Below are 72,089 nucleotides of genomic sequence, written 5' to 3' on the forward strand. Positions count from 1 at the left end.
ATTTCTTTCTCCTATGGATGATTCTTCTGCCTCTTCCTTACCCTCATTCCCCGCCTTGGGGCTGAGGCTTGGGATAGTTAATGCTTTTTGCAAATTTTATGTTATGCTTGTGATACATGAAGCTTTCCATCTTCATTGCATCACCTAGGTCACAAGGAACACAAAGATTATATTTTATCAAGTCTCTCTTGATTGTATTGTATCAAGTCTTTCTTGACGCCTTGGGACTGAGGCTTGGGATAGTTAATGCTTTTTGCAAATTTTATGTTATGCTTGTGATACATGAAGCTTTCCGTCTTCATTGCATCACCTAGGTCACAAGGAACACAAAGATTGTATTGTATCAAGTCTCTCTTGATTGGAGAATCTATAATACAAACGCCTATTGCAGGGGGGACCGGCTCCAAGTAAATCCGGTCCTCAACTATTATCATGTTCTCTAATAATCTCTCTCTCTTGCAAAAGTATTATTTATGCCAACTTAATTAAGTACTATGTTTATGTTGCTACCATCAATTAAGTTCACACTCTATGTTCTCAAAGTAATCTCACAAAAATGCTCACTCTAATTCTCTTAATTCCGCTATTCTCAAAGTTCATAGGTCATTTTCATTACATTGGTATCATCAAATAATCTCACAAAAATGCTCACTCTAATTCTCTTAATTCCGATATTCTCAAAGTTCATAGGCCATTTCCATTACATTGGTATCAGAGAATTTAGTTTCTCTTTTCTTGCTTAAGAAGAGAGGTCCTTGAGTATCCTATTAATGGTTGATTTTGCTAATTATATTAGGGTAAGTGGGACTGTGATCTATTATCAATTTTTTTGAGCCCACTATGTGGGATATGGTACACACCTTGAGAGCTTTGGTCTTAATAATGGGGTCTTTTTAGACTTGCCTATGGCTTTACCATTATTGAGCCATAAGAAGTCTGAAAGGAGCTATCCCTCGTCAATTCTGCTATGTTAGAACCACCCCACTACTCTCTATAATTAACCAATTCGAGTCGCGGATGTAGGTACTTAAGTGCTTTTTTTCAAAGTCTAAGAGGAGTAGCAACTAAGGTTTTGAATTGCCAAAGAATACACTAAGTAAACACATAAGTATAATTAGCATGGCTGACAATAACCAAGAGAGTAGAATGAACATTGATAACTTTGATTTTGCACATGAAGGTGCTAATGATGATGCCCCCATGTTTATCAATTATCCTGTTACTAGGTTGCATCAAGCTATGGGCAATCCTACTTTGCAAGCCGAAGTTAACAACTTTGTGCTTATGGGATTTCCCTTCCTCTCCAAGAGAAGAGAGAGCTTAAGAGGCCTCTTGATGAGACCCCCAAAAGAAGACTGTCTCCCATACGAGAGGAGGAATCCAAAGAACAAGAAAGTAATGAATCCTTAAGTTCCTCTGAAGATGTGGCTCCACGAAGACGGCGGTCTAGACAATCGCCAACTCCTCCCATGAGGAAACGGTCAACATACAGTCCTTCTCCTTGTCACTCTGAAAGGGAAGAGAGGAAACAAAGGAAGAAAAGGGCAAGAAAGAGGTCACCCTGTTCTCCTTCTTCTTCACCTTCCTCCTCTTCCGACGAAAGCTATGGCTAGTCTTCTAGAATACCATCGAAGTTGCAAAAGAGGATGCTCATAGAAAAGGATTACCTCTCTCCTATGCTTGGGGAAAGGTAAGGGAACATGATGCCTTCATCTTGTTTGACCCTGGCTTGACTCACAACTTCATATCAATGGAGTTGGCCACCAAGTTGGACATTCAAGATTTTGAGATGGGAGATAATGTAGCTAATGACACAACTTTCAAGGAACAGCAAGCCTCAATTACTCCCTTGATTGGGAAGTTGAGACTTCATGTCCAAAGCTATGTCGACAAAGAAAAAATTTTCATCTCTCCTCTCCAACATGAGGATGCTATCCTAGGGGCACCATGGTTCAACCGCATGGCTGCCAACATGAAGTTCCCTGAAAGGAGAATCTACTTCACCTACGCGGGAAAGAGCATGTATATAGATGCTAATGAGTCTAGTCGTACTATACCACTTGTAATTTCATCGGATTTTGATAAGTCAATGAAAAGCTCAATTTTTGCGTACATGATTTTTGTCAAAGAATCCACTAATGACACTAATGATTTATCAAATGAAAATGGTAGGAATCAAGAAGAGTTAAACTTGTATACTTTTCTAGATGGATTCCAGGAATACGGGAATATGGACAATAGTAGACAGATTTAGCAAGCAAGCACACTTTATTCTTGTCAAAAAGACTATTAAGGCACACCAAATGGCAACCATCTTCATATCTCAGATTTTCAAACACCATGGATTACCAACATCCATCATGTCAGATAGAGATCCTAGAATGACCAGTAATTTGTGGAAAGGTCTCTTTGAAAATCTAGGTACTAGATTGAATTTCTCTTCGGTCTATCACCCACAAACGGATGGCCAAAGTGAGATAGTCAATCTTACGATACTCGATCTACTAAAGACTTATGTTACAGAAGTAGATCAACGATCACAATGGGAGTACTTACCCCTTGTAGAGTATGCATACAATAATACTGTTCACCTTTTGAGATCATAGAGAGAAGACGTGAAAGTCCCTTGCTACTTAAAATACATGGGAAGATCTTCACTACTGCTGATGAGTATAGCCGTGACCTACAAGAATCTTTTCAAAAGGTTAAGGAGGCTATATCCATCTCTCAACAAACGCAGAAAGTTGATGCTGACAAGCATAGAAGGGCCTTAACGTTCAAAGAAAATTATTTTACTTAAGTTTCCCAAGGTTTGATTGAGGCAAAAGATGGGTAAAAATCCTACGGGCCGTCAAAAGTGTTATGCTAAATAGAGAACCAATTATTGAAGACCCTCCAGAAATTGAAGACCAAGAAGAGGTGCTACAACCTGAATCTATCCTTCGGCATGAAGACAAGGTACTACGGCATGGTAATATTATCCTACGATATCTTATTAAGTTCAAAAATTATCCTTTTGAAGATGCTAGATGAATGCAAGGAATACAGCTTAAGGATAGTATGAACCTCGTCAATGCTTACAATGCTACACTAGAGTAAGCAAATGTAAGTGCTTTATAAATGAACAATGTTTTTGTCTTATAAGACTAATCTTATTTTGTGCACAAATTTAAATAGTATGCATGATAAGAATCATGTTTGTGATGACGATATCACCCAAACACCAAGTAGTATTTGTCACTCTACTCTGGGAGTATGATATGGACTAAAGAGCATACATACTTGTGGCAGCTACGTCTCCCAAGCACCAAATGGACTAGTCATCTATTCTCGAATGATATTGTTTGGTGAAAAGGGATTCTCTACCCGCTAATAAATGTAGACAAATGACTAAAACTTTATCTCTTCTACCTCATAGTCGAGGACAACTACGATTTCAAGAGAGAGGTAATGTCATAAAATCCAATATCTAACCAACCCAAATGATTTTCTCATATTAAACTAATCATTTAATGTAAGAGAATAAACGGGAACAAGGGTTTGTGCTTACGGATTTGTCTCAACAGAGGGCCAAGGTTAAAGGGGTCCAAATGAGAGATGGTATGTTAAAGAGAAATGCTACCTAAACTTAAAGACCTTATGGTTAGCTTCATTAAAGACCTCCAGAAGTTAGTGTTAAAAAGTCCTTTAACCTTAGGCAAGCTAGGCTTGACCTTGAGATGGAAATCCTACCCAAGCATGAGGTGATTGTCGGCTTGCTAACTAAAGTGCTAAAAGTGTTTGTAGAAACCTTTCCCAAGCTTGAGGTGTTTCTCATGCTTAAATGACTACGGTTCTTGAAGTGTTCAATTCAAACATAAACTGTCAAGAAGCATAAGCAGTTTCCATGCTTAATTGACTAGGTGCTTGAAGTGTTGATATCTTAAGAAGCAAAAAAGACACATGTCAAAGTCCTCCACATGTGGCCCTCATGATGTGTTTGAATCCTATTGGATAGGCTTTAAAGGGGTCCAATAAGAATTTCAATGCATAAAAATAAATAATTAAGTTCTTTCTCTCGTAGAGGAAAAAGAGGACAAGTGTTCAAGTGATATAATTAAATAATACGAGAGAGAGAGAGAGAGAGAAAGGTGTGTCGACCAAGCATGAGAGGGAGTATACTCTCCCACCCACACACACACACACATACTCTCATTGTGTGGAGTGCAAAGTGCAATAGCTCCATCTTCTTCTCCAAGCTTGTTGAGAAGTGGAGAGCCTACACCAACACTTTTGGCTATGGAATGCAAGTCCAACCAAGGGCCATGCTTCAATGCTTAAGCTTTTCATCTTCTTCATCTTCATTACTATACTATTATGCTATGTTAAACAAGAAGAGTGATGATAAGTGAGGAACTATTTCTTTCTCCTATAGATGATTCTTCTTCCTCTTCTCTACCCTCATTCCCGCTAGCTCTCTCCACCTTCGAAGGTGTTTAAGACCTTAGGATAGTTAATGCTTTTTGCAAAGCTTATGTTATGCTTGTGATGCATAAAGCTTTCCATCTTCATTGCATCACCTAGGTCACAAGGAACACAAAGATTGTATCGTATCAAGTCTCTCAAGTGGTTTGGATTTAGAAAGATCTCTTTGAGTGCCTTACTTTAGATTGTGAGTACTAATCCTTTGCTTACATATTTGGATCATTTGTTGATCTCTACTACACTACATGGTTTGCGATTTTCATATGGTAAGTCATTTGTAGCTCAAGCTTTTGTTGATCATTCCTATTTTATGCCTCGCAATATTCAATCTGATGTAGAGAGGTTAATAAAAGCATTGAAATTGTTCAAGCTTAATTTTTTAAAATCTAAAGTTTTAGCCATTAATGCACAACCCTAGCATTGTTCGATTTGACTTGGTCAAATTCCTTCAGAAGTACATGTGGTTAGACATTTGGGATACCTATTAGGTTGGCATGTCTCATGTCAAAAAATATAACTCAATAGGTGACACAAACGTTAAATCAAATGCTTGATTACTTGAAACTTTTACATGGCCACTACATGCTCATTTACGGATTATACAAGCTAATATTATGACACATATCCAAAAAAAAATTGTCATTGATAATATGAAGAAAAATTGATATACATCGTTTTATGTCTTTGGTCATATATATTATTTGGAAAACTAAAGATGCTAAAAAAAGTCGTCCACCCTATGTCCGCTACGAGGCTTTGCTCTTCGAAACAGGATGGTATACTCTAGATTTAATCAAAATAATTTGCAACCAACTCCCTCCATTACAATTACCAAACAATGGACAACTTATCTATTTTATAAATGCTTGTCTTGAAGCTTAGGGTACAGATTTTTTAACAAAACAAAGGCAAAAAAATGATGGTATGAAGACTTGCTAACGGTTACTTCTCTAAAGCAAAGCAGAATTATCCTTTCGCCCAAAGAGAACTTTTGGCAACAAAACAAAGGCCTTGAACAATTTTCTCAAACTTCTTACTTCAAAAATGCTAATGAAGATAAACTCCTTATATAATGAGTCTCATGGTTTGCCCAATGGGACAAGCATGAACATGTAGAATCCTCACTGACATTAAATAGGCTCATTTTAGAGAGAATGTGGAGCGAGATCATTGCTTAGCTAAGAATTAAGTCATAAGTTGCCATGGTTGGGCCGACACTAAACCATATGGAACAAAGCGTGAGCATCAAGATTCTCCACCCACTACCACTTTGGACCCACTCACTTTGAAAAGTTCTTCCCACTACCTACCCCCACCAACGCACCTTGCCTCTCTATTTAAACAAGGCCTCACTTCATTACAATGATTGGAATTTCCTGCACAAGCTTCTTTTACTGATCCACTACACACTTGTGTATTCCATCTTCAATCTATTACCACCATAATACACATCTTCTGCCTGTTTGCCATGTAGTAGAAGCAACAAGCTTTGGTGTATAGATCTCTCGCCGCATTAGGGGAGAGCAAGCTGCAAATATACATATATACATACATATGTATGTATGAGAGTTCCCAAAACAGAGAGAGAGAGAGAGAGAGAGAGAGAGAGAGAGAGAGAGAGATTTTTCTGTTGTGGGAACAATCCAAGAGACCTCCCTCTGATCACTTAATCTCAGATCAAAACGGTCAAGAGGTGCAAGTCCCTTTGGATGTGTAATGAATAGAAATCGCGGATTTCTTTCGTACACTGCAATTCTCAAGTATATCATTTAACAATAATAGACTAAACACTTGAAAAAACGCAGTTTGCATGTTGTATACACATTACATTGGTAAAGGCTTGCGAGTTAGCAAACAATGAAGTCATTAACCTTTTGAAAACAGAAGGCCATACAATAGCACTACTTTGGTGCTATTTTATTTTAGACATATATCATAAAGCAGCTAAGCAAAAAGTTTATGTGACTAGCTGCCACGGTAGGTAGTGTACGAGAAAGGAGACAAAAGAACTGGAACATGGAAATGTTGAGACACCTGAGCAGGTTTTATCTCAAAAACAACTGAAACGTATGGATAAAAGCATTGAGTTGTGCCATTTGTATCATCACTACTGTTCGAGTTTTGAAAATACGTCGCAGTGCCGAAAGTCAGCTTGTACCTTCCTGCCATCACATTGCTCGAAGGTGCCATTAATGGGCCAGATCGACCATCAGCATCAGTGACTGATGAGCCAATAGAGATCCACCCCCTGGACTCCCCTCCTTTTGAAGGTACGTTCCACAACTCGAGCGTCACTGGAATCCCTGCACCAGGCTTTCCACGTGACACATCCAGCACATGCGTCGTTATCGGTGGCCGAGTAGGAGAAATCTGATTCGGCACAGATAGATGACTCGGTAATGACACCTTGCTTTCCTCAACAGAACTGCCAATGTGGCCCAAAACCTGACCAAGTCGTTGATTTGCAGTCGTTTGGCCTGCTCAAGTCCAAATAAATCATTTGCACTAGTAAAGCTCACATACATCAAACTTTAACGAAAAGGAGAAACAAAAGCAAGCAATCTCCACAATTAAATTCATACGATAGCAAAATGACATACTAAATGAATCACGGTCTGCAAAGAGTTTGCCAAGGCGGATTTCTGTTATCTTTTGCTGCTCCCCTGCAGCTACTTGCAGCTCTTCAATGGGTCTACTAGAAAAGCGGTTCTGGAATACAAGAGTAAATCTCTCTCTCTCTCTCTCTCTCTCTCTCTCTCTCTCTCTCTCTCTCTCTCTCTCTCTTTTATATATATATATATATATATATATGATTTCTCGGATAATTTGGGCTAAGGCCTTAAAGCCACATGAGATCATTCAAGCCGAGCTAGCTGCCCCCCAGCATTGGTCATATTTTGGCTAGCTTGCCATCGTGGCAAGCAAGCCCAAGCCGGTCTCCTAGTTGAATGAGCCGGCTAGTGTGCGTTTGACCAAAAAGGTCAACACACCTTCCACACGGTGGTTTCAAACCCAGCACTACCCGGTAGCAAGGCCAATGCTCTACCACGCCCCCATGCATGCTTTGAAGCGTATGTGCTTGCAGCGATACATAGCTAAAGAGACATTGGTGGCGCATAAAAAACTCACGTGACCAGCCATGCCGGTCACCTCTACATACATGGTGGCTAGCAAGCCAAAATTTATACGGAGCCCTGGCCCCCCCTCCCCCCGTGGTCGAGGCATTTACTAGATCAGTATCCTTTATGCACAGTTTATTGGATCTCCCCACAGACAGATATGCTCGGCTGGTTCTAGAGTCATCCCGACAGCTAGCACTGCAGGGTGATACAGCATGCTGGTATGGCAGATGACATCATGGTTTCAGTTACATGGTTTCAACATGGATAGATTGCCTCCGTTTTCGTACTCCTTGCATGCACCCTCCCTATCTCTCACATGGACAGAGATCACTAGACTCATACGTCAGGATCTACTTCAGCTAGATACCAGGAGCACATGGATACAGCCGACACAGGAGTTGGGTACGAAGATGGCTTTCTATACAGAGCTTCTTCTCCAACTCATAGAGGAAGCCTTTGTGACTAGGCCCTGATACATGGATACACACTTATCTCATGGGATACGGTGTGCTATTGGCCAGATACGCACATCCTCGATCAAGATTGGCAGATTTCGAGGTGTAAAAACAGAGGTCAGGATATGTCACTTAAGTCGTATAGAGCCTGAGACAGAGCTACACTACATATGTCATTGCATGATGTACTATGAGATACGAGGCCGCTTCCATTGTCTGTTCAAAGAGGGTTTTGGACCACTCTCTAGAGTCATGAGACACGAGGACCAAACATGTCTTGGATTGTTTTTACTTGAGCGATATAGAGAGAGCTTGCTCAGGACATCAAGGGAGAGCCAGTCTCAGAGGCAGATCACAGATTTCTATACACCAGCCAGTGGGCAGCCAGAGAAACAGTCGTAACAGCAGATTTCAGATCTTACCCACACCGAGGTACGTTGATCAATCGATCGGGAGATCCATGCGCCCACGACCGCGGGGGGCCTCAACGCATCGACGGAGACTGCAGGAAAGGATCCGGATCACTCTAGCTCGACATGTGAGACGCCCCGTCAGAGTACTGACCATGGAGGATATTCATGAGATTCGACAACGACCGATGAGGGATCTCCTCTGAGTTTAATCCACCTTCCTCTGCTGATTTGTATCACCCATTGTATCAGCTCACTCATTGTAACAGCTCCCCCTCCCCCCCTCCTCCTATTTCAGTTCTTTGTAGTCAAACATTGTATCAGATTCACCACTTGTAAATTTTTGGTCTGATAGGTCAGTTTGGCCTTTTGAAGACATTAATATAACATTTCATCTCTCTCTCTCTCTCTCTCTCTCTCTCTCTCTCTCTCTCTCCCACACACACACACACACACACACACACACACACACACACGGATACATACCCACACACACACTACACACATACACGCATACATACACGTACTCCCCTTCTCCCCTCTTCTTCACAATATGAAGAGAGGGTAGCTCCGAATACAACTATGTCTTCCCCCATCATCAAGACGCCGAAATCGACAATGAAGACAACCTTCATGCTCACGAACAAGAGGCTTGCACAATTGGAGAAGGACATGAAAGAATGGTGGATGGAGAGAGAGATATGGAGGGAGGAGAAAGCCACCTTCATCAAGCTATGGAACGAAGAAAAAGAGGACATGAGAGCGGAAATCCAAAACCTCAAAGAGGAGAAGGAGAGAAGGGCACGGGAGAACGAGAAGGAGAGGGAGAGATGGAGGAAAGAGTAAGAAGAGATGAAGGCACAAATCGACCTCCTTCATGCTTCCATCACATCCCTCACCCCCGAGGAAGGAGAGATTAAAGAGGAGGCTAAGGAAGCCCTCAAGGAGGAGATCACCAAAGCCCTCACCGCAAGCATTGAGGACAAATTAGAAGCCACCAAAGAAGGATGGGTCGAAGTGGTCAAAAAGAATATCAAGAAGGTAGCAAGAGAGGAAGCCCAAAAAGATGAGGTACTCATCGTACACACAACCATCGAGGAGGAGAAAATGCGACAAGCTCGCCGTCTCAATGTGCGAGTGACCGGCATCAAAGAAGAAGAAGGGTCCACACCCGAGAGCGATGGGAAAGCCTTATGCAAGAAAGTGGGATACAAGGAAGAAGAGATCCCTTTCTCCAAAGTTTGGAGAGCCGGCAAAGATCCAAAGAAGAGAGCTCTCATCCTCCAATTCGCCTCCGAGGAGTCTCGAACTTCTTTCCTCCGAAAGAGGGTCATCTTGAGAGGGCTAGAAGGCCCCCCGATTTATCTTGATGATGACCTCACAAAGATGCAACAAGATCACCGCCGCACGTGCATGCCTAGAGTCCACCAGGCCCGCAAAGAAGGGAAGAAGGCAGTATATCGAGATGGTAGGGTTATCATTGATGGCAAGACCATCGCATAGGAACTCGCGGCCTGTGGGACACACGAGGAGATTCATGTCACGGTTTGGAATTGCAATGGAGACCTATGGACACACCCAGAGAGACTTGAGGAGGTGATGAGAGGTCGAGACATCATTCTACTTACAGAGACACACGAGAGCCCAGAGAGAGGGTTACCACGGATACATGGTTTCCAATGGGAGTCTCTACATCGGGGATGTATGCGCCAGCACACCACTCGCGGTTCAGGAGGAGTGGCTATACTTTTTAGACAGGGGCTTCACAGCAGACTACAGATTGTTGCCCGGGACCCACAGGCCCGATACATGTGGATTCGCCTCGAGCTCTCACGAGACAGGATCGTCTACATTGCCCTTTGCTACTTTGCTCCCACAGGCTCCAGATTCGCCCCTATTGAGCAGGAGTCACCGTACGCATGCCTCACGGAGGAGATTATGGAGTACTCCACACTGGGTGAAGTCTTCCTTATGGGAGACTTCAATGCTCGTACGCGCAGTGAGCAGTGTGAGACATATGACCACGAGGACCCAGAGGCACTACACACTCTAGATGAGGAGGCTACTATGAGAGATACAGCAGACAGAGCTCCAGTCACAGCCTACGGACGACACCTACTTCGACTTGGCTCCCAGCACCGTCTCGTTATTTATAACGGGATGGCCCAGTGGCCCACCTCAGGGGCCTGACTTGTATGCCACATGGAGTTACAGAGGGAGGGGGGAGTACAGTCGACTATATTATGGGACCCAGGGAGGCTACACACCTTATCACATCCTTCACCATTCCACCCATACCCATCGGAGCCGACCACACATACCTCTCTTTCTCCATCACCGGAGATACCATCCCACATAGCTCCACAGCACACACTCCACACACCACCATCCATTTCACACATGAGCTAGCCTCTCTTTACTCAGCCGAGGTCGAGCATGGCCTATGCCTCCTCCACCCATCCACACCACTCTCAGTTCTCACATCACATATCTCTTCCGTTCTCCACACTTCAGCTATTAGCTCTTTTCCACACACCACTCACACAGGACGCACTCCCCCCCCCGGGACTATGCCTCAGAACCGCTGGTATGATGATGAGTGCAAAGAGTTATACCGACGCCTCCGTGCACGGCGAGCCTTAGGAGAGATCACAGAGATAGAGGCCAGACGAGATATGAAGACGCTGACACGCCAAAAGCGGCGAGCATTCGAAGAGGCACAGGAGCTTGAGCTATACCGCCTATTCATGAGCATAGATAGCGCGACGGCATGGCGCACCCTGCGCGAGCCACGTCCGACCACAGCTATTGAGGATCCACAGATATGGCATGATTATGCAGAGCGCCTCTATGAGGTGCCAGGGCAGCCTCCTATCCCACAGCCACATGAGCCACGCCCCACGTGCTCCTCCTTCTTTACAGCAGAGATGGTAGAGAGGGCCATACGCCGCATGCAGCACAGACGATCAGCTGACCACACTGGATTACAGAGTGAGCACATCATTTATGCGGCCTCCACTATAGCCCCGTTGATTGCACATGTCTTCAACCGGGCTATAGGGGAGGGCTTCCCAGAGGAGTGGACACAGCACACCATAGTGCCTATCCACAAATCTGGCGACACCCTGGACCCAGGGAACTACAGGACTATCATGATTGGCCACACGATGGCCAAACTATATGGAGCAGTACTTGAGGCACAGCTTAGCTGCTACGCAGAGACCGAGGGTTTACGAGCTCCAGGCCAGGCAGGTTTCAGACGAGCTTTCTCCACCACTGACCACATCTTCGTTCTGCGCTGCCTCATTGATGGGGCAAAGGCGCGGAAGAAGAGGCTTTACTGCTGCTTTGTGGATTTCCGCAAGGCCTTTGACACAGTCCCACGCGAGCGACTCTTCCAGCGCCTTCACAGCATTGGGGTACCGACAGAGATGATTTGGGCCATATATACTCTCTACGAGAGGGTGACGGGTCGTGTTCGTTGCCCAGGCGGCTTTTCAGAGACCATTGCTAGCACCATTGGTGTTAAGCAAGGATGCCCACTCTCCCCGACACTCTTTGGGCTCTACATCGACGAGATCTCCGACTACATACTACGAGCAGGGGGAGAGGGGAGCGACTTGGCAGGTACTCCGGTCCACATCATGTTATATGCTGATGATATTGTGTTGATTTCAGAGTCACCCGAGGGCTTGCAACGCCATCTTGAGGCCTTGGACGAATTCAGCACACACAAGGGGTTGACTGTGAACCTTGGCAAAACCAAGGTCATGATCTTTCACACATCCAGTGCAGTGAGGAGCGCTGCCACCTTCACAGCAGCAGGAGGACAGGTTGATGTAGTCACCTCCTATGTCTATCTTGGCATCACATTCACCAGCCTACCAGGACCCTTCACTATGAGGCAGGCTGCTGCTGACAGGCTCACCCGAGGATATGCAGCTCTGACCATGCTAGAGCGGAGATGCCACCAGGCACACTTTCAGGAGCCCCGCACGAAGGGCTGGCTTTTTGACACCTTAGTCACCCCGGCCCTGATGTACTCGGCGGCAGTATGGGCACCAGGATTGACGGATGACCAGTGGACACAGCTTGAGAGGCCACAGGTATGTATGATCTCACGCTTGCTCCGCAGCAAGAAGACAGTGCCACATGACATTATTAGAGCCGAGCTCGCCACACCACCTATGGTTGTAGAGGCATTATTCCAGACAGTCTGCTTCATCCAGAGGATGAGAGAGCTACCTCCTGATAGACTTACTCGTAGAGCATTTGAGGCAGCTATACAGCTATCAGAGAGTGGGCATGCGAGAGCTTGGTACTCACAGGTCAGAGCATGGTTTGAGGGACACGGTCTTGACATGGAGAGCCTACCACCATTCCAGTACGACCCCCACTCACCATCTGTTCACCTCTCTCGCAGTGAGAGAAACTTGGTATTGAGACAGGATCTGTGGCAGCTATACACTAGGAGAGTCTGGGAGTCACCTGGCTTGGGGACGAGGATGTCAGATTACAGAGACCAGTTTCTCACCATATTGTCTGGGGGGTTCATACAGAGACCACGCTATATGGACACATATATGCCACATAGCTCACGGGTGGCGATTGGTCAGCTGAGAGTGGCTTCACACAGGTTAGAGATTGAGATCGGGAGACATACTGGTGTTCCCAGGGAGGAGCGAGTCTGCAGAGCCTGCACAGAGGAGGTGGAGAGTGAGGAGCACTTTGTATGTAGATGCAGAGCATACACTGAGATCAGAGGCATGTATGAGGCCTTATTCAGAGGACAGCCCACTCTCCGAGAGATCATGGACTCTCGAGATCAGAGACAGCTCGGACGTTTCTTACTAGAGATACAGAGCCATCGGGACACACTACTACAGCCACGCACAGCTACACAGACAGAGGGGAGACAGTCGCAGCTCATAGACTTCTTTCAGAGGATTGCCACCCCTACCTCACCAGATACTCAGAGAGGAGTGACACTCCCACAGGCGGAGGTGAACCGAGCTAGACGACGACCACGAGTCACAGGCTACAGGGGCGTGAGCTCCCACCACCGACAGATCGAGGAGATCCGAGCCCGGGAGCGCCGTGCCACTGAGGAGCGAGTAGCTCAGATGAGGGCCGACCCGACAGCTTTCATCCGGGTAGCCTTGGCACCAGCCCCGCCCATGTACCACATCTTACATCCCCCCATTTGTACAGGATGGAGCTAGAGAGCTTGATGCATTCTCATGATTGTACTACCTTGAGCATATAGACATGCATATACCCCTAGAGATAGAACCCCATCCCTCCTCAGATACTCCATTACCTACATTCAGTTCAGTTTTGTATCAGTTTTGTTTCATTTGTCTTTCCGATAGACGGATGACATACACGCCATGTACATTTGATTTGTCTCATAGGCCGATTTCGGCCTGACATAGACGTTAAAAATCTTTCTTTCTTTCTTTCTTTCTTTCTCTCTCTCTCTCTCTCTCTCTCTCTCTCTCTCTCTCTCTCTCTCTCTCTCTCTCTCTCTCTCTCTCTCTCTCTCTCTCTCTCTCTCTCTCTCTCTCTCTCTCTCTCTCTCTCTCTCTCTCTCTCTCTCTCTCTCTCTCTCTCCTCGGGTGTGTGTGTGGGTGTGTGTGTGTGTGCGCGCGTGCGCTAATAAAAAGAGGAAAATGGTATAACCTTTCTATCACCCAAGTGTGGTATATTGGTTATGCCACTTCCCTCTTGAATAACAGGTCTTAAATTCAACTCCTCGTTGGCTAGATCTTTAAGGTCTCTTGGGAAAGTTTCCTACGACGTTAAAACTCTCTTCTTCTTCTTCTTCTCTCTCTCTCTCTCTCTCTCTCTCTCTCTCTCTCTCTCTCTCTCTCTCTCTCTCTCTCTCTCTCTCTCTCTCTCGGGATAGTTTCCTACGACGTTAAAACTCTCTTCTCCCTCCCTTCCCCCCCCCCCCCCCCCCCCCCCCCAACAAAAAAAAGGAGGCTTACACCCATTGATATTTTCTTTTCCGAGAAAAAGATCCTTCTATTAGTTAATGGAACTGCCCATAGGGCTACAACCACCTCTACAAGAGAGGGCTACAACAATCATGATGGGGAGACTCTCCCAATGAAAAAACAGCATATGTACAATGAGGCTAAATCAAGAGATGGGAGGGAAAAACCACACAGGTTGACAGTAGTACCATCGGAGCACACCCTGCACCATGGTGAAAAAAGGCCTTGGACGCCAGAGTCGAAGGAAAGCCTCTCTACACTCCCGCATGCAGTCGGAACTGCCCTGGAGTCTCTCAAACTGTCCTCTGAGAGTATGGATCAGCTCTAGCCAAAGATCCCCAGTAGAGACTGCTGGAGGTACAGGGCGAGCCTCGAAGATGTGGAAGCAGCGGGCCCGCCAGATGAACCAGTGTCAGGCCACTGATGAGCTCCCAACACTCCTCTCTCTCACTGCACCACTCTTGTGGAGAAGGTCTGTATAGCAAGCTGGAGTGTAGGTCGACCCCCCTGCATCACTATCATCCTGCTGGTGGAAGATAGCTCAAACTGAAGTGCCGGGCCCGTGAGAGTGGACCAAGCAGCTGCCCCCGAAGTGTACTGCCGAGCTGTGGAAAGAGCTGGCCAAAGACAGTGACGCTGACTCTCCACAAGATGGTCACAAGTTGCACGTACGGCCGAGAGACCACTATGTACAAGCCAACTCCCAACTGCTGTAGCTCTGTGTGCAACCAGCCACTCGAACAAAGTGACTTGTCTCGGCTGTCTGGAGTCCCACAACCTCTCCCAAAAATCTGCCAAGAACTCAGCTGTGAGACCCTCCTCCTGCCAATGAGGTGCTGCAGGCAGGACTAGCCTCTCTCTGCGCTACCAGTATGTGACAGTGTATTGAAAGAAAGGGACACCTGGGTGGTCTGTAGAGGAGAAAGGGTCCCTCCAAAGCCACTCTCCCGGATCCCTTTGTACTCGTGCCAGTGGACAGCTCTTCCAAGCATAGTTACCCGGAACGAGAACGGGGAATAGGAACAGGAGGGTCTGGAACGGGACGGGAACGGGGAGGAGGAGGGGGCGCCGGAACGGGAACGGGGCTGGAACGGTCCACCTAAAGTAAGGATTGAATTACCTCCATTCAGCTTAGTCTCAAATAAACTCCTAAACAACCCAAAAACTGCCCCCAAATCTGCTTCCGAACCTGCCCTCAAACTGCACCAAATATGTTCCCCGAACAACCCTAAATCTGTCCCCAAAAGCCCACTTCTTTTCCCCCAAATGCCTACTTTTGCCCGTTTCTCCCAACACTTCGCCGTTCCGCCTCATGTTTCGCCCATTCCGGAACACCGTTCCGGTTACACCCTGTTCCGGAACGGATTCCGTTCGCATCTTCGTTTCGGGAACGCGACTTGTCCAGAACACCGTTTCGGAACGTTTGGGCTGTGTTCCCCCCGTTCCCTGTTACAGTGCTTCCAAGCCCATAGTCTCCAGTGGCCAATATCAAGAGCTGCTGGATCGAGATCTATGACACAAGTCCTCCCACAAATGCCCACCACGCGGATCCTCTGAAAACAGCACTCTGCCACCTGCGGGGCCTCTACTGCAACTCGGTGTAAGCGTCCCTCACCCTGTAGCTCAAAAAACAGGGAGGACATAGTCTCTGAGCAAGCCCGAACTGAGATGAGAACCTCCAGTTGCGAGAAGGCTCCCATCCATCTGGGCGCTACTGACTCGAGAGGTGTGAGCCACTCAGTTGGTACTGCCTCTGAGATGTCCTGACACATGCTCTGCACCCCTCTCATGCCCTGTAGTAGCTGAATGCCCTGAAGCTCGTCTGACAAGCCTGAAAACTATAACCAATCACCTAGAGAGCGTGCTGGACCCTCTGCCATGGGACCCCAGGAAACATGAGGCCGACTACCAACCAAGTGGCCTCTCTGAGTGCTACCATGGGGTTCCAAACAAGGGGCTCTCCCAGGCGCTCCTCCATGCAAGTAGATTGACGCTGCTCCAGGCCTTATCGCAGTTGCTCTCAAGATCGGAGCAGAATCATAGCGAAGCGGTCCTCCAATCTCCTACAAGCAATCTGCTGCTCGCGAGACAAGTGCAAACCAACCTCAGAGCCCAAGTACCAAACTGCAGTCCCTGGGAGAACCCACCTGAAACCCTCACCTGGCATCCAATCAGGCGTAGCAGCACTACCAACCGAGAAAGCCACTGTCTTTCTCCAGTTGAACAATGTGCTAGATCCACAACAGAAATTCTCAAGAGCCTGCGCACACCTGTGTAGGTTGGCCTCCTGGCCATCCAAGTACAAGGCTGAGTAGTCTGCAAACTCAGCGTCCAGTAGCTCATCTCCCCGAATAGGGAGTGCTAAGCCACGTAAACGAACCTGCTGTGAAACCAAAAACCCGCTCATCGCCTCAGCATAGAACAGAAAGAGGAAGGGGGCAAGAGGGCAGCCCTGTCTGACCGAACGTGTGAGCATGAAATGATCACCTCTACCTCCTGACAAAAGCACTTGACTATGTGCCCGTCTGTACAAATCTGACACCCCTCTGATCCAAGCATCTGAGAAGCCCATCTTGCGTAGAGTGCCCTCCAAAAAATCCAAGTCAACTTTGTCGTAGGCCTTCTCAAAATCGAGAAGAAGAATCACCAAATCCTCACCACGGAGCCGCGCGAGGGCAGAAGCCTCCCAAAAAGTAAAGATGTTGTCAAGGATACTACGTTCTTTGACAAAATCTATTTGAGTCCCCTGTATAAGGCTCTCTAGAAGTGGCTGAATCCTCAAACTCAGAGCCTTGGCAAGAATTTTGTAGGCTGAGTTGAGGATGGTGATGGGGCACCACTGTCGAATCTCATCCAAGGAGCCACCCTCCTTGGGAATGAGGTAAATCAGGCCCTCACTCATGTTGTCAAGCATCTCACTTGTGTGCAGGATGTACTGAAAAGCACTACCGAGATCTGAGCCAAGCAAGTCCCAGTACTCCAAGAAAAAGCTGGGAGTCAAGCCATCCTCACCTGGACAACTACCACGGGGGAGTACACTAAGAGCCGTGTGCAGCTCCTCTAGCTGTAGAGGCAGCTCAAGCCTCTGACGCATCTCCTCAGTCACCAGACAAGGCATCTGTGCCCACACCTACTCTCTGCATGCATCCTGACGCTCTGACTGGGGCTCTGCAGACAATAGCTCACAATTAAAGTCAGTAGCAACTGCACGCATGTCCTCTGGCTCCAAAGCCACTGACCCGTCGGGCCTCCTCACCTGATTGACCTTGGCATGCGTATGCCGAGGTCCCACTGCCTCAAAGAAAGCGTCTGTCACTCTGTCACCCACCTAGGTCCACTGAGATGCCTGTCGATGGAAAGCAAACTCATGGCGCCTCTCCTCTGTGCTGACGAGCTCCTTGCGAGCCTGCTATAACTGCTCCTCCAACCAATGACTGTCTGGATACTGCTCCTGCATCCTCTGCAAGGAAGCAATGCCCCGCCGGAGACGCTGCTCCTCTCCCGCTGCAGCCAGGCGGACTGAAGACTCCTAAAGAAAGAAACGACTAAGCTCAGCAAGTGTTGAGGTCACTCTGTCAGCAGGAGAATCCTGCATGTCTAAGCTCTCTGTCCAAAGAGCCTCCACTCGCTCTCTCAGCGTTGAGTCCATCAAGACCCTCTCAAGGATGGGTAGCATCGTGCTCCCCCTCCTCTGCCTATCAATCACTGTAAGGATCACTGGTGCATGGTCCGAGAAGGAAGTCCCTGTCAGAATGTCAACTGTCCCACCCAAGTCACAGAAGTGGTCACTAGTGTAGAAACGATCTATCCGAGATAGATTCGCGCCTCCCACTCTTCGATCCGAACGAGAGAAGGCAGGCTGTCTGGGGGCCTCACAAAGCTAGAATGCTGCCACACATCTGAAGCCCGCAGTCATACAAAACCTCTCCCAAGCTGCCAACTCAACTCCATGCACAGTAGTATGGCTGCCACCAATCCTGTCAAAGGGTTCCTCCAACATGTTGAAGTCACCCCCTATGCACCATTGCTCTGCCTGCGGCAGAGACTCAATAATCTGAGACCAAAACTCTGCACGTACACTCGCCACATTGGGCGCATAGATGTTCAGGAAGCCCACGAGACAACCCTGAACCTGCATAGTGATCCATTGAGCCCTACTTGGCACAATAATCCCTCTGCCCATAATGGCCTGCTGCAAAGAATCCGCAATAGTCATACATACCCCGCCCTGGATGCCTCAAGGTCCAAATGCAGCTGACCAAAAAGTCTCATATCATCCACGCAAAAGCTGACCACAACGTCTAATGCGGCTCTCACACAGATGATGCTCCTGTAGCATAAGAAGGTCAATCTCTCCTCCCACAAGACATCGTTGGAGCTCCTGACGAAGCAGGCCCCTCTGACGCTGAAACTCGGGCCCACCTAGTCCCTGTACATACCATGAGACTATCCTCATGGGGAGCGAGAGAGAACTGATGCTGCCGCAACAGCAACAACTGAGGTTGTCGTGCGAGGTGTCTCTAGGACAGTCCCAATCTCTGAGCCTATCCTGGACAAAAGTGGTAGGCCCTCCCTCCTCAAACTAGGAAAGAAGACGAAGATGGGAAGGTCTGCCTCCTCTACCAGAACATCCGAAGCTGGGTCAAAACCGTGTCTCCACTGTCGAAAGTGGGCTCAAACTGCTCGGATGGTCAGGGGGCTCATCGGGATAACCTTGGACGCCATCTCGGAGGTCTCAAACTCCATCTGATAGTAACCGCGTCCGAGGAACTGAATGTCCAAGATCTTGCCCACCTCTGCAAGAAGGCGGGCCTGGAGAAGGTCACGCAGCTCTCCTCTGATGGGTCTGGTGCCAAGAATCTTGCAGATGACGGAAGTCGCCTGCAGGCGTTCCACCTCTGCGGCTAGGCTCGCTTGCTCTGTCGGAGTGAGAGCAAGGCGAATGGTAGGCTCAACGGGGTCAAGCGAGGGGACTTCATCAGAGTTCCTCTGTGGCAAAACTTGAGCCTCCATCTGTGTCTGCTGCTGGGCGGAGAAGTGGATAAAGAAATTTCTCTGCAGAAAGACCCCGACAAGCACTGTCAAGAAACCAGCATTGGCAGAGCCTGAATGAAAGAAACCTTCGGGGAGAGCATGGCAGAGAGCGAAATGAGCCCCGGGGGGAGGGGGTAGCGCGGGACGGGCTGGAAGCGGCAGCGGGAGAGGGCAGCGCGAGACGGGCTGGAACGGCAAACGAGGGCAGTGGGCAGGCGCAATGGCGGGGGCTAGCGACAGGGAAGGGCAGCGCAAGGAAAGGGCAGGGGGCAGCGCGCGCGCAGCAGGGCTGTTGGGAAAGAGCGTGGCAGCAACAGCGAGCAGTTCCCTATCAAGGCTCTACTTGCTTTTACACCCATTGATATAAAAAAAGATATTACAAAAAATGACACATACTACCAGTTTTGGAATAGAGCTAAAGAGGCACATAACATAAATACAATTGTAGGAGAAAAGCCCCTTCAGAGCCTGAAGAGGCTGATTATCACAAGTGGGATGACGAGGCATAGGCTTAATGGCCTTTCAAGGGCCTAGTAAAGAGGCCGGACCTAAACCCTGAGGCCACTTACGTAAAAACTGAACGCCCAAGTCACAAGAAAGCCCAACGTGAAATCCGCCGCAAATTGCGGGCCAAAATCGCAGTCCATATGGCAGTTGCAGAGTCAACTTTTTGCATCAGCGTTTGGCTTGGATTTTTTGAGGAACAGTGAAAAGCTTTTGGATAAAAGAGTGTCCAGGGCCCCTCTCCCAGCAGATAGGCTTGGGAGCACTGCACAGAGATGATGTCACAAAGTGATGACATGGCGGACAGCAGAAACCCTAATTTCTGCCAGAAACCCTAAAATTCCTGCAAACCCTAATTTTTGCCAAAAACCCTAATTTCCGGAAATCGCGGAGGTTGAAAAAAGGGAAAAAAAAATTGAATGATGAGCGACGTGAATTTCACTTTTGAAGAGAATGCTTTTTTTTATTTTTTTAAAAAGGAGAACTTGAGAGAGAAGAGCTTTTGAACTCTTATGCTTTTTATTTTAAAAGCTTTTGGGGCTCTGCTTTTGGGCATCCCTTGTAACCTTTAAATTATGTGGAGAGGGCTTCACTTCTCAGAGCATCTGGACGCAGAGTCTGAGAGTGAAACCCTAACCGCTCTCTTGTACTTTGATGATTGATTAATACAAAAAGAAATACCGAAAGGGGCGCCAGTCTTTGGGGCCAATATCTCTAGGCACGGAACTCTGCCGGGCCAGTGCAAATCTATTGTGATCTGTGAATTGTTTTGAAGTGGTTATTTGGTGCTATCGCAATTGATTTTTGACTTGGAGTGTCCAAGTCTGTTACAGTGGTATCAGAGCACGACCGATTTCTCTTCTACGGGAAATCCGATACCCGAATTTTTTTTTTTCCGTGGCACCTATGACTTCAGGCAATGATCAGTCGACTCCCTCTGCATATGGAGATGCGGGCTGGGATTACAATGAAGATTCAGACAAAGAGTATGGCCCGCCTCGGCCTACTCAAGCGGAGCAAAGAGAGATGGAGCGTCGTCAATTGATTGGCGATGCAACAAAGATGATGCTCAATTTTGCCAAGGACTCGAAGATGGCAAAATATATGAACCATACCTCTTTGGAAGAGGTACAGACGGAGTGGCAGAGAACCACAACACCACTCCCGAAACCCACTCTCAAGAAACCTTTTGCCTCCAAGGAATATACGGAGAAGGAACTGGAGAACATGGTTGATGCACGGATTGCTCAGCTTTTCGACGTGCAAAAGAAGGACAAAAAGCACGGCAAAAAGCAGAAGAAAGGCACTGACTTCCCGGGATATTTGGGTCGTCGGTCGACATTTGACAAGGCAAAGAAATAGAAGAAGCGTGTTCGATTTGAAGGAGTACCCAGTTCTTCTTCTTCTTCTGATAGTTCTTCTAGCTCCTCGGATTCGAGCGAAGAAGACAGAAAAGGTAAAAAGCGAAGCAAGAAACAAAGCTTCGGAAAGGGCAAGAAGAAGGCTACATCTCGCCCAGAGACTGACGGTTTCACTGAGGACTTGTCTATAGACAGCTCAGATTTTGATCATGGAAACTTTTATGCGAACAAGAAGAATTTTTTTACAAAGCCAACCAGTATGACTTTCTCGAAGATGAAAGCAAGAAAGTCCGAGAGTTTAAGGAAGGTGGCCACTCAATCAAGTTTGATACTTTTCAGGATACTCAGATGCTTCGAAGGCTTTGTCTTTTATACAGCAGTTTGACATCGCTTTCGCGGGAGGACGCTATTCAGAGCACTCCAAGTTTCGGAGAGCTACCTCTTACCTTAAGGGGAATGCTCGTACTTGGTGGTCCACGCTTCTTTTAAACAGGAGTGCGCCAGTTAAATGGCTGAAATTTGAAAAGCTTTTTGTTTCTTCTTGGTTGACGCAAGAATATGAACGAGATATACGAGCTGCTTGGAATCATCTTCGGATGACCAAGAAAGACACAATCAATGCTTATTGTGAAAGATTCTGGAGCTCTTTTCTACCCGCCTCTTCATTCAAGAAGATCTCGTTCAGAGAACAGATTGAGCGGTTTACCTTGGGTCTACCTACAGAGATCCGAGATCACTGCTTGGAACAAAAGTCAGCTTCTATTCAGGAGTTGATGAGTCATGCGAAGCGGGGCTTTGCCATTCACTCTGGCAATCTAACCTATCCCACAGATGAGGCCATGACACAACGAGCCGAACAGACTTATGGGAATGAAAGTAGAGAGAAAAAGAGCAACCCAGAGAAAAAGGATGCACGACCCAAGCTTACTCTCCTGAGGAGAGAGCTTGCTTCATCAGAGAGGGGAAGTGCTTTGGATGCGGGGAACACGGACGTATCTCCGCGAAGTGCCCTAATAAGGCACAGAAAGAACAGAATGATAAAGACGACGACAGGTCTGAGAGTTCAAGAGCAGCTGAGGAATGTGGCAGAAAAGGCAGATAGAAAAGCAGAATTGGTACCACATGGCGTGGGACCTGCACCGAATCTAATGAATGAAAGTACAAACTTTGCCGCTTTTGGGGCAAAGTGAAGGATCAGGAAGCTCTTTTGAAGGAGCCAAGGCCAACTTTGGAATTGGCGGCTCGATTTGGAATTACGCCCGACACACTGACGCCACAGGCGGAGGTAGTTTGACTGGCACCCATATGGGATGTTGCCATTACACCGAGCATTGGCAAACTTTGTTTGCAATGACAGGGGTGTTCAGGGCACGCGAGTGACGTTCTACTCAGGATCCCTTAGTACCACAAGAACTACGCCGTGGTCAGGGTAGTTTTCGTTCGACGTACGGGACGTCTAGTACCGTTTGGTCGGACCCGTTCCGTTCAATACGTTTAGTACGTTCCGTTCGGTCGAAATATGTAGCCTTTTATGACCGTTGGCCGCAGTTTTGAACGGTGACAGTGAACGTTAGTGGGCATTTAGGGAGCAGTTTTGGAGCATGTTTGCAACCATGTGGCATGTACCAATGCCCATTGCCATGCTCTCCCTCTCACATGCATAATGCCCCATGCTCTCCCTCTCCCATGCTCTTCCTCTTCCTATAATCTATTTAAGCAACTCCTCCACCTTGTTCTCAACACAACTTACAAGCTACAAGCTCTAGCCTCTCAATGCTCTCATTATCCATGTGCTCCCATTGAAGCTCTCAAGTGACAAGGCTCAAGCTCTCCATCTTCTCTCCCTTGGGTCTCTCCCCCTCAAGCTCCCATTGAAGCTCTCGAGTCTCAAGTGACAAGCCCTCCATCTTCTCTCCCTTGGGTCTCTCCCTCTCAAGCTCTCATAATTGTAATTTGTACAAATGTCAAGTTTCTTTAAGGCCTAAGCCTTAGGCTCAAGTATTATTTGTTTTTTTTATTTTGAACGTACATAACGTCATCGTACATCATAAATTTTTTTAGTTCGTTTAGTACCGCATATCATCGTACGTGTACAAAACGTACAGGACCGTACGAGACCACCCTAGCCGTGGTTAACTACCGGGCAGAGAAAGCGACTTTCATAAATGAAGGGCTTAGAGATTGTACTTGATGAACTTCAGTTTCTTACTCAGTCTTTTGGAAGAGAACTGAACGCTGGATAAAGGTTGAATATGTTTTGACCTGATCAAAAGAACGCCAAGATTTTTCTCCACACTCATGCCGATTGCTTTTCAGAGCGCCTGAAGATCAAACCATTGATCTGATACCTGGAAGCACGCCACCGAATCGGCCACCTTATCGTGTGAGTCGAGTACAAAATGAAAAGATTATGAACCCAGTGAAAGACCTCTTGGAAAAGGGTCTTGTCCAGCCTAGTACTTCACAGTATTGCTCTCCAATGTTGTTGGTTTTGAAGAAAGACGGATCTTGAAGAATGTGCATCGATTATAAAGCTCTCAACAATATCACCATCAAGAACAGATTTCCGATTCCTAGGATCGATGATATACTCGACAGGTTACAGGGATCCTCGTGCTTTAGCAGGATTGACTTGAAGAGTGGATATCATCAAACCAGAATAGCGCCAGGAGACGTCTACAAGACAGCTTTTCGGACGACTTTTGGGTTATTTGAGTTTTTGGTGATGCCTTTTGGCTAACCAATGCTCCTGCGACATTTAACCGGATGATGGATAGGATTTTTCGAGAGTACAGGCTATTTGTTGGCACTTTCTTTGACGACATCATTGTTTTCTCCAAGAATGAGGCAGAACACAGAGATCATCTGCTTCAGGTCTTTCAGGCATTACGAGATCACACGTTAGTGATTAATGCAAAGAAAAGTGAATTTTTTCCTACCAGAGATACACTTTTTGGGACACATTGTGTCAGCAGCAGGAGTGCAAATGGACCCGGCCAAGATAGTGACTATCCGTGATTGGCCCGATTTAAGGAATGTCCATGAAGTTAGAAGCTTCTTGGGACTGTGTTCGTACTACAAGCGGTTCATACGACAGTTTGTAGAGGTTGCTTCTCCTTTGCATACCTTGACACAGAAAGGAGTACCTTTTCCGTGGGGAACCACAGAGGTGACTGCCTTTCGGACATTGAAAGAGAAATTGACTACGGGACCTATTTTGACTTTGCCGAACTTACAGAAGTCATTTGAAGTATATTGTGATGCTTGTGGTCGTAGTCTGGGTGCGGTCTTGATGCAAGAAGGCCATGTCATAGCTTACGAGAGCCGTTTGTTCTCTAGGCCGGAGATGACAGCACAGATCTATGGGAAAGAGCTTTTGGCAGTTATCCATGCTCTTACTCAGTGGCGGCATTACCTACTCAGAGCGGATTTTACTGTCTTTACAGACCATCAGAGTTTGCGCTACTTCTTGTCACAGAAGCAGCTTTCGGAAAAGCAGATGCGGTGGGCGAACATCTTGTCACAGTTTCACTTCCAGATTGTCCATGTGCAGGGACAGAAGAATGTGGTGGCAAATGCTTTGTCTCGGAAACCGTTGGTTCTGGCTGTTTCCGCGATACATCATAGGAGCTTCGAGGATATGGTCGATCAGTATGCCACAGATACAGATTTTGCAGATATTTTCACACGAATACGGGATGGGGAGACAGTAGCTGGATACTCCCTTCGGGAAGGCTACTTGATGAAAAAGACTATGTTGTGCGTTACACAGCCGTTGAGGGATAAGGTTATGACTGAATGCCACTGTCCACCTTTTACGGGTCACCGCGGCATTGCTACCACCATGAAGGGGGTAGAGAGATACTTCTTTTGGCCGTGACTCAAAAAGGACGTGGAAGAGTTGTGCGCAGTATGCCAGAAGGTCAAGTTTGACAGGCATAAGGCACAGGGATTGTTACACCCTTTACCCATACCCACCCGCCCCTTGGAAAGCATTGCAATGGATTTCATTTTTTATCTCCCAAGAACACAGAATGATCACGATGATTTTCCGATTACATGGCACGTCTGAGACGATTGTCTCCGACAGAGACCCCAGATTTATGAGTTTGTTTTGGAAGGCAAGTTGGGAGAACATTGGCACGCAGTTGCAGTTCTTGTCATCGTTTCACTTGCAGACTGACGGGCAATTTGAGATTGCCAATTCAGTGATTTTAGATTTATTGAAGTCTTGTATCTCGGATCAGAAGACTCAATGGGAAAAGAACTTACCTTTGGTGGAATTTGCCTACAATAACACAATACACTCTTCGACGGGGAAGACGCCATGTGAGATTGTTGAAAGTGCTGCGAAGGTTCCATCCTTCCTGAGCACGAAAGATTAGATATTTGAAGCGGATGAATATTCGCGAGATTTGGATACGGCTTTTGCCAAGGTTCGCGAGACTTTGCAGGAGTCTCAAGAACGACAGAAAAAGGCAACGGATCGCCATCGTCGCGACTCGAAATTGAAGGAGGATGATTGGGTGCTCTTACTTTTGAGAAGGCACGCCTACGAAAGAAAAAGGGAAAGGAGAGGCTTTTTCCAAAGCTTAGTATGCGATACTACGGACCTTTCTAGATTACTGAAAAGATAAATGATGTCTCCTTCCGATTGAAACTGCCAGATACTTGGAGGATTCAAAATGCATTGCATTTGAGTCTCTTGAAACCTGTTAAGGGTGATGTGCCTGATGATGGGGAGCCTGATGAGCAACCCGAAGTGGAAGAAAACGAGGAGATCCTTGTTCCTAAACAGATTTTGGCACATAACGATACGAAGAAAGGTAAAGTCCGAAGGCGGTTCTTGGTTAAGTTCAAGAACTTTCCTGCATTTGATGCGAAGTAGATGGAGGAGGAGGACCTAGCAGATACTCCTTGGATTGTGAAACTTTACCTCGATGTTTTGGTTTAGCATAGTCTACTCCAAACGGAACCCAGAAACTCAGCTTGGCCGAAGATATGGTGCAATGGGATGCACAAGAGGGGAGTTACTCCGCTCCTTTGTCAACAGATGCCTCGATTTTGATACTAAAGTCACTGATGTCTCTTTGAGCTTCAGGGATACTGAGAGCTGACAGTATTCTACTGGATGACTTTATGAAATGGAATTCCTGATTATGATACTGATTTGTTCTTGACTTCTTGTGAGTGCACGAACTGATAGACGAAATGACTGCAGCATTTTGGTCTACTTGATCTCGAATAGACATGGTTGCAATAGGGGTTAGTCAATCGGACATCGATGAGGTCTCGATTGGACCTAGATGTGATTGCTAGCTACATTGCCGATAAATCATGGTCTAAGATCCGAATGAATGTTGAATGTCATGTGATGTCCTGTGATGTCTGGTGATGTCCTGTGATGTTGTGTGATGTGACTGTCGATTTTGTACATGTGCTAGATGTGTGTTCCTAGTACGTAGGTACTAACAGTCAGTGTCTGCTAAGACGGTTTATGGCTTTTGTCGGTTTTGCAGGCATAATCGCGGTCATTTACAATGCTTTCAAGAGGGGGGTATGTCACAAAGTGATGACGTGGCAGACAGCAGAAAACCTAATTTTTGCAAGAAACCCTAAAATTCCTGCAAACCTTAATTTTTGCCAAAAACCCTAATTTCCGGAAATCACGGAGGTTTTCATTTCATCTCTCTCTCTCTCTCTCTCTCTCTCTCTCTCTCTCTCTCTCTCTCTCTCTCTCTCTCTCTCTCTCTCTCTCTCTCTCTCTTCAAGTTTAGTTTGTTGCAGTTTTTGTTCATGTGTTGTTATTGATTTCTCACTTGGGTGTCCAAGCCTGTTACACTAATGACTCCAGTATGGTGCTGCACAAATCTCGCCAAAACATGTTGCAGCCCCAAGCCGTACAGCTCTCCGAAGACAACATCCTCTGATAACTCCCCGACTAACTCCCCACAAAGCTGGACCGTACCAATAACAACAGCCTAGGCTATACTAAAATGCTGAATCCATCCCAAGAAAAGAGCCACATTGAACTTGCGTATAAATTTTCAAAGTAAAAGTATTAAGGACAAGTCGATGACAACATACAAATATTAAACTCAGTAGGACAAGAGCCCCTTGAGGAGAGACCCCTCGACCATCCACCATCCACCACGCCTCTCAATCACGGAGAATCCAAAAACAGGAGAAGTAACCAGCAAAACAAGCAGCTAATAGGCATGCAAGCAGAACACACACTCACCCATAACACATGCAAAACACCAACAACCAGACAATCCACCAACATATATACAAGCAGCAAACAAACAAACAAAACAACGAGTTCTCAGTAGAGGGAAGAAGGGGGGGTTGACGGGGGGGGGGTGGGGTGTCACAAAGTGATGACGTGGCGGACAGCAGAAACCCTAATTTCTGCCAGAAACCCTAAAATTCCTGCAAACCCTAATTTTTGCCAAAAACCCTAAATTCCGGAAATCGCGGAGGCGGATTATTAAAAAAAAAAAAAAAAAAAAAAAAAAAATTTGGGAAATGATGAGCGACGCGAATTTTGCTTTTGCTTTTTTTTTTATAAAAAAAAAGAGAAAAGACTCTCTAAGAGAGAGAGAGAACTTATGCTTTTGATTTTAAAAGCTTTTGGGGCTCTGCTTTTGGGCATCCCTTGTAACCTTTAAAATTAGTGGTGAGGGCCTCACTTCTCAGGGCATCTGGACGCAGAGTCTGAGAGTGAAACCCTAACCGCTCTCTTGTACTTTGATGATTGATTAATACAAAAAGAAATACCGAAAGGGGTGCCAGTCTTTGGGGCCAATATCTCTAGGCACGGAACTCCGCCGGGCCAGTGCAAATCTATTGTGATCTGTGAATTGTTTTGAAGTGGTTATTTGGTGCTGTCGCGGTTGATTCTTGACTTGGAGTGTCCAAGTTTGTTACAGTGGTATCAGAGCACGGCCGATTTCTCTTCTACGGGAAATACGATCCCCGAATTTTTTTTTCCGCGGCACCTATGGCTTCAGGCAATGATCAGTCGACTCCCTCTGCATCTGGAGATGCGGACTGGGATCACAACGAAGATTCAGACAGAGAGTATGGCCCGCCTCGGCCTACTCAGGCGGAGCAAACAGAGATGGAGCGTCGTCAATTGATTGGCGATGCAACAAAGATGATGCTCAATTTTGCCAAGGACCCGAAGATGGCAAAATATATGAACCAGACCTCTTTGAAAGAGCTACAGACGGAGTGGCAGAGAACCACAACACCACTCCCGAAACCCGCTCTCAAGAAACCTTCTACCTCCAAGATATATACGGAGAAGGAACTGGAGAACGTGGTTGATGCACGGATTGCTCAGCTTTTCGGCGTGCAAAAGAAAGGCAAAAAGCACGGCAAAAAGCAGAACAAAGGTACTGACTTCCCGGGATATTTGGGTCGTCAGTCGACATTCGACAAAGCAAAGAAACGGAAGAAGCGTGTTCGATTTGAAGGAGTACCCAGTTCTTCTTCTTCTTCTTCTGACAGTTCTTCTAGCTCCTCGGATTAGAGCGAAGAAGACAGAAAAAAAGCAAAAAGTGAAGCAAGACACAAAGCTTTGGAACGGGCAAGAAAAAGGCAAAGAAGGCTACATCTCGCCCAGAGACTGACAGTTGTCTTGAGGACTCGTCTACAGACAGCTCAGATTCCGATGACGGAAAGTTTTTTGCGAACAAGAAGAATTTTTACAAAGCCAACCAGTATGACTTTCTCGAAGATAACAGCAAGAAAGTCCGAGAGTTTAAGGAAGGTGGCCACTCGATCAAGTTTGATACTTTTCAGGATACTCAGATGCTTCGAAGGCTTTGTCTCTTATACAGCAGTTTGACATCGCTTTCGCGGGAGGACGCTATTCAGAGCACTCCAAGATTCGGAGAGCTGCCTCTTACTCTGAGGGGAATGCTCCTACTTGGTGGTCCACGCTTCTATTAAGCAAGACTGTGCCAGTTACATGGCTGAAATTCAAGAGGCTTTTTATTTCTTCTTGGTTGACTCAAGAGTTTGAGCGAGATATACGAGCTGCTTGGAACCATCTCCGGATGACCAAGAGCGATACAGTGAATTCTTATTGTGAAAGATTCTGGAGCTCTTTTCTACCCGCCTCTTCATTCAAGACGATCTCATTCAGAGAACAGATTGAGCGGTTTACCTTGGGTCTACCTACAGAGATCCGAGATCACTGCTTGGAACAGAAGTCAGCTTCTATTCAGGAGTTGATGAGTCATGCGAAGCGGGGCTTTGCCATTCACTCTGGCAGTCTGACCTACCCCACAGATGAGGCCATGACACAACGAGCCGAACAGACTTCTGGGAATGAAAGTAGAATGAAAAAGAGCAACCCAGAGAAAAAAAAAGGATGCACGACCCAAGCTTACTCCTGAGGAGAGAGCTCGCTTCATCAGAGAGGGGAAGTGCTTTGGATGCGGGAAACATGGACATATTTCCGCAAAGTGCCCTGATAAGGCACAGAAAGAACAGAATGATAAAGACGACGACAGGTCTGAGAGTTCGAGAGCAGCTGAGGAATGTGGCAGAAAAGGCAGATAGAAAAGCAGAACTGGTACAACATGGCGTGGGACTTGCACCGAATCAAATGAATGAAAGTACAAACTTTGCCGTTTTTTTTTTTGGGGCAAAGTGAAGGATCAGGAAGCTCTTTTGAAGGAGCCAAGGCCAACTTCGTTTCACTTGGAATTGGCGGCTCGATTTGGAACTGCGCCCGACAGACTGACGCCACAGGCGGAGGTAGTTCGACTGGCACCCGGATGGGATGTTGCCATTACACCGAGCATTGACAAACTTCGTTTGCAATGACAGGGGTGTTCAGGGCACGTGAGTGACGTTCTACTCGGGAACCCTTGGTACCACAAGAACTACGCCGTGGTTGACTACCGGGCCGAGAAAGCGACTTTGATAAATGAAGGGCTTAGAGATTGTACTTGATGAACTTCAGTTTTCTTACTCATTCTTTTGGGAGAACTGAACGATGGATAAGGGTTGAATATGTTTTGACCTGAAGAAAAGAACGCCAAGATTTTTTTTCTCCACGCTCATGCCGATTGCTTTTGAGAGGGCCTGAAGATCATACCATTGATCTGATATCTGGAAGCACGCAACCGAATCGGCCACCTTATCGTGTGAGCCGAGTACAGAATGAAAAGATTATGAACTCAGTGAAAGACCTCTTGGAAAAGGGTCTTGTCCAGCTTAGTACTTCACCGTATTGCTCTCCAGTGTTGTTGGTTTTGAAGAAAGACAGATCTTGGAGAATGTGCATCGATTATAGCACTCTCAACGAAATCACCATCAAGAACAGATTTCCGATTCCTAGGATCGATGATATACTCGACAGGTTACAGGGATCCTCGTGCTTTAGCAGGATTGACTTGAAGAGTGGATATCATCAGATCAGGATAGCACCAGGAGATGTCTACAAGACAGCTTTTCGGACGACTTTTGGGTTATTTGAGTTTTTGATGATGCCTTTTGGCTTAACCAATGCTCCTGCGACATTTAACCGGATGATGGACAGGATTTTTCGAGAGTACAGGCTATTTGTTGGCACTTTCTTTGACGACATCATTGTTTTCTCCAAGAATGAGGCAGAACACAGAGATCATCTGCTTCAAGTCTTTCAGGCATTACGAGATCACACATTAGTGATTAATGCTAAGAAAAGTGAATTTTTCCTACCGGAGATACATTTTTTAGGACACATTGTGTCAACAGCAGGAGTGCAAATGAACCCGGCCAAGATAGAGACTATCCGTGATTGGCCCGATTTGAGGAATGTCCATGAAGCTAGAAGCTTCTTGGGACTGTGTTCGTACTACAGGTGGTTCATACGAAAGTTTGCAGAGGTTGCTTCCCCTTTGCATACCTAGACACAGAAAGGAGTACCTTTTTCGTGGGGACCCACAGAGGTGACTGCCTTTCGGACATTGAAAGAGAAATTGACTACGGGACCTATTTTGACTTTGCCGGACTTGCAGAAGTCATTTGAAGTATTTTGTGATGCTTGTGGTCGTAGTTTGGGTACGGTCTTGATGCAAGAAGGCCATGTCATAGCTTACGAGAGCCGTTTGTTCTCTAGGCCGGAGATGACAGCACAGATCTATGGGAAAGAGCTTTTGGCGGTTATCCACGCTCTTACTCAGTGGCGGCATTACCTACTCGGAGCGGATTTCATTGTCTTTACAGACCATCAGAGTTTGCGCTACTTCTTGTCACAGAAGCAGCTTTCAGAAAAGCAGATGCGGTGGGCGAACATCTTGTCATAGTTTCACTTCCAGATTGTCCATGTGCAGGGACAGAAGAATGTGGTGGCAGATGCTTTGTCTCGGAAACCGTTGGTTCTGGCTATTTCCGCGATACATCATAGGAGCTTCGAGGATATGGTCGATCAGTGTGCCACAGATACAGATTTTGCAGATATTTTCACACGGATACGGGATGGGGAGACAGTAGCTGGATACTCCCTTCGGGAAGGCTACTTGATGAAAAAGACTATGTTGTGCGTTACACAGCCGTTGAGGGAAAAGGTTATGACTGATTGCCACTGTCCACCTTTTACGGGTCACCGCAGCATTGCTACCACCATGAAAGGGGTAGAGAGAGATTTCTTTTGGCGGAGACTGAAGAAGGATGTGGAAGAGTTTGTGCGCAGTTGCTTGGTATGCTAGAAGGTCAAGTTTGACAGGCATAAGGCACAGGGATTGTTACAGCCTTTACCCATACCCACCCGCCCCTGGCAAAATATTGAAATGGATTTCATTTTTTTTTATCTCCCGAGAATACAGAATGATCACGATGATTTTCCGATTACATGGCACGTCTGAGACGATTCTCTTCGACATAGACCCCAGATTTATGAGTTGGTTTTGGAAGGCAATTTGGGAGAACATTGGGACGCGGTTGCAGTTCTCGTCATCGTTCCACTTGCAGACTGACGGGCAATTTGAGATTGCCAATTCAGTGATTTTAGATTTATTGAAGTCTTGTATCTCGCATCAGAAGACTCAATGGGAAAAGAACTTACCTTTGGTGGAATTTGCCTACAATAACACGATACACTCTTCGACGGGGAAGACGCCATGAGAGATTGTTGAAACTGCTGTGAAGGTTCCATCCTTCCTGAGCACGAAAGATTAGAAATTTGAAGCGGATGAATATTCGCGAGATTTGGATACGGCTTTTGCCAAGGTTCGCGAGACTTTACAGAAGTCTCAAGAACGACAGAAAAAGGCAGCGGATCGCCATCGTCGCGACTGGAAACTGAAGGAGGATGATTGGGTGCTCTTACTTTTGAGAAGGCACGCCTAAGAAAGAAAAAGGGAAAGGAGAGGCTTTTTCCAAAGCTTAGTATGTGATACTACGGACCTTTCCAGATTACTGACAAGATAAATGATGTCTCCTTCCGATTGGAACTGCCAGATACTTGGAGGATTCATAATGCATTGCATGTGAGTCTCTTGAACCCTGTTAAGGGTGATGTGCCTGATGATGGGGAGCCTGATGAGCAACCCGAAGTGGAAGAAAACGAGGAGATCCTTGTTCCTGAACAGATTTTGGCACATAATGATACGAAGAAAGGTAAAGTCCGAAGGCGGTTCTTGGTTAAGTTCAAGAACTTTCCTGCATTTGATGCGAAGTGGATGGAGGAGGAGGACCTAGCAGATACTCCTCGGATTGTGAAACTTTACCTCGATGTTTTGGTTTAGCATAGTCTACTCCAAACGGAACCCAGAAACTCAGCTTGGCCGAAGATCTGGTGCAGTGGGATGCACAAGAGGGGAGTCGCTCCACTCCTTTGTCAACAGATGCCTCGATTTTGATACTAAAGTCACTGATGTCTCTTTGAGCTTCAGGGATACTGAGAGCTGACAGTATTCTGCTGGATGACTTTATGAAATGGAATTCCTGATTATGATACTGATTTGTTCTTGACTTCTTGTGAGTGCAGGAACTGATAGCCGAAATGACTGCAGCATTTTGGTCTGATTGATCTCGAATAGACATGGTTGCAATAGGGGTTAGTCAATCGGACATCGATGAGGTCCCGATTGGACCTAGATGTGATTGCTAGCTACATTGCCGATAAATCATGGTCTAAGATCCGAATGAATGTTGAATGTCATGTGATGTCCTGTGATGTCTGGTGATGTCCTGTGATGTCGTGTGATGTGACTGTCGATTTTGTACATGTGCTAGATGTGTGTTCCTAGTACGTAGGTACTAACAGTCAGTGTCTGCTAAGACGGTTTATGGCTTTTGTCGGTTTTGCAGGCGTAATCGCGGTCGATTACAATGCTTTCAAGAGGGGGGTATGTCACAAAGTGATGACGTGGCGGACAGCAGAAACCCTAATTTCTGCCAGAAACCCTAAAATTCCTGCAAACCCTAATTTTTGCCAAAAACCCTAAATTCCGGAAATCGCGGAGGCGGATTATTATTATAAAAAAAAAAAAAAAATTATTTTTTTTTGGGAAAATGATGAGCGACGCGAATTTTGCTTTTGCTTTTTTTTTTATAAAAAAAAAAGAGAAAAGACTCTCTAAGAGAGAGAGAGAACTGATGCTTTTGATTTTAAAAGCTTTTGGGGCTCTGCTTTTGGGCATCCCTTGTAACCTTTAAATTAGTGGTGAGGGCCTCACTTCTTAGAGCATCTGGACGCAGAGTCTGAGAGTGAAACCCTAACCGCTCTCTTGTACTTTGATGATTGATTAATACAAAAAGAAATACCGAAAGGGGCGCCAGTCTTTGGGGCCAATATCTCTAGGCACGGAACTCCGCCGGGCCAGTGCAAATCTATTGTGATCTGTGAATTGTTTTGAAGTGGTTATTTGGTGCTGTCGCGGTTGATTCTTGACTTGGAGTGTCCAAGTTTGTTACATGGGGGGGGGTGTGGTAGGCCTCATGGAGACCGCCTCCAAGAATGCAAGGCTCCTCTCTCTTCAGGGGGACACTTCATGCTGGTATGCATAGATGACATCATGGTTTTAGATGCATGGCTTCACCATGGACAGGCTGCCCCCTTTCCAGTACTTTCTTTAGACACCCTCGATGTCTCTTACACAGGTGGAGATTACTAGACTCATTCATCAGGACCTGATCCAATTGGATACCAAGAGGACATGGATAGAGCCGCCACAGAAGTTGGGCACGAAGATTTCTTTGTATAGAGAGCATCTTCTCCACCTCACAGGAGATGGGTTTGTGATTCGACCCAGCTACATGGATACACATGTCTCATGGTTTGCGGTGTGACGTTGGTCAGATACGCACATCCTCACATTTGTTGGAGATTGATACTAGCAGATTCAGAGGGATACCAACAAACAACAGGATATGCCGTTTATGCCAGCTAGAGCCAGAGACAGAGCTACATTACATATGTCATTGCATAGTGTACTATGAGATTCGAGGCCGTTTCCACTGCTTATTCAAAGAGGGTTTCGGTCCTTTCTCTAGGGCCATGAGTTATGAGGATCAGAGATGTCTTGGGCAATATCTACTTAAGTTACATAGATATAGAGACAATTTACTAGGGAGAGCTAGAGAGAGACAGCAGAGATGGATTACAGATTTCTTTTCACTAGATATGGGACAGCCAAAGGAGCAGCCATCACTGCAGAGCTCCGCCCACACTCATTCGACCACTACCGGCGCTCTCATCGACCGAGCAGTGGAGCTACACAGCTCCAGACGGCCACGATTGAGGAGAGGGGCTACGCAGCATCGACGGAGACTACAGCAGAGGATTCGAGCCATTCTCTCTCGACATCCAGAAGGCAGATGAGGATGGATTCTAGTAGTAGTAGTATGTTGTTCTAGTCTTTTTGTACCCATACATGGTATCAAATTCACAATTTTGTAAAAGTTTGGTCTCATAGGTCATTTTGGCTTTTTGAAGACGTTAATATAACATTTCATTTCATTTCTCTCTCTCTCTCTCTCTCTCTCTCTCTCTCTCTCTCTCTCGGGAGGAGAGGAGAGGAGAGGAGCTACACAATTTCGAAGGAGACTATGGCAAAGGATTCAAGCCATACTCTTGCGTCGTCCAAAGTGCAGATGAAGATGGATCTCTTTTCCCCTCCCATATTGTCTTCACATTGTAATGCTTAGTTTAGGATCCCCCAGTATTTATATTTTGTTATCCTAGTTTAATTTATTTTGTTAATCTGACTTTGTATCAGATACACCGCATTGTAACTTTCTGGTCTCATAGGTCACTTTGGCCTTTTGAAGACGTTAATATAACATTTCATTTCATTTCTCAGATATGGCTGCGTTAATACTCTGGGATCCATGAGGATGCTATTATGGTAGTACTATGTGAACACACTTAAGGACCGCCGGGACACTTCTTTCCCATGTTTTCTTCCCCCGGCTTGTATATACACCTATCAATCTAGGGCAAGCCTTATCTTTGTATTAGCACACTCAATAATACTACTTCTTGTGTTGACCTTCTCCTTCATCTTCTCCATCTTTGTGTGCATTCCTGCAACCGTATTTCCAACATTTGTATCAAAGCATGCTTTCGACATGCAGGGCAACGTCGCAAGCACCCTTCAAGCTCATGTTCTCCGAATTGAGGTGATTTTGGTGACCATTTGCAAGGCAACATAACCTTCGAAACAAAACTTTGATCTTGGGATCGTCAAAATTTTGATCCAATCTCATTTTAACCTCCGTTTCCACTACTGACAGTATTGTGCATGCAATTTTGTCCTTTTGTACACGTTTTCCAATAGTGTTTTCTCTATATAGGCAACTTTTGCAACAATACATAATGCACGATGTCCTTGTTTACGAAGTGCATGAGGCTATCACCTTTTTGCAAGGAAATTCTTGACACTGGTAGATCACGTTGGTGATGCATGAAGGGTTGGTGATGCATGAAGGGCAAGGAATGTGTCTTTCAAAAGATTACTATGAGTTAATATGTGTTAGCATGGGCCCTTTCAAGTTTTGGGTGATTTAGCTTACATGCCAAAGCTACCAGAAGGTTGGACGCTACATAATGCATTTCGTGTGAGCCACCTTAGGCCTTTTGTGGGTGATAAACCAAAAGATATCTCAGTCGAGGAACAACCAGAAGTAGACAAAATCTTAAAACCTGAACAGAATTTGGCACATAAGGAAATGAAAGTCGAAGGAGAAGTTGTTTGACGCTATTTGGTCAAATTCAAGTACTATCCACCAATGGATGTAAAGTGGATGTAAGAGGTTGAGTTAGCAGTCACCTCATGTATTGCAACTTTATCTAGAGACTTTCAACTTGGAACCTACAATGGCTTTGGTCCAATCAAGCTTTGTAGAGCAAGGATCTAAAACATTGTTGTATGCTCAAGCAGGGGGAAGTGGTGGTGCCTCTACTTCTCATGTTCAAGCAATTTCAATGCCCTAGAAGTCAGTATTGCTAGACAATGTTGAGAATATAAAGTGGCTTCTCTAAGAGTGCACAAGTGAGGAAGCACCCGTGTGTGTGTGTGTGTGTGCGTGTGCGTGGGCGTGGGCGTGGGCGACTGTGTGTGTGTGTGTGTGACGAGCTGCTCCTCTGTCGCCTGTATCCTGCGCGTTGTTGCAGTTCTCTGCGCCTGTGCCTGCCCCAGCAGGGTGTGTGTGTGTGTGTGTGTGTGTGTGTGTGTGTGTGTGTGTGTGTGTGTGTGTGTGTGTGTGTGTGTGTGTGTGTGTGTGTGTGTGTGTGTGTGTGTGTGTGTGTGTGTGTGTGTGCGCGTGCGCGCGCCCGCGTGTGCGTGTGCGTGTGTGTGCGCGTGTGTGTGTTCGCGTGCATAGAGCTGGGTCGCGAACTGCCCGTGCCTGCAAACCCTAGCGCAAGGACTTCTGCGCGCTGTCCCTCAGACTTGCTGCATGTTCGACTGCAACACGCTCTGTCCTGCAATCCCTAGCGCAACAGAGGGTGTGTAACCTCAGTGGCGTGTTGAGTGTGTGGGCAAGCCTTTAGCACCTTGCCCATGCTCATTCGAACCTCTGTCCTCTGTATAGCTCAGGGCGAGCACTAAGAGAACAAAAACTTCTATAGCTTCAAAGACAATTAAAATGAAACGAGGCACACAAGGAGTCGAAACGATCAGCCTCTCTCTCAAAGTTTCTCTTTATTTACGGAAGACTTGTACGAGAAACAAACACTGGACATCCATACCAATGAAAGTGAAAACAACATTGAAAGCAAGTGAATGTCGATGGCCAACACTCTCTTCCATTTTCTCAAAGTTGTCTCCAACTTTCATGATTGGGGAATGGTCCTTGGACGATGAGTTTGGTCTCTGGATCAATGATGCCCAAACCACCCTCTGCCCAGGCATAGTCACAGTGCACCACACAAGACAGGGCCATGTTCACTCGTGTCCCATCGAAACCTCCCAAAAGGAAGTTCCGGATAAGTCGCCTCACCAAAGCGAGAACCCCCGAGGGGAGCACCGAACAGGAAGCAATGTACCGAGCAGAGCACTTCATTTGCCATCAACCCTCCACCAGGCAAATAACAAATTAAAGATAGTCAATGGTGGGGCTTGCGGCGGACGGACTGCATAGCTAAAGTGAGCTGTGCTCAGAGGAGACATTTAAACCAATATAGATTTGAAGGCAGATGATACAACCAATTGGTCAACTTACAGCTTATTTTGGTGATGCACAACCCCTAGGATATTCATGAATAGAAAACATGGGTCAGTGCTGCTCATAAAAGTCCACATTAATCACCATGCAGATTATGATTTTTTTAAAAGAGAAAACGGCAGCTTTGACTCAAATATACATTGACTCCAACGAAGGATCTTGCAAATAAGAACCTATTCCTGAAAGGCACTAGCAATGTTGTCCGAAAATGATAGCTGAGCCAATTTTACCATACTTGCAAATTTGCTAAAATTTCCGCGCTTGATTTTCCGGAGGCACATATTAGATATCTGAAGCCAAACTTTTCTTCATACTTCTGATTCCACTCACTAAGCTCCTGGTGCAGAAAACCACAAAGCAGAGAATTAAAAGATGTAAAGCAACAGGATTTGATTTTTTCTGCTTGAACAAAAAGGCCTGTACAAACACTGACAATTGCAGGACACAAGCACCCTTGCAAGGATCTGACCGTGACCTTAAATAGCTTGAAAAGTAACTTGAAGAAGGAAAAATGTGTTTTCCTCAAATATAGAAGCCCATTACAAAGAACGGACTTCTCAATACTATGCTCGCAAATACATTCCTTCACTAGTTACTTAAACAAACTGGACAAAACCAGTAACATCTCAGAGCAGCTAGGCCAGTTTCTCAACTTGAAAATCCTGCATCGTGAGCACCATCTTGTTGCTAGTTTCATTCCAGACTGTGCTCATTTTAACAAGACCATGCCAGCATCACTTACAAGCACGAGTCTTCCAAGTTAAACATCACGTTAGACTGTATGAAAAATTTATTGACCAGCTTCCATAACCTCACCCGCATGACTGTCACATTGGCCGTCTCAACTGCAACTGACTGCTCCACTTTACTCCAGCTGTAACAGATAACTGAAAAAGGACTTAGTGAAGAGTGTCAAGATTCAAGAATGCAGACATGGCCAAATCAAAACAGCAATCAAGGGGTGGTGTAAAGTTAAATGTTTATGCAATCCTCTGACAAATGGCAAATGCATGAAAGGCTCTACTATGAATGGCTAAGGTATAAGATGCTTCACTGTGCAGATGGTGCCCCTTTTTTCAGAGCCTCTAGATCGCCTATTCGAGGATGGGCAGTAAAAGCCTCTAGCCAACCAGGAACATCCACCTGCATGAAGTTTCAAAACAAGAATCAAATATTGCTTCGGTTGGAGAAATACAGAGTGCATGCCTGTTTCAGATCAAAACGCAAACCTACGCCTTCGATTACAGATTCAAAAGTATTATTTTTCTTCACGGGGCGATATATGCATAATGGCGAGTCATATAACTTTCATAGATTTACACATGATTCCTTAATATGTCAGATCTATGTGGTCCAAGACAAGAACTAAATGTCCTATTTTTTGCATGCATCTTTCTTTCACACAAAGTCTTCATAGAGGGTATACCAAGCTTCTCACTAAGACTTTGCTTTCCGCCACTTGAATCGTCATCGTCACAATCTCCACTCAATTTTGGCATCCTTGGGGAATCATCATATTTTCTTTCCCTTTTCTTGAGACATTTGATAAATTTGCAAGACATGTTCACAACCGACCATTCCGTGGATTCTTAGCATGACTTGTATTGGGTGACCCTTGTGATCCACTCAAAATCCATAACTACACACTTGCATTATCTCCAGCCACATTCTCCTTTATATCATCCCCAAATTCATCTTTTAAATCAACATAACATCTCCTAATTCATCAACAATATATTTTTGAAGGCATGCTAAGAAGAACACAAAAAAAGATGTATCACGCTTTCAAGAAAAGTCTAATATAGGATGGATCACTTACAGATATACTTTTTTTTCCCCCTTAACTAAGACACCTACTCAAAAATGTATTATTTTATCTTCTACTAGGACTAGAAGCTACCATACTATCTAGCCCAATCTGCAAATATAAAAACATTCAACCGCATTAGAGTAGCCAAGAGAGCTAAGTACTCATAAAAATCAATTCAAGGGAATGCCTTTTATACCTTCAAGGTCAGAAAAGTTTGAACTTAACAAAGGCTAAAACATGTGCAAGAAACACAAAAGCAAGGCACAAAAGAAAACAGATAATGCAGAACTACGAAACCGCCTTTTTTATTTATAAACTTTGAAAAATCAATATTTACTATATAGCATATTTAAAAGAAAAAATGCCATATTTATTTATTTATTCAAGGCTTGTCCTCGAAAGGGTGCGTCTTTTGCCCAATGGCTACACCTCTTCATCGAATGGTTGCACCCTTACACCGAAAGGTCATGTCTCTACAGCGACTGGTCATAGCTAATGGTCAAAGGATGTAACTCTTAATCTAGAGTCATGTCTCTACATCAACAGACATGCCTCTTCATATGTGTCTTTTCATCTCCTATATAAAGGATGCTTAATATACAATTCAATCAAATCAATTCAATTCAGCGTGTTCTCATCTCTTGAGTCTCAGTTTAATCTTAATTATGAAGTTTTAGTCTTAAATCTAGAATTAGCACCACTAATCCATACAATGGTATCAAAGCAAAAGAAATCCTAGCCGTGGGTTGCCGACGCTTGTCGTGCCCTTCATCCTCTCCGTCTCACTATACCCAACCTTTCCCACCTGTTGTTGTTGGAAGCAGAAGAGCGATGGTGTGCACCCAAGTACCTCCCGTAATGCAGTAGCCTCATCCACCCATACAAGCACCCGTTCCCAAGTGGTGACCCTTTGCCAAGAGAAGCATGCGCCAACAGGTGTGCCTCTCCAGTATCGATGGAACCCTCAGTGTGGTATCCCTTCTACATATGCACTTTTTTGCATTCGTGCCTCTTCTAAAAGTACCCATCAGCTAGCACTTGTACTTCGGTTGATGATAGCGAGTCTACGTGCTGCCTTTTCACATGCTGATTCTGCGTACCTTTCTCAACATCACACCCTTTGGAGTAGCACCCTATTATCAAAGGTGCAGCGGAAAAGGGTGAATCGGGTGATCTAGTCTACAACCACGAGCAAACCTCCTCTCAGGACCGGGCAGCCAACGGATCTCGGATCTATCGCGATAGATCTCCTCGTACTCGTGGACCGCCCACCATACGGGCACAGGAACAACTTGCAGGCAATAGCACCTCGTGTAGGGTGTCTAGACGGAAAGAGAGGGGAGCACTAGCAAGAGAAAGAGGGATCGCTGAGAGAAAACGCGAGAGAGAGAGAGAGAGAATGCTAGAGAGAGAAAGTGGTGCACAACAAAATGCTAGCACAACTGGAAACGCTAGAGAGACAGTGTGTGTCCAAATGCTCGATCTCTGCACTGAACGACGCGCCAAAAGTACAAGGGAGGGTCTGCATATATAGGGCAATTGGGAATTTTCCCTCCCTGCCTGGAAAACCCCACGATCCTAAAACTAGCTAAAAATGCTAATAAATATGTGAACTCACTAAAAGTGTGCATGTCAGGTGCAGCTGAAGAGAATAAGGATTTGCTTCGATCTAGTACTCCGCACACAAACACAAGGAACAGTTTACTTCACTTGAAAAACTGAACTCGACTGAAAGAAAGAGAGACGAGAGAGAGAAAAGAGACGACAGAAGGATGTCGGTTCTCAGCCCTCAAGGGCCCTCTTGCTCTGTTGCCAGAGCAAGTAGTTTCTTTATTCTTGCACAATGCTACTACAATGATGCTGAAGCTAATGGGTATTGATGCTACTAATGTTGAAGGGTATTGATGCTACTGAGGCACTGAAGCTTGAAGGGGTCTTTGTCGAAGACAAAGCTGTCGACGAAAGCTAATGGGTATTGATGCTACTAATGTTGAAGGGTACTGATGCTACTGAGGTACTGAAGCTTGAAGGGGTCTTTGTCGAAGACAAAGCTGTCAACGACGGGTTCTATGTCGAAGACGGTGATCAACGAGTACTGCTAGTCTATGTCGACGACGATGATGTCAACGACGACGATGGTGACTGTAACGATGACGACAATGGTGTCGTCGTCAAGTCCGGGACTGCGATGACGATGGCGAAGGTGTCGTCATCAAGATAGGGATCTGCGAGGACGATGATGATGTCGAGGACGACGATGGTGTCGAGGACGACGACGTCAAGGCTGAAAACTGAAAACTCTAGATGCACTGCTGGGGATCTGCTACTGCAGCGATACTGCGGCCTGGATCTGCAACCGCTTCGCCGGGCTAGGGCTGAAATCTGAAAACGCTGGCTGATCTGGCTGAATTTTGAAAACGCTAAATTGATCTGGTACTAAATGAGGTATCTGGCGAGGATCTGCGACCGCATTCTCGCAAGGCTAAGGCTGAAAACTGAAAACGCTGGGCTGTCTGCTGAAAACTGAAAACGCCAGGCTGATCTGGGTCTTCTTCTTCTTGAGAAAAACGCTAGGGCTCCTGTTGAGGTGTTGCGTAACTGCTGGGTGCATGCCTCTTTGTGTCCCTACTTCTTCTGCTTCTATTGAGTGACCACTGGGTTTCTTTTATAATTCCTTAGCAATTTGCCCTACCTACTTTTCCAACAAAAGTCACTTATTAATAAATAAGTGAAAAATGTGTACTTTGGCAAAAAGGGTTCAATGCTCTGAAAAATGCTCATGCTAACTGACTGTGCAAGAGAAGGTATGCAACTGTGACCAGCTTGGGCATGCACGTCCTGCTAGAGGCTCACAAAGTGCCACGCTGAGTCCTAAGCTAGACTATGACTCATGCTAAACCATGGTAGAAGCGTGTCCACGTGGCACAAGTGAATTGCGCACGTGACAGTGCACTTGGTTTTGCATTTTAAATGTTGAATCGCCCAATGCTGAGTTGTGAAATTAATATGCAGAAACCTAACACACATATTTAGTAGCACAACTGCAAAAGACTCAAGACTCTGACCTCGAGAAACCCTGCGAATGGGGGTCCCGCCTCATGCAAGCCTACCGGGCGGCAACACCGAGAAAGGTACATCTACCTCAAATACGGCCGGGCACAGCCACAAAACAGTCCCCCACTCCCTAATCCGCTCCTGGGAGATACTGGAGCCACCACCAATCTGATCTCTAACACCCCCTCTCAGCTCTCGGACGGGAAACAAGTCCAAGGAAGCTTGCATGACAGGATAATGTAGCATGTGGAAGGGGATTGGTGAAGATATCAACAGGGTTATCTGGCGTCAAAATGTACTGTAGCCGAATAGAGCCATTCTTAGTCTTCTGGTATATATCTCTATATGCTTGGTCCGGGCATAAAACATTGGATTCCCGAACAACCCTTTACTCTGCCTCTGTGGAAGATAAGGAAATTGTAGGTTGTTTCCTACTGCTCCATGAAACTGTTCCTGAGCCAAAAGAAAACGTGTAACCTGTAGTCAACCGTCGTCCATCTGGATCTCCACCCCAATCTGAATCACTCCATCCTTGTAGAGGATCTTGGAGTCTGTATCTCCAGCCGCATAGTGAATGCCTAATAACTTGGTCGCCTTTAAATACCGCAGAGTTCGAAGAGCCTACTCCAAATGTGACTTGGCGGGTCTCTGCATAAAAGAACCGAGAAGTCTCACCAAGAAACTGACATCAAACCGGGTGTTGAGAACCCAAGTAAGAGAACCAACCAATTTTTGATACTTTGTAGCATCTGCTACATCTAAGGGGTCATATTGTGACAACTTCTGGTTGGGATCCATACGGGTTGAGATAGGTTTATACTCGGTCATACCAAATGCTTCCAACAACTCTTGGATATAGCGCTCCTAAGAGAGAAAGATGTCCCCCCTCTATCTGCCATATATCCAATCCAAGAAAGTAGTGAAGCAAGTCTGATCTATTCTCTCAAACTCCTTAGCAAAGGTCTCCGTAGTACTGCGGATGTGCTCAACATGGCTACCTGTAACCACAAGATCGTCCATATAGAGGATAACAAGTGTCACCAATCCTCCCTCACGGTAAATGTATAAATCTGTGTGACCAAATCGGTGAAAGGTGTTGTAGGAAGAAAGACTCTTATCTTCTGGTACCACACTCAAGGGGCTTGCTTCAGGCCATAGAGAGGCTTTAGCAACCTACAAACCATGTCTCTGAAATCTGGATCCTAGAACCATAGAGGTTGCTCCACATACACCTCCTCCTCTAAGTCACCATTAAGAAAAGCTAAAACAATATCTATCTGGAAAAACGGCCACCCAAAAAGGCAGCAAGGCCAAAAATTATCCAAATGGTCACCATCCTTGAAAGTGTAAAGCTCTCGTCATAGTCCACACCTTGTCTCTGAGAGAAGCCCTTGGCAACGAGCCTTGCATTGTGCTTGTCCAAAGAACCATCAAATTTGTACTTGTCTTGTAGAACCATTTGACACCAATCACCTTCCGCTTGGCAAGCCACGGAACCAACTCCCAAGATCCTTCCATTAGTTAAGAAAAACTGCCCATGGGGCTACAAACCACCTCTACTAGAGAGGGCTACATCAAAAGCATGGGGAAACTCTCCCAGTGAGTAAACAAAATGTATGCAATGAAACTAAATCACAAAATGGAAAGAGCCACACAGGTGGCCGGTAGTGCCATCTAGGCACACCCTTGACCGTGGCGTAGAAGAGCCCTAGGCGCCAAAGTCGTAGGAAAGCCTCTATGTGCTCCCCTATGCGGTCGGAGCTGCCCTAAAGTCTCTCGAACTGACCCTTGAGAGTATGGATCAACTCCATCCTAAAGTCACGAACAGTCTCCGCCGGTGGGACAAGGCAAGCCACGAAGATGCGGAAGCAACAGGCCCGCCAAATGAACCAAAGTGTCAAGCCACAGACGAGCTCCCAACACACCTCTCTCTCATTACACCACTTCTGGGGGGTAAGCTCTGTAGCAAGCTGAAGTGTAGGTCGACCCCCCTCGATCACTATCATCCTGCCGGTGGAGGATAGCTCAAACTGGAGCACAGGGCCAGTGAGGGTGGACCATGTAGCAACACCCCAAGTATACTTTCACGCTGTGGAAAGAGCTGGCATCAACCGAAGAACCCGAAGCCAAACCTGTTGTGCCATGGGGAAGTCCCACAGAAAGTGACACTGACTCTCCAAAGGATGGTCACAAGCTGCACAGGCTGCCGAAAGGCCAGTATGTACCAGCCAGCTCCCCACTGCTGTAGCTCTGTGTGCAACTAGCCATTGAAACAAAGTGACTCACCTCGGTTGTCTAGAGTTCCACAACCGCTCCCAAAAGCCTGACAAGAACTCAATTGTGAGCCCCTCCTCCTACCAATGAAGTGTTGCAGGAAGACGAGCCTCTCCATGCTGCCAATTTGTGATACCCCAATCGAATAGTGTACTGAAAGAAAGGGATCCCAAGGTAGTCAACTGAAGATGTAAGAATTCTAGTTACTAATCCTTAACTCATGATTAAGACTTAAGAAACTTAAACTTGACTCACAGATAAGACTCAGAAGACTCTGTGTTTGATTCATTGATTCATTTCTTGAAATGTGTTACAAGGGCGTTCTTATATAGAAACCGAAGAGACACGATGAAGAGACATGACCATAGGTCAAAAGACATGACTCTAGGCCAATAGTCGTGTCCCTCCGCTGTAGAGTTGTAATCCTTCGGCATAAAGGTGCAACCATTCGCTGAAGAGGTATGGCTATTCGCCGAATGGGTGCAACTCTTGGACGAACAGACGCATCCATTGGAGAATCGGGGGTCTCGGAACTGGTGCATCTTCATATCTGCAAAAGAATCAAGCAAGAAGGTAATACCAAAACAAAGAATACGTCACAATCGTGACATTCCCTCCCATTTAAAATACAAACCCAGGGTAGTTGTAGAAACTCCGACAAAAGGAAATGTATTTTTGTAGTGCTTCTGCATCCAAAGCTCTTTCTGTTAAGTCCCACGTCATGGCACTATTATTGACCATAACTATTTTTCCAAACTGAAAACTGACCATATCTGCAACTTGTCTCATCTTCGTCAAAAATATATGTATCACATCTGCAACTTGATTAGTGCCTTTGTCAAAGTCATTTGTAACTTTGAGCTTTGTCCAAGAAAAGATTGAATCTTTATCTGCTTCAAGTGAAACTATTGGTAAACTGACTTGAGTTTTTTGTTGAGTGATGACCACTTGTTGGAAATCTGTAACGTATTCCACTGGTTTGTCTAGAGCAGTAAAATCCTCTTGAAGGGATGTTGTAGATTGAGACAGAGTAGTGTTTGAAGGTACATCCATTTGTAAAGGTTTACTTGAGGAACAAGTTGCCCAAAGATTCAATTACAGCGACTGAAGTCGTGCTGCAAGAGTCTACATCTGATTTATCCTTTGCACCGCTAAAGGTAAGGAAAGGAGTCTTCAAGTTTGAAAAATTATCGTTCACCACTGCATTTGGTATCTGATCAGAGAGAGCGACTTTATTTTGCAAGGGCGGTGAAGAGGTGAATTTTTCTGCCTGGATCACAGCCGAAAAAAGGGTTATGTGCTTGTTGGTTGTCACACAAGAACCAGAATCTTCTGAATCTTCAGCTGTTTCAACGGGTATTAAGGCTTCCACTTGAGAAGGGGGAGGTTGAGGGAGATGGTGCCTAGACCTTTGAAGGATCCTCTTGCACAATAAAAGGATCAATAAATCTTCAACTTTACCACCATCAGACAAGAAAGACTTTAATGTTGGGCATGGCTCGCGAGGGGAAACTTGTCCAGTGTTGCGGCATTCACAACCGACTCCCGAGTACTTGACTAGGGTCGGATATATGTGCCACTAAGTAAGCCCATGTTGATATCGTTGATAATCCTTTGGAAGCTTCGTGTTGCTACTTCTGTTGCTGATGATTCCGATAAGAAGTTGGTTGCTTAGAACTGTAGCATTTCCAAGAATATTCATGCATAGACTTTTGTTGCTCGCAAGAAGGTACTTTGTGTCTAGTTGTCTCTAAGAAACCATGCTTTGGGTGGAGTTCCGAAGGCTTTTGTTTGAGTGATTCTTCCTGGTCGACCACTGAAGCGCCGGAAGAAGATGGCAGAGAAGAAGCATTAGTCGTCCGAGAAGTTGTAGGACAATTCCGAGAAGTGTTTTACGTCTGCATCTGCTCTAAGCAAGTGTTGATGAAAGTAAGACTTGTTGTGAAAGTCTGTTGTAAAGCTTCCATTTGGGCTTTGAGAAGAGTAAGCATATGTGCCTGCTGACCATCTTCTTCTTGGGTTGTTGACATGGCTCTTCCTCAGAGAGGGTACAGAGGAGAAGCTAGGAAAATATATGGGAAATAATCGAGGAAAGCCGATGCCAAAGACTCATCGAGCTCTGCTAGGAAGTCGGAATCCAGGTCCAATGCCTCGAGATCCTCGACCTTGTCGACAGGAGGTGTCTCCTCTGGAGCTGGCGACAAAGGTGTGTAATCCAGGATGAGGATCTCGTTGTGAACTCGCACCAGAGGCTAGAGTAATATTGTTGATGAAGTCGACCCGGCACTCGGTAAGGGAATAAGCCAGGTGAGGTAGCGGCCCAAAATGAACTCGCAGTGCCGCAATTGAATGGGCTCGCAAGTCAGGTATATGTGCCACACCACCCAAGTCTGGAACTGTGTCGTATGGCGATGGGTGACATAGAGCAAGTACTCCTGCGGGGCCGGCACAACCTGGGGCACCGAACGGGTACTGGTGCAAGAATATGGGTCGGTTCTGGAACAGGTACAGCAACTGGGAAATGTACCGCGTGCAGGAGATGCACACCAGGCCAGTGTTGGATGATGGGGTAGGAGCAGCTTGCAAAAACTTAGATCGTTGGCTAGGTTGCTTCTTTTATGTAATGGGAATAACTTTGTCACAAAGTGATGACGTGGCTGCCAAAAACCCTAATTCTGTTGAAACCCTAACCCTAAAACCAAAAACCCTAATTTTGTTGAAACTCTAACCCTAAAACCAAAAACCCTAATTCTACTGAAACCCTAACCCTAAAATCAAAAACCCTATTTCTGTCCTAACCCTAATCCTAACCCTGATTTGTTGGACATAAGCCTGATTCACGGAAGCTGGGTAGCTTTTTGGCATTGCTTTTTCTACGCAAATTGCTGAGAAAGAGAGAGAGAACCTGAAACGAACGAAGAGAGTGGATCTCCCGACCACACGGACCGCCTACAGATACGCGTCGGACGAACCACCCGACCATAGCCACCATCGGGCAGCTCCCCCGTGCTGGGGCCAGCGTCCGAGGACGTAGGCATGCACCTGTAAGACCAAGCGTCCCATACCACCCGGCCTCACCTCCTCGAGGTGACCTCGCGTACTCCTAGCCTCGCGGGCTAACCACTGGCACTCTGTCAGTGGGGTCGATAACTGTAAATGAGGCCTTGGCCTCCCTTTTATAATAATGGCCGGCCACACTGGCCGGGTTCACACTACGCCCGCCCAGACACTGGACGCCCATCCCAACGGCATCTGGGCTAGATCCCCTCTCTTGTGAGCGGGACATAACAGAACCCTCTTTGCTTTATTTTAGCGAGAGAGAGAGAAAGAGAAAGCCTCTCTGCTTTATTTATTAAAAGAAAGAGAGAGGCAGAACTTTTGCTTTATTTGCAAAGCTTTTGAGCTTTTGATTTTCAGCTTTTGGGGCTCTCCTTTTGGCAACCCTTGTAACTTTAAATATGTGAGCAGGGCCTCTCACAACTCAGAGCATCTGGACACAGAGTCTGAGTGTGAGCGCCTGCCCGCACTCATGTACTTTGAACTCAGATTAATACAAAAAGAAATACCGAAAGGGGCGCCAGTCTTTGGGACCAATACCTCTAGGCACGGAACTCTGCCGGGCTAGTGTCGAATTAAATTGTGAATTGTGACCTGTTTTGAAGTGGTTATTTGGTGTTGTCGTGGTAGATTCTTGACTTGGAGTGTCCAAGTCTGTTACAAACTCACTAAAAGGTAAGTTCACATGGATTAAAATTTTGGTCGGGTAATGTAACCATTAAAATTGGAGTTATTCAATAGCGTAAAAACTCATACGCTACTGGCTGGTATCATAAGAAAACAACGCCAGCGAAATGTTTTTACTAACGAAGGGTAAAAACTCATACGCTGTTGGCTGGTAGCGTAAGAAAACAACACAAGCGAAGGTTTTTGCTAACGAAGGGGCAGCCAGCGTGAATGTTTCCATAGACAACGCTTGGGAAAAGGCACAACCATCTGCAGTCTCTTGGCGGGTACCACCAAGGTGAAGGGGTGTTGCCGGGTGGATTTGATAACCGTTTGCGCGAAGTGGTGCGACCCAATGCACGAAAAGGCACAACCCGACGAAGAGGTACTTGAAGAGCTACCAACAGGAAATCTATGCACACTTACCGGGTACGCCACACACATCTGGCTCTGGTACGCGTTCATTCACTTTGCTGACTCCATAATCTCTTATCTGCTCTATATATGTATTACAGATAGTGTAGGGTAAAAAGTTACCTCATAGGACTCAGAGAGAAGGACGCCATCGTTCTTCTGCTGCCATGCAACTCCAGGAGAGAGGGAGAGGGTAGCGGCGAGGGTGAGAGGCTCACAACCTTCAGGTCTCGGAAAAAAAATTTGCTATGATACCACCGTAAGGATTCTAGTTACTAATCCGTCATTAAGTACTTAAACTCATGATTAAGACTTAAGAAACTTGAACTTAACTCAAAGATAAGAGTAAGAAGACTCTGTGTTTGATTCATTGATTCATTTCTTGAAATGTGTTACAAGGTCGTTCTTATATAGAAACTCAAGAGACACGATGAAGAGACATGACCATAGGTCAAAAGACATGACTCTAGGCCAATAGTCGTGTCCCTCCGCTGCAAAGTCGTAACCCTTCGACGTAAAGGTGCAGCCATTCGCTGAAGAGGCATGGCTATTCGCCGAACGGGTACGACTCTTGGACGAAGAGACGCATCCTTTCGGAATCGGGGGTCTCGGAATTGGTGCATCTTCATATCTGCAAAAGAATTAAGCAAGAAGGTTTTTCATAAGGCAACCGATGCTCAAGATGGCATTCTACTAAGGTACAAAGTTGAGGATTAGCAAATCCAAGCTCTATCCGGTAGTCTGCACTTGCTAGGGTGTCTATGGTAGCTTCTTCATCGACTTGGTCTCACTATTGATATCCATTATGAGCTACACAGACGGTGTTAAAGTTTTGGCATCTCAAGTGAACTACCCAATGTGATCCCATTATTTAGATTGGCTTTTAGGTATTTATTTTACGTATTTGTCAACGTCTAGGTAGGGCAACTGAGGTTGCTATATAAGCAACCCTCAATCCCCATTGTATTCACATCAGTTATTCATTCCCAAGGTTGGTTGGTTCAAGAGACTCTCTCTCTCTCTCTCTCTCTCTCTCTCTCTCTCTCTCTCTCTCTCTCTCTCTCTCTCTCTCTCTCTCTCTCTCTCTCTCTCTCGTGCTTTCTCCCCTTGGTCTCTACACTTCCGCATCATCGACTTTGACATGTTCTCTTCAGCACAAGTACAAAGGACAGTTTTGGTGAAGATTTTAAGGAAGTAAGTTACAACAGTGGAAGTATATGTGCTCTTCGGAGTCTGTATGCAGTTTGGCATATTGTATTGGATTGTACCAACAGGTTTGATCTTGGCAGATGCAGAGAGGTGACGGACATTTGGTTTGCTCTGAGGGAGTTTGCTTAAGTAGCTCGGTTCCTTTTTAGACCTCGAGACTCAAAGACTTCTTCGGCAAACATGATCCTCAGGTGACAACCTTTCAAGTCTTCCTATTCTTAGCACTCCGAGCTTACCAATGGTGTGATTCTCTTTGCGTCTCAAGTCCTTTGAGATTTAGGTTTTGCTATTCACTTACAAAGGAAGCAGTTTTACTCCAAGTTGTCTCAGATTTCTTTCCGGTGGTTCATATTCTCTTTTCCCAGGATTCAGCGGAAAGAGGACTTTCTATCTTGAAGGGAATTCTTGGCTTTACCTCTGGAGCTTTTAGTGACAGTGTTTGCTTTGTTCCGACGTGGGATTGAGTCAATTGTTACCTCAGAGTGTACTTGTGAAGATACATCTCTTTCGAATAGGCTTCCAGATTTCTAACTTCAATCAACTTTCGATGCTCCATTCAACAAAATAGCATGCACGGTGTCTTCTAATCCTTGGTTTCCTTGCCCATTTCTTAAGGCTTTGGATGGTGTGTTTCAACCCACAATGCAGTTAGTATCTTGGTGGATGTTTTCTTTAGCCACTTTGATGGTTGCTTCGTCTTTCGAATTTGTGGTGTGACAGTTGCTCTTCCGAGTGCATCCAAGCAGTAGTTCCTCTATTTTCTCTTCTAGATTGGCCCCTAGAAACTATACCATCCAGGACACACCTACTTACCTTATCCTTAGAATGGCATGTTGCTTCGTACAGGTGGATAATTGTTCTTCTTGGACTAGAAACCAGTTACATTTACCTCAAGCATTCTTCATAATGGGAAGACGATCTTCTCGATTCTCCTAGATTCCAAGTTTGATAGGTATATTTTCTTTCGGATTCAATTACCTCAGGTAATCCAGTTACACAGATAGAGAGTGTTGGAGAGTTATGACAATTATCCATGGTTCGGGTATTCTTCCTTCAGAGGGAGATGTAGAGACAACTTGGGAGCCAAATTTGCGCAGACCACTTCCTTTCAGTACCAGTGGTTCCATGTGCAACGGACAGGACTTATAGTCTAGTTGATGGCTTTCTATAGCGACTTGTTCTTCTGTTATTGCAGAGCTTGACCGCAAGGTTTCTTGACCTTATTGTATTAGCTGCAAGCTTAGTATTGATGTGAGTTCCTTTCTCCTCGAGGTATGTTCCCGATTTACTCTAGAGTAGGGTGATATTATCTCGAGATGTGTTCCATGCATTAGATGAAGATCAATCGCAGTCTCACTCGCCGTTCCAATGAAGTTTCCTTCAGATGCAGGTAGCAATTCATCATTGTGTATAGTGGTTGGTGGAGTTCTTTGGTTCTTCTCATCAGACAGTTGATTCCTCAAAAGATTTGGTTGTCACGTTCTTTGGACTTCCCGTGGCAACTTGGAGATTCTGGCATGTGGTAAATGACCGGAGGTACACGTTTCCGACTCTTTTCTTGGGAGCGGAGCACTATGGAGTTGGAAAATGATCTGAATATCTGTAGTTAATGCCTTTATCCTCTCTTTTGATGCATTCTCTCAGTGCAGTCGACAGCAGTACCTTCTGCAAATGATGGTTCTGTAACTTGTGAGTTGGTTGGCTTGAAGAGATTCTTGTTAGAGCTGGATTTACTTTCTGCAAACAGCATTTTACTTCCCGGACGTCTTTCGGGGTAGCAATTGGATTGTGTTTACTGCAGACAGCATTTTACTTCCCGGACGTCTTTCGGGGTAGCAATTGGATTGTGTTTACTGCATGATACTTTTCCAGGGAAATTTTAGGTGCTTAGGGGGACCGTGCTTTTAGCTAGGAGAAACAGAAATACCATTTCGCAAATCTCAATCTCTCTCTCTCTCTCTCTCTCTCTCTCTCTCTCTCTCTCAACCACCAACCTCATTCCACCATATGGTCCGGGAAGCTTCCACTGCTTGCGACAAACTCGAGAAGGGAGCCGATTTGGCCATCTCTGCAGCAAACTTAGAGCTTCCGCAGCACATGAGAAAATCCTTCGCGTCCCCGTGTAGGTTTTTCATCGTTGCGAGGAAAAGTTAACTGAAATCCGTGCAATAAGCGGCAGCACTTTATAGGCTAAAAGTCCCTGTTTAGAGACGACGAATTTGGGCAATAAATTGCACACAGCCTGCTCGACAGTTTCGAGCTTGAAGATGCGCAAACGAAAGCTTAGCGCAGCAGGTATCCACAACAAAATTTCCAGCTCGATCGGCACACGCATGAGAAGATGCGCGAAGATTTCTGTTTCTGCGTGTAACAAAGCAGGGGGATAAATAGAGACGTTGGGGCCAATGAGGCTTGAACCCAACATCCAGCGGTCACGATCGTCTCCCTGCTGCTTTAACCATCCATTCTACCGGTCCTTCAAGAGGGACCCATCTTTTATTTGGGACCTTTACCCTATAGCAGATGAGACCCGCACTCCCTCTCTTTCTCTCTTCGGATAGTTTGCTATGACGCTGAAATTCTCTTCTTCTTCTTCTTCTCTCTCTCTCTCTTTTAAAATCATTAGAGAGTGTCAACGGATGCTAGCTCAGTTGGTAGAGTCATATCGTATGTGCCTAAAGTCTTAGGTTCAATCTCCCCTTGGCAACCATGAGACATGTTCTAAGTTCTTAGAAATTGTTCCTATATGCCTCCACCATGGGGGTTGGGTGTGTGCGTGTGATGGGATGCATCTCTCCCTACATGTGAGGCCGTTGTCGTTGTACATAGGGTGTGTGCATGTGTTTCAAAGTTCATGTACTCTCTAAAAAAAATCATTAGAGAGTGAGTGTCGAATAAAGCTGCCTTTAGATTGCGCAAGGGTTCCTTCTCCTTTTTCCTTGTGCAAGTCCAATGGCTTGTTCACACACCATAGCTCGCTGAGGGTGGGCTCTCTAACAAAAAGGTGAGGTGTGTCACGTTCTCTCTCCACCCAATTGGTTGAAAATGGAGTCTCTCGGCCCCATGAGCGACCTTCCAGCCCGGAACACCCTCGCCATCACTTGGACACAAGTCAGTACACCACCTCGGAATGTGGGTAGTGTGTGCAGTCTCAATCGCCACTCCAAAGGCGTCTCTTTCCATTGGTCCAACTCAGCAAAAGCCATGTGCAATCCAGTAGTCCGAAGCCAGCCTAAATTTCTTTCGTTTAGCCTCGAGTCGTAAAGGGGGGAGTTACCAAAATTTAGAAAGTCCGATTTTCTTTGCAAGAATGTTGAAGTCCTATTAACGCATCGATAACCTTTAGAAGATTGATCTATAATTCTGCAAATGAATGCACGAAAGTGCTTCTCTCTGGATTTTCCCAATGAGCATGTTGGCTTTTCCCTAAAATTTCCTCCTATGTAGCCCAAGTTGTCTTTGTTTGTAGGTCCACTGACTAGAGATCTAACTTTCTTTCCCTTACCCCTACTTACATGGGGTGCGACTTGGCCCTTAGTATTCTTGGAAGCAATTGTCAATTAATGCCACATGGCAAGATAATGATAGCAAACCTTTCTTCTTTTTCTTTTGGTAGAAAAGATGATGATGTTTATTATGTCATTTACTACATCAAAGCAAATAAATAGCCGACGAACTTCTTGAAAGTCCTCAAAATCGCTTTGAATACTGCCAACATCTAACAAGCTTTCATGCCTAATATGAAATCATGAGAGAGAATGTTGTCACGTAACATTTGGAAGAGATTGACATTTCTACAAGTCCATGTACTTAAAAGAAACCAATAGCTAATCATCTCAAGCACCATTTGGAGAGGTTTTGGAAAACGAAGAAGCCACAACCCTAGGATGATTTGCTTCCGGTGACCGAAATTGGAGAGAACAATGTAAATGGGATTATCGATGACTCCACCAAGAAACTATAGTGCACAGTACCCAAACAATGTCTCCCACTTTCTTGTTCCAAGTGGTATCGATCCTCTTTTATGCAATGTGGCCGCTATTGGAAGGGTGCTTGAGAGAACATGCCACAAAAAGAACCTCAGTTTCAAAGAAATTGCTAGAAATTGCCAAAGATTGTCAAAGCATCGTGACCATTGTGAAGTCCCGAGTTATATCTACCATGCGTTGCTAAACCTACCATGCCCTATAGTAGCAGTAGAAAGGAGATCCAAATAGAAGTGTGAAGTTTTGGCTCTCCACCAAAAAGTTTGAGAGCATGGTAGCTGCCAATCCTAAAAAGATGTGATTGTGGAGGAATGGTGGAAGTCAAATATTGCGAGCATATGCACAAACAAGATGTCAAGAATTCCGCCAATGTGAAGCAAATTTACACTACTTATGAACTAAAAGAAAAAGGACAAGAAATCATATTAACATCTTTTCTTTGAGCTATGCCAATCACCCTTTGTTATTGATTGCATTATAAGAATGCTAGGCATATCTTTGAAACAAAAACTCCAATGCACATTTTCTAGCCCGGAGGATTGGTTATGTATCACTACCTACCATTCCAATGCAAGGTATTACAAACTTGTATCCATAAAGCAATCAAAGACTTAGCAAGATAAGAGGGTGTTTTTAAAGGACAATCTATGAAAAATTTATCTCGATTAGATACATACCATTTACCACAAAATTAGCAAGAAGATCTATGTAGGATTTCCCATAAGATGTGTAACCAAACAAAGGTAGACTCTACAATTTTGTGAACGAATGCGGATAATAGATGCTAAAAATTCCCAAAGATCATGCCTTTGTTTGTTATTGCTAGCTCCATAGACATTGAGCATAGGACTACATGAGTCTTACTAACGAACCTCAATACCCACAAATCTACCTTACAGATGATACAAAAAGATCTCAATTTGTAAGGACTATTTCACAATAGTTGTACTATCAGAGAAAGAAGAAAACGCACCCATGAAAACTTTCTAACCATGTTTATAAGAATAAGCACAATTGGTATTCTTGAGGACACACCAAATCAAAAAATTTAGTACAAATCCAAGATCATAAACAAAAAGACTTAAAAGAACCATTGATCTCTTTCACATTAAATGAGACATTCTTCATTAAGAATCGTTAGGATGAGAGGAACCTTCAACAACAATGCGAAATTTTCAATCATGTTGATGTTCTTGTACTCTATCTTGTTCATGTTCATAAGCATCATTGATGTGTACAACATATTCTCCAAGGAATTATCAAAGGCATCTAATGAAGGGGCCACTAGATTTTGATGTTTTCCACAAAGGCTAAAGCCAAGGGAGCTCATAAAAAAGTTCCAAAAGTTTAAATGGGTTGTCTCTAGAGTACCTCACATTGAATTTAGGCTTGGGAAAAGGCCCAATTGTAGCTTTTTTATGGCCATCTTCATGAATGACTTCCCCATTGACCTTACTAGTATAAGATGGGACCGTCTTCGTCAATAACTTTACCTTTGCCCTTATTACTATGAGTAGCTCCACTATGGCCATGAGAAGATGAGTGATCCGAGGTCTTCAATTTAGGAGGTTTTGGTGGCAAGATATTGGAAGGTTGAGAGGTGTTGGATGCACTACCAAATAGTTGAATTTTTGGCACTAAGCCCTCACTACTAGGATAAGCAAGAATCGTTTCAGCAAGAGAGCCTTCCTCAATCAGAGCAGAGAAACTTTTATTGAATGCATGATGCTCCACAATGATAATAAGCACTAGCAATTGCACCCCACTTAAAGTATACATCCACTTCACCCACATCCCCAATTTTCATTACAAGATTTTGAGGGAATGGGTGATTAGCCTTCCAAAGAACATAGATGAAGCACCACTTGGAGGAGAAAAAACAACTTCATCAAGCACAAACGCCATTTCTTTGATTTTGAACCAGAAAAACACACAATCTACCAATTCCACCCACACTACACATTCATGGAGGAGAGCCTCTTTATTGGCTCGTATAGGTTTCCATGCAAAGACATGAATGATTTGTTGATGCACCACAATGATAATAGCAGTATATTATTGCATATTATCAAAGTGACCAAAATAAAGTTTAAAATGTTGTCGCTTCATTAGTCCAAGACACAACTTAAAAAACAATTGAACTTTTTTGAGGATTTTGGCATCTTCCCAAACTTGGCCGAACTAATAGTCATAGTGTAATTAGTAACTAAATTAGTAGAATCAAGGCCATCTCCACAAATTGATTTAAGAATTGTTGCATCAAACGAGTTATAATGAGGCTTCTTATCCAAGTGTGAATTAGCCATTAAGTTAAGAGAGCACCTGAGAATTTATGAGGATGCTAGACTGCTGATAGATATTTTTCTATGGCCAGGCCATGGAGCAAACCAAGACCAAGAAAACCTAGCAAACAAAAGAGCTCAAGCAATATGCTACGCTCACTCCCAAAACAAGGAGCCTAGACAATGTAAGTGCGGTTAAATCATCTACCAAAACATGTATCAAATTCTCTCTCTCTAACCCACGCAATGTTCGGGCTACACATACCCGCTTAGACTCGAGAACAGAATCATGAAGACATTAATGTGTTTGTTATGAAAATGGAGAGTGTTGACCACTGGGTCAACAACACAACATAACTCAAGTTTCGTACCAAAGTCTTATATTTTGCGAGTTATGAAATGCTGTGGATTATGGCTATAAACATCATTTGTAATGAGTAGTTATTCTAGTTTCAAAAGCCGGGGTGCAATGGCACTTCCGGATTGTAAATACAAAGCCATTTGACCCTTTCAACCCCATTTTTGGTTAAACCTAAGGTAGCCTTAGTATATAAGGTACCTAGGTCATTTTGTAAAAGACTTTTATCATAATCAAAACTTAGCGCTGCCGTCTACTATGTGTGAGAGAGAAAGAGAGTGAGCGTGAACTTCATCCTCTCGCTACGCCCGGCTCGCTCAACACATTGGAGATCCGACTGCACCATTGTTGTAGGCTCGAGGAGAGCTACACGACAACGCCAAGCATTCCACGCGAGACGAAGCACACATGCCGACGCATCTACGAGCTATTTGTGGCCGTAAGTGTATCAAACGATGTCTGTTTTCTGCGTGCTAGTAGTCTATAGAATCGTGGCGACATAAGCTACGCATAGGTACTCATAAATTCAATTTCGGGCACTTTCAAAATTAAGCTTTGTCATCCTACGCGTTTTTCGCAGATGGGTTTAGAGTGAGGGTTTTGAGTGTAGAAGCTTAGGGACAGGTGTATCCTAGTGAGGGGATGGTGTTCCTTAAGTTTCGTACGAATCTGGCATGATTAGGTGAGTTACCTTCCGTATGTGTGTATGTGGCTAGGTGGTGTAGTTGAGAGCAGTGAGGTTCTTGATTGTGGTTTAGTTGGCCTTCCAGAGTGTTGTATGTGTAGGATAATCTCAGCCTGACAAGCTAAAGAGATTTCCTCCGTGTGCCTATCGTGTCATCTGTGTCCTCTAACCGCATATGATTTGTAAGAGTAGCTTTAGGTAAGTGATCCGATTCTGATCTAGAGCTATTCATCACTGAATTATTTGCTAAAGTGCTTGATTGCATTTGAAATCACGAAAAAGTGTGCTTTTGAGGGTAAAAATGCATTAAAAAAGCTTTTGTGGATATTTTAGTATGACTGACTGATGTTGTGCATATAAAAGAGCATTTGCAAGGGTTCTGTGAAGAAAACCTGCAATTCTGTATACATAGACATCCTACGCGTAGGATGTCTCAAGGGGGTTCTGGAGACCAAATTTGAAAATTCTAACTGCACCAGTGTGTTCAGAAGGGGGGGTTTACCCTAAGTATACATTGAAACTAAAGTTTTGACCAACTCTTGATACCCAAAAGACCAAAGACGGAGTGTCAAAAACGCGAAAACAAGAAACTTAAGATTCTGAGCACAATTTTGCATAAAAACTGGTAGGAATGCTTGAAAAGTAGTGCTCAAGACTTGGGGAGGCCTGTGGATGAATTCTGCCAAAAATTTCATCAGTAGACATCCTACGCGTAGGATGTCTCTAGGGCACTTTTGGCAGGGAATTTGGGAAAACTGAGGTTACCAGTGGGTTTAGAGGGTAGGTTTTACCGTAGTAGCATATTGACTTGGGTGTTTTTCCCTATTTTTGTTGACCAAAAGCCAAAAGGTGGAGTCAGAGAACGTAAAATTTCAGAGAAGGCTTAAATTGAGTGATTTTTGCATGTTTTTTCAATTGTGAAGCATACTTACACTTGCTGAGAGCATAAGGAAGCATCAGGGACACTTCAGTCTCAAAAAATCAGCAGTAGACATCCTACGCGTAGGATGTCTACAGGGTGATTTGGTGGAAATTTTGAAATTCTGAGTTGACCAGTGTGTTTACAAGGTAGGTTTTACCCTATTTTCACCTGGAAAGTGGAAATTTGACCATATCTTGACAAGATAAGACCAAAAGACAAAAAATGCCAGATATCCTACCCAAATCATGCCCAAGGCATAATTTTTGAGACCAAACCATAGGATGGCTTCATGTGCATGTTATACATGATGTTTTGAGTGCATGAGAGAGTTTTCAGCTCATTTGGGTGAGAAAATTGGGTTTTAAGCAGACTATAGTATTTTTGAAAAAGGCAAGAACAGCTAGTTTTGGGGTCTTTTGACATCCAAATTAAAATCTAAGCATAGCATTGGGTTGCTGACATCAAGGGGAAGTTGTGGGACAAGTTTGGGGTCAAACAGGCCGAAAAGACATCCTATGCGTAGGATGTCTTCTGTGTGATTTTGGACTCTAAACAAAATTCTGAGCATACCACAGTGATCAGCACCTTAAGGAGAGTTTGTGGTTCAAATTTGGGTTCATTCTGAGCAAAAAGACATCCTACGCGTAGGATGTCTACTGCATAATTCTGAAACCAAAATTCTATTGTGACCATACCATGCTGTCATATAGCCTTAGGCAAGCCTCCTAGGCAAATATAGTCGAATTTGGAGTTGATTTGACTTAGGAATTCATTAGAACAGACATCAGGCTTTTGAAACAGATTCTTGATCATTTGACCAACCTATAGGTGTCAGAATCAAAAAGTAAAAGTAGTTGTGAGCTTAGCACATCAAGGGCAAGCTACAATGCAAGTTTGAGCTGAAACAGAGCAAAAAGACATCCTACGCGTAGGATGTCTCCAGGGTCATAAAGTGGTCAAAATTCTACTTTGGCCATATAGGGAGTTTCCTAGTGTCTCAAGGATTCCATAAATTTTTTCAAAAGTGAATTTGGACCTTGTTTGGCCTATTCACCAAGCAAAGACAAGAATTGTCAGACATCCTATTCTGGGAGTGCACTAGAAGCTTATGCAGCCCAAATCTTGACCTATTGGCATCCAAATTCAATTTTGAGCATACCATTGGGTTGCTGAGCACTAGGAGAATCTTGGGATCAAGTTTGGACAAAATATGAGCAGTAAGACATCCTACGCGTAGGATGTCTCCAGCTTGATTTAGGACTCCAAACCAACCTATGAGCACACCACTGTGATAAGCACATCAAGGAGAAGCTAGGGTGAAAATTTCAAGTCATTCTGAGCAAAAAGACATCCTACGCGTAGGATGTCTCAAGGCCATTTTTAAATCCAAATGAAACTCTGAGCATACCATTGTGTTGTTGGACTTAAGGAAAGTCTCTGGACCAAATTTTGTTCAATTCTGAGCATATAGACATCCTACGCGTAGGATGTCTCTAGGCCAGTTTTAGGGTCCAACTGTACTTTTGACCATACATAAGTGATCACAGTGTCACAGAGATCCCAAATCTTCTTTTAAAATTGAATTTGGACTCATTTTGACCAGTCTAAACTGCACTTCACTATTTTGGCCATAACTTTCACAAACGGTATCGGATCGGAAAAGTTTTTATATCAAAACATAGCCTGAGAGCAGGTCTACAGATCTTAGAGCAAAACTTGAACTATATGCATGCTGATGGCAACCATTTAGTTCAACTTTGAAAAAAACATTGTTTAAGGCCTCAAAATACATCCGCAAGTTAGGGGTGTCTGAAAGCTACAATTTGCGAGAATTGTGACGAAACGTTTGCGGTTTTGGACATAGTTTCAACTTTTCCCTAACCAAAGCACTTGAACACAGTGGACTAAGTCTACTTGAACCAAGCAAAAGCTCTTAAGACGAGAAATCATGTCTACCCTAGATTGAAACGCAGCTTACACAAGCTTGGAGATCCCGACGATAGAGGAATATCCTCCCACAATGGATCTTCCAAACTTGCAATTGATAAAGACCCATCTTGTTGAGAGTGTTTGGATGATTGGTCATGAGAGTGAAGGACTATATAGATACATTGACGACAATGAGGTCAATCTTTATAGGTGCTCGCATCCATACCTATAAGAGATAACGAATTACAAGCTCTTATATGTCTACACATACGAAGTCGACTGTCAATGGAGATCTATAGTTGTCGGCAAGTATGGACGAGAATACAGAGTTGTAGAAAGCACAAATCCACAAACGGTACTAGAAAGAGGGGGATATTTGGTCAATGAAGGACCACAAATGCCTCCACCAAACACGAGAATTCCTATAGGAATTCCAAGAAGAGAGCCACCAGGATTCCCTTCAAGAGCGATAACGAGAGAAGGATTGGGAGAGTCTCTGGTTAGACTTGTAGACAATCGACGAGTCAGACCATCCCAAGTCCAGAAATGGGTAAAAAGAAAATACTCCGGAGATAAAGATCCGAGAGATCACGTAGCGGCTTTTAGAAGAGTGATTAGAGCAGAGGAAGTTTCAGATTTTGCAACACAGTTTGCGGGATTTGGATTGACTCTAGAAGATGATGCAGCTACATGGTTCGACTCGGTGGAAAAATGGGATTTTGAGACCCTAGATGACCTGTTTGAGGAGTTTATCGAAGAATTCTCACCAAAAGGCATTGCTCACAACACGGTCTCGCAAATCCATAGATTCAAACAGAAAGAGAATGAATCAGTACGCAAAGCATCATTACGGCTCAAGAGATATGTTAAGCTCTATCCGAGAGCGGAATTACCTACGCAAGCACGACTGATGCTGATTTTTATCCAGGGAATGAGACATGCATGCCTTCAGAAGGATCTGCATATGATAAGGAGGATGACGCTAAACGAGTTGATCAAAGAAGCTCTTTATCTAGTGGATAACTGTGAGGCATACAAAGAAACGGACTTAAAGAGTCAAGGAGATGACACATCCTCTCAGCACAGTGTTTCACAAATAAGTGAGTCCATTGCCAAGCCAACGACACCTATTGATCAAGAAAAGCTTATCGACGACTTAGTCAAGAGGTTGATTCCTCTTGTAAGGTCTGATTCGGGAGAGCCGAAGTGGTGTGAAATTGAGAGAAAATGGACGAACCATATGGGGGAAGAGTGCTATTATAGCATGGAAAATGCTAGGGAGAGGTATGTACAACCTGGTCCAGAGGCACCTACTCCACCTAGATACATTACGGGGAATGCGCCAGGACCAGTAGGAGTTTTAAGGCCACAGCTTGTCTTAGGACAACAACCTCCGCTGCTAGGTGCTAGAATGCCGGTAGACATGAGATACATGCCAATGATGGAAGCATCAAATAAACCAACGCCAGTACCAGCGACAATGTGGTATCGCAACCAAAGTGAGTACTACCCTTCGAAGCAACAAAATGTGAGAGAAACACATGGAGTGGTGAGGCCGGTACAACCTCCACCTCCTGGGTTTCAGTCAAAAGAAAGAAGGTATAAAATGGACGAAAGCACATTGCGATTCATCGCAAATAGTGGCTTATCTAGGTCAAAGCTTGCTTATAGCCAAGAGAAAATGCTAAAAGAATCTCCTCAACTAGAGACAGATTGTCACAAAAGTCATGACAACCGCTTGGTCAAACAATGTCCTCATACGGAGATCACTGAAGTAAATGCCTATTGTCTTGAGTGTGGCATCACTCACTTGATCCCGGATTGCCCAAAAAACCCAAACCAAATCAGGAAAATCATGACAAATGTATCAGGGATTGTTCAGCTACCTAGTAGCTCAGAAAATGAAAATGTCGTACCAGTTCAAGTGGTTACGAGAGCACAAGCTCAAAAGAAAGCTAATGAGAATCCAGAGACAAAGAACACGGAAAGTGACACGAGTCCAAAGACAGATGATGGACCAAAGACAGACGTACCTAGTCAGAAAACCAAGAGCAAACGAAATAGTTGGAAAGCTAGAAAGACTAGGATGAAAGCACGTAGGGAACGAGAGCAAAAATCCCTAGCTGAGAAGCTTACCGAAGCTTAGGAGAAGATAAAACAACATGAGGAAAAGGAGGCACCTTCACACAGATGGTTAAACCTCTAGAAGAACCATCCACGGATGAGAAACCGAGAAGTGCTAGTTCAGGAGGATCTGTGTTGGCAGAGAAGGTTAATGAGACATTAGATGCCCTCTTGAAAGCCTATGATGAAAGGCTAAAAAACAACCAAACCCAAGAACACAGGTGGATGACATATCCCTATGCGGGACTAGAAAAGCAAAGGTTTGAAATGTGCCAGAAAATGATTCAAACAGCCCAAGCTTTACTAGAACCACCAGTTGCAAAACCTGAGGATGTGATCCGTGTCATGCCTACACAAGTAATCCCACCAAACCAGGAACTAAAAGAGCCAGATTCTAGTCATGTGCACAGACCAAACCTCAAAGACCCAGCATTAGAACCAAGGATAGTACTGAATACCACGGATAACTCTTCCGAGGGATTTCACCAAGCTATACCTGAGGATTGTAAAGAGATAGATGGTCTTGACGAATTGTGGAAACAAGTCAGAGAGGCAAATAAAGCCGATGACCTAAGAAGACGAGTAGACAAGACTGGTGATGAACGAGGAGTGTTTCTACCACCAATAGAGGAATTTGAGACTAGATCTCAAATGAATCTAGACGTGCAATCGTATTGGGGCGAAAAAGGATCTGTACAATCTATGGATAGTCAACCCCATTCGCTAAGAACACTACCGTCTTACATGGGAGAGTACAAGACCAAGTCAGATGTGGTTGCAGTCCCATCACAGAGACTGTCTCCCAACAAGGCCATCGATTCAAAGGGGCTAGTAGATATTCTATCTACCCCAGTCACCTATACAATAATGTTAGTCTAGTTGCTCAGAATAAGACCACACATGTGGGCTAATGTGGGTAAATGTCTAGAGAAATTTGGTGTAAAAACCCCAATGACTCAAATCGAGGAAGGCATCAAAGAGCTTGAAATGCCTCAACTAAATACTAGGCCAGTGCCATTAAACAAGGTAGGCGAGTATTACGAGGGAGAAGATGGAAACACCACCCTTCCTATGGAATTCAATGGTGTAAAAACCATGGCAATCCTTGACAGTGGAGCTAATGTGGCCATTGCAACCAAAGAGGTTTGGAAACAATGGGGAAAACCTGCCTTGAGATCCACACGAATGACCGTGCAGCTTGCAGACGGACACAAGGAAAAACCCCTAGGACTGCTAGAAAAAGTACTTGTTACTTCTTGTGGCATTGAATATGAACACACTTTTGCTGTTGTTGACTTTGGCAAGAAGAACAACTATGACATCATTCTGGGAAGACCATTCATGCGACAATTGAAAATGGTCCAAGATTGGGGTTATGACCATGTATACCTGAGACATATGGAAACCATAACAAAGATAAACTTGAGGGACCATAGCTATAGGGATGTGATGAGAACACCGGTTGAGGAGTTTGATTCCGCCACAGTAGCAGGATTAGAACTTCCAGCTTGGTTAGGTAAGCCTAAAGAACTGTGGATGTGTGGAGCTTCACAATGTGGTAGCTTGAAACGTGAGGAATGTATCCTAGAGCGTGTTATAGAGGATAAGGACTATATCCCAGAACCATTTCCTGAAGAAGAGTTAGAGCCTTTTGGATGGGAACACATCTTGGCTACAGTGGACGTGTGCACCGTGCAGGATGCTCCCACAACAAAGTTTTGTGATGAAAATGGCTATGATGTCGTTCCTTATTTTGCAGTGAGTGTAATCCAGGAAAACGAAGAGAACCAGACATCAACAAGCTCTCGACATAAGGAGCAAACAAAGAAATGTGGAGAATCAAAAGATGAAGAAGACGACGAGTTCTATGACTGTGTAGAACACTTCGAGCTTCAAGAAGATCAACGACCCGGGAATCAATGCCATCGCTACACGAATAAAGTGCATCAAAAGTGGATTCCAAAGTCCTCAGTAAAGACACAGCCACCACAAGCATCCTCATACATGGCTCCTGATAAGGATGCAAAGACCCAGCTAGGAGGAATACGACCAGAGCAACGAGCTAACAATGCTCTAATCAATGGGCTAGAAAAGTCCTCCAAGAAACTACCACCCACGAGCTAACAGACAGTAACTTTCCACTACCAGCCAAAAAATCAAGGGAAAGTACAAGAAGTCAACCTTGCTGAGGATAGTAGCGATAGTGATAAATCTTAAGACATCCCCTATCATCAACTCAGGCCATCTCTATCACCAACCCCTTCAGCAACAACCATGACAAGTCAAAAGAATAGGACAACAAGTCAAAGCCAAAAAGCTCGACAAATATGGATACCAAAAAGCCAGATCGGCCAAAAACAGATATGGATCAAGAAGACAAAGATCTCTAATGAAAAATCACAAGATCCAACACCAAAACAAAAACAAGGAAAGCGTGCACGAACAGGTAAGAATATCACAAAGTCGCAAACTTTCACAACTCAGGTTTGGGCTCCAAAGAAGTCGATTCAAGCACAAAAAAGTCAGGAATTCATTTGGATTCCCAAACAACCACAGTATCAATTTTCAAAGCCTGAATCCCGTCCCCAACCAAGCGTACAAGGGCTGAAGCAAAGACCATTGTCGACTCACACAACAAAAAGGTGGATCCCAAAGAAGTCTCTTCAAACACAAACGAAGCACGGGCAAGTATGGGTTCCCAAATGAGCGTCAGTAACAAAACAACCAATAATCGCAAAGAAATGGGTCCCAAAGAAGACCAACAAAACTGTTGTCAATGCATCGCCGCTTGAATTCTTACAATTCTTCCTACGATTACAGTACAGTTAGAAGAGAGCAAGTCGCTTCAATCAAGCAACGATACAGGAGCTTCAAATACCATTACATTGCTTAGAATAGGAAGCCTCGCCAACAAATGCGAATAAGCAAATTGCTTATACCCACATCTTGCACAACATAAATCTTTTCCATGCATTGACTGTGTATGCATAATAGGGCTACATTACAAGGCCTGCAACTTTTAATTTCCCAAGCACAACACATACCCTTTGCGATACCCTGTCGTAAAGGATGACTCCAAATAGGAAGGGGGGAGGCATTCTGAATGCGGACCTAACATTATGACTATTAGAGGGCAATGTTTTGTGAGATGCATTGAATTTTTGCGTTTTATTGTGATAATTTTTTGATGAAATTTAGAGTATATGCCCTCATAGTAGTGTTACCGAGGAGTATGGGGACAAAATCCATATATGAGTCCCTAGGGACATGTGTATAGTGTACATAGCATTTGGATTTCTATTTGAATGATTTTTCTTTTGTTGAGTTGTTTTAAGATTTTCTTTGTTTATTATTAAGAAAAAATATAAAAATCCATAATCCACATGAAGAAAAGACTGACGAGAGGCCTAAGCACAACAAAGAGAAGAAGGTACAGGGAAACGGTGAAACTTCACGAAGTATGTCTCAGCAGCCACTACAACAGCCGAAGAACTTGTCACAAAGCAGTGTCAACATGCAACCGACAAGTCATAAAAGTCAGTGTCGAGTAGCTACGCCACAAAATGAGTGAGGTGTTAGTCCCAAAACTTCAAGTAATATTCTCTGTGGTCTAAGCGTCTTAGCTATTCTAGGTACTGCTCAAGTTGGACGAGTTGAGCATATTTACGTTGTGTCGCTCATGCTGGTATACGTGAGCAAAAGAGTCGAAGTCTAAGTACTTAAGTATGGTGAAGTGAAGGAGAAGGTCCAAGAAACACTCACGTACTGAGCACAGTGAGATACGAGTGGAGAAACTTCTACATCGCCAACCCTTCTTGGAAAGGTGGAAGCTATTGAGACATCAAAAGATGTCACATGTGCTACATTTATTCCTCAAAACACCCATCATCTCTTTCTTTCACATTGCATGCTTTTGTTGACAAATTTCTCATATGCATATAGAGTGTCCCATAATTGGCACTTGCATCAGGCACTCTTTCCGTGTTTCACCCAAGCACACATCTTTCATGAACATGTACTTCACGTTCAACTGCTCAACTCCAATAAGAGTGTATACCAAAGGCATTTTTTTCCCACCGGGTTTTTTCCCTTTGGTCATCCAGGTTTCAGACCCTAATCTAAAGACACCTATCACCACCCTCTTGTACATATTCCTTCTACATCAACAATAAGGAAATGCTACTCAAATCAATTGGCAAATGAATTGGAGCACCAATTTCAGATCATAGCATACTTCTCCTCAATGGCGAGTCGAAGAATGGCCTACAATGACAAAGCTGCACACAACACTAACAACATGATAACTCAAGAACAAAGAAGTCCTCAATGACAAAGAGCAGACATAAGGGTAATCAGAGGATCTCAAAAGCTTGTCCTTGATAATGCGCATCGAATGCTCGGCAGGGTTTTGAACCTCAAATTAGCATAATTAGGTCCTGGATTCGGCCTGACTGACAAACTTTGCATTGGAGTGCAACTTGGCCTAAAGAAGTTATGGGTTTAGCCATACAATTTCTACAAAATCCTTACCAAGTTGTCATTGGCTCACAAGATCAGAAAGCCAATCACTCAATTCTACAGATTGTAGAAGTTGTTTCTGCGAATCACAAATACTCGGAATTGACAGATTTGCTGGAGCAAGTGATGGATGGAGATTTCTCTATCCATGACGATAAGAGTCAAGTTAAACGACATTGGGTTCTTTTTGAATTTAGATCTGGCAGTAGACCTATAATGACAGAAACAGATGCTGCAGCTCGGAACATGGATGTGAAAGACATAAAGTTCGTCATCAATTATGATTTTCCTGAATCATGTGAAGACTATGTACATCGGATTGGACGAACAAGACAAGCTATTGCAAAGGCTATAGTCTATACTTTCTTTCCAACAACAAAAAGACAGCAGAGACCACATCGCCATCGACAATCAGGTCATGTCGGGGACGACATGAACGCGGAAGGGGGGAATGTTGACCGCTAGGTCAACAACACAACATAACTCAAGTTTCGTACCAAACTCTTATCTTTTGCGAGTTATGAAATGCTGCGGATTATGGCTATAAACATCATTTGTAATGAGTAGTTATTCTAGTTTCAGAAGCCGGGGTGCAATGGCACTTCCAAATTGTAAATACAAAGCCATTTGACCCTTTCAACCCCATTTTTGGGTAGCCTTAGTATATAAGGTACCTAGGTCATTTTGTAAAAGACTTTTATCATAATCAAAACTTAGCGCTGCCGTCTACTGTGTGTGAGAGAGAAAGAGAGTGAGCGTGAGCTTCATCCTCTCGCTACGCCCGGCTCGCTCAACACATTGGAGATCCAACTGCATCATTGTTGTAGGCTCGAGGAGAGCTACACGACAACGCCAAGCATTCCACGCGAGACGAAGCACACATGCCGACGCATCTATGAGCTATTTGTGGCTGTAAGTGTATCAAACGATGTCTGTTTTTTGCGTGCTAGTAGTCTATAGAATTGTGGCGACATAAGCTACGGATAGGTACTCATAAATTTCAATTTCGGGCACTTTCAAAATTCAGCTCTGTCATCCTACGTGTTTTCTGCATATGGGTTTAGAGTGAGGGTTTTGAGTGTAGAAGCTTAGGGACAATTGTATCCTAGTGAGGGGATGGTGTTCCTTAAGTTTTGTACGAATCTGGCATGATAGGTGAGTTACCTTCCGTATGTGTGTATGTGGCTAGGTGGTGTAGTTGAGAGCAGTGAGGTTCTTGATTGTGGTTTAGTTGGCCTTCCAGAGTGTTATATGTGTAGGATGATCTCAGCCTGGCAAGCTAAAGAGATTTCATCCGTGTGCCTATCGTGTCATCTGTGTCCTCGATTGACATTATGTTGATCTAGGTAGTGTTTGTATGCACTTCATGGGTGTGTGAGTCGCTTCCCGTCCAACAGAGAGAGACAGAAAGAGAGAGACTGCAAGTGTTTGATTTATGTGTTTTTATTAATCAACATAAATTTACATCCAATGTTATGAGAAAAAGAAGAAACTTATCGATGGCTCAGCTTCGTTGTCGCATCTCGCCAAGGGCTTCTTCATACCAGCTTCAAGATGGTATTTTTTTTGTTAACTAAATTTTATAGATCTCTCATCGACGCCCCTTCAAATGGCTAGCTTCTTCTCTCTCTTTCTCTCTCTCCCTCATTTATGGCACGGCCGAGTTCTTCTCTTGCTCGACGCCCCCCTCTTTCTCTCTCTCTCTCTCTCACTCTCTATTGTGCTCACACACAGTAGAACCTCCCGGCTCACCCACCCCTTGTATTTCATGGCGCTCAGAGTCGCCCCCTTGGCATGGCAGTCCCTCATTCTCTCTCGGGCCTCGGCATCAAGCTAAAGCCCTTTTACTCTCTCGTTCAATTAGCTACATAGAGGAAAGCTCTCCTTCTCTCTCCTTCCTCGATTTCGCTATCCTACAAACGATGCTCTCTCTCGTCCATGGCAGCTTACACAAACCTCACACAAAACATCTCTCCCTCTAACTGTCGGCTCTCAGGAAAGGGAAGTCGCCCTCTACTCCTTGCTATGACCATGGCCTCCTATACCAGGTCGATCCTTGCAGATTCTCTCTCATCCCCTCCTGCTTGCTCGGATCCCCCCTCTGCAAAACTGTCGTCTCCTCGCAACCGACACCCCCTTTGTCAGCATGGACATTTCACAGAAAAATATAATTAACACCCATTATTAAAAAAGGGTGGTTTCACACCCCAACATAGCTTGCATGCTTTCTCTCCCCCATCCTGGAGCCCTCGACCATCTTTGAGTTCATCGACCTGCTTTAGGAAGACCCTCCCATGGCCCCACTTCTCTTCGGCATCTATGCAGATAGTGCATCTTTCCCTCTCTCTTGCACTCTCGAGAGCCCCTTCTTATCTCTCAATATGACATTCACTCTCCGCTCTCACTTAGCCTCTCTTTGTATGATTGCACGCCTCAACATCGTCATGGCAACCTATGGTAATACATTATTTAAACATATATTCATCTTTTTAACAGCCCCAAGCACTTTAGAACAATCGATCTCCAATTTTGATATTTCATTTTTCTTCATGGTCTTGAACCACATCAAGTCCATTGCCATCTTGGTCTCTAGCTATTGGTCTTCCGCTTTTTTCCTTGTTTATCTGCAAAACAGCTCCAAATAGCCGATCAAGTGCAAGTATTGCTAACAAATAGCAAACAAAAGAACTCTTTTCAAGTGCAATGATCATGCGGTCATGCTTTTGCTCGGTCCAAAAAAAACTCCAACAACTTCCACAAAAGCTTTGTCCATGAAAGTGATATCACCACAAACAAGCAAACGAAAGACTTAGTGTCTGCTCAAGATTGTGCATGCATACAACCACTTATGTAAAGTATCCTTTCTTGCCAAAGGGATTCAAGTATTTCTAAAAGACAACACTCCCAACCGGTGCAAGCTTCCTCGAATTCATAACCAGCAAGCCCAACTCACCATGTTCGCTATGAAGAAGCTCGCAATAGCACTTAATGAAGACAAAAACTTAGTTCACAGTTAGTTCAATGTGCGTCTAGCTCTGTTTGACTCTCATGTAGCCTTGTTCGCTCAGTCTACTTGTGAGCTCATGCTCTTTGTCAAACAATTTTCAATATGTGTGTAATACAATTTTGCTTAGGTGGGTGTTAAGCCCGTGTTGCACACAAGCAAGTTAGACAAGCAAAAAGTTAACCACTTGGGCAGTGTGATTGGCACATGCAAGTAGATGATATAGAAAGATGTGTATATTTAGTAGCAAATGTGAGGTAGCCACCTATTGAAGAGCTTTGCTAAGACGTGACATGCCCAAAAATCAAGGCCTATGAGAAAGTTTGCATGCTGCGTATTTTGTAGGTCGGCTTTGTGATTGTGATGGGTGATGCGGTCACCCCGGCTTGCTCTACCCACTCGTGGTCACCTAATTCATCCATTCAAATTTTGTCCCATCATTTGTACACTTGTCTAGGTGGATGTGTGTGACATGGGTCTTACTCTTGTCATTTGTGGCCTTCCAAAGGAAAAACTATGTGGTCAGGGTAAAATATTTTAGCTAAGTTCAAAATCATGGATTTTATGTTGGTGATGGATTATGACGTGGGCTACTTGAGTTTTGATGTGAGCTATTTTCTCAATTTAAAACAATGATTAAAGTGATATTATTTCAGTGATTTCTTTAAATTTGATGCTTGTTTTCTTTTAGCTCAAAACAATAATTAAAATAAGCTAACAATGTTTAAGCTAGTAATAGGCAAGTATATGTCCAAGTCTAGGATCCTGAAGTGGGCACATGTGTGCTTCTTAAAAAACTACATCATCTCTATTGGCCGACTGAGAAAAAGATAGTAGAGCGGTAAAATAAATTAAAAGGTATTCATAATGGCTTCAAAAAAAAAAAAGATATTCCTAATTTTAAGGTTCCCTCAATAACAACACAAACAATGGGCTAGTCTATAGCATGCAACAATGAGCGCAAGAAGCACGTAGATTTGTAATCGTACCAATTGGATGTGAGAAGGACTAATACAACATTGAGAGAGAGAGAGAGAGAGAGAGAGAGAGAAAGAGAGAGGGAGAGAGAGCAACGACACTTTAAAAAGAAGAAAACACTAAAGGGAAAATGAAAGAGAATATAAACACACATGGACCAATGGAAAGTCAATCACCTCTTTATATGGACACAAAAGGTCTTTTGACTTTCCACCTTCATGTGTCTTTTCATTTCCTAAATTCACCCTTCACTTACTGAGAGAGAAAAAGACCTCACCAAAATGATGTGTTACGAGAAAGCAAACAAAGTAGGTGGTCCACCATGTGGTGCAAGAGACATGGATATCTTCACTCTATTGTGAAAAATGATGTTGCTTGGTGCCAATAACCAAACTTAAATTTTAAGAGAAAAGATGCTTCTCTAAGGGAATATTTTCCATTTATAAATAATACAATAGTTGCCATACATTAATGGCTATTTACTAACATCCTTGGAACTCTTCTTCAGCCCACCAAATTGGTCTAATGACAAATTGGATCAAATTTCTTACACTAATGTGACGTGCAATAATACAAGGTATTATTGGTAGGTTAGTAAAGGTAAGTGCAAAAAGAGGCCGAGAGAAAAAGGGAGACGACGGGGCTTGAGAGAAAATAACTTTGATTGCTAAGAGGCCACATACATTTAACGTGTTCTTTTTTTGGGAAGAGAGGGGCGGGGCGGGGGGGGGGGGGGGGGGGAGGCGGTGCAGTTTGTAGAACGTGTAATGTACCACTTGAATTCACAAGGATGCTTTTA

The 72,089-nt window shown here is 44.6% G+C and overlaps 1 protein-coding gene across 1 annotated transcript; it reads right to left on the minus strand.

The window, feature by feature from the left end:
• Positions 1 to 6,253: 6,253 nt before the first annotated feature.
• LOC147426803 (uric acid degradation bifunctional protein TTL-like) lies at positions 6,254 to 53,008 on the minus strand. Its single transcript, XM_086497804.1, has 6 exons — positions 52,499 to 53,008; positions 39,075 to 39,163; positions 38,837 to 38,894; positions 38,256 to 38,357; positions 7,065 to 7,173; positions 6,254 to 6,941 (listed from the first exon to the last, which is right to left on the minus strand). The coding sequence occupies exons 1-6, from the start codon at positions 52,637 to 52,639 to the stop codon at positions 6,430 to 6,432; spliced, it is 1,011 nt and encodes a 336-aa protein (XP_086353930.1). The 5' UTR covers positions 52,640 to 53,008; the 3' UTR covers positions 6,254 to 6,429.
• Between the last annotated feature and the right edge of the window lie 19,081 nt (positions 53,009 to 72,089).

Source organism: Adiantum capillus-veneris, chromosome 24, assembly GCF_014529385.1.
Source record: "Adiantum capillus-veneris isolate H3 chromosome 24, ASM1452938v2, whole genome shotgun sequence".
NCBI classification, from domain to species: Eukaryota; Viridiplantae; Streptophyta; class Polypodiopsida; order Polypodiales; family Pteridaceae; genus Adiantum; species Adiantum capillus-veneris.

Bases quoted from the DNA above. Each gene is read 5' to 3' on its own strand.
- LOC147426803 (XM_086497804.1), bottom strand. From the start codon at position 52,639: ATGAAAAACCTACACGGGGACGCGAAGGATTTTCTCATGTGCTGCGGA. The intron at 7,174-38,255 runs GTATGGTAAAAT...CTTGTATTCCAG, and splicing joins AAATTTTAGCAAATTTGCAA to AACCGCTTTTCTAGTAGACC. The intron at 6,942-7,064 runs GTATGTCATTTT...GGACTTGAGCAG, and splicing joins TGCAGACCGTGATTCATTTA to GCCAAACGACTGCAAATCAA.